Raw genomic sequence first — 67,121 nt, 5'->3', positions numbered from 1 at the left:
CTCAGGCTGAGGCTTTGACTATTTTGTTCCCACCCACTGACACAAGGCTTATCCCGGGCAGAACCCATGCCCTCACATTACCTCCACGGCACTGGGCTTGGAAATGGAGCCACTCGAATACACAAAACCCCTTCACTCTACAGGTCAGGCAAGTAGGGGCATGACTACGTGGCCCAAAGCACCACTCGATCAATATCCCAGTGAGATTCCAGCACTGCCAAATTCCAGCATCTCAGTGTCCAGCCCGGCTACCTCACCTGGAAGGACAGGGGCTGAGGCCCAAAAGAGTCAGTTCTGCCAAATGGCACATGCTCATGACCAGTGGTGCTGGGCCAGGCACAGGCAGATGCAGACACAGAGATGGCTCAGCCTGGCCCTTCCAACAGCAGCATAGACTGAGGCATGGGAAGAGGCCTGTCATGAATACTGTCATTTTAGGGGTGCCAACATCCTTCCCCTCTTCTGATAAGGGCCTCCTGTTTTCCTCAGGGAACCTCCTATTCCCCAGGGGTAGGAATCAGGAGACCCCATCACTGGGCTGAAAAGGGAGACTCATGACCAATCAGAGCCTCCCAGATCCCTGGCCACAGGATCGGGGTGTGACCCATGTGATCCAATCAGAGCCTTCCCTGGGACTTTTGCTGGGGGGACCAGAATGGAGATTAGTGTTCCCCCTGGGATTGCAAGGCCAGGTCACCTTGCAGAGCCAGGAGGGAAGGCAGAGCCGAGAGAAAGGAGTCACAGAGTCCAAGGGAATCATCTCAGCCTTGAATCTCAATGTACCTAAAACTAGAACTCTCCCTGAACTTTTTTTTTTTAATGTGAACAATGAACTTTTATTTTCTAACTAAAGGCAGAGAATTGAATTTCTGGCACTCATAACCAAAGGGGACCTTCAATGTCAGAAGACTCTGGTCCAGGGCTCCTGTCCACCACTTCCCAGATGAGCCTCTGAAAAAACCACCAGGGAGTTACCGCTTCTCCAGCTGCCGCCTCTCCCTGCGCTGCACACAGGCTTTCTACTCTAGGGATGGGAGGGGGGGCGGGGGGGACAGGGCGGAAGTCCAAGCTGGGTGATCTGCAGCAAGTGGGTAGTGGCGGTACCCAGCCTGAGTCCTGCCCGCCTGTGACAAGACAGCTGGCTCCCCACGAAAGGTCAGCAAGCTCCCCGTGTCCCCCACTGCGAAAGTTCAGCAACTCTAAATGCTAAAATGCTGGAAGCAAGCCCAAGGCTGGGGCTGTAGGGCCGTGCGATGCCATCAGCCTCAGCAAGAAAAACACCACATCTTGCTTCCGTAAGTGACTCACGTGGAGCGTAAACATTTGCGTGCTCCCAACTGCCCTGCCTCACCGCCTTGCATGACAGAGAGGGGGAGAAAAGAGCAAGAGACACCGTCCCAGGACCCACCAGATTTCACCGAGGCAAGCACACAGTTACAACTTTCAAACGCAGTCCTGTCAGTTTTCTATGTGGGGGCTGCCTCAGGGGGCTTCGGGGGGGCCCCTTCATGTGCCTGCCGCCTCCAGGACACAGCGCCACCTCCTCAACCCCACCTCGGGAGACCGCCCTACTCGCAGCTCCAGTCTCTCGGTAGATTCTGGAGATCGGGTCTCTCTGCTCCCGCTTCCTCCAGCAGGCTGCTTCAAATTCGAACATCCCATGGAGAGGACAGCTCTCCGGATATGCGGCCCAGCCCGCTCCCACCCGATCCGTCTCTGACCCCTGTGGAATTCTGCAGTTGTGGCGTCAGAAAACATCTTCAGCCTCGATCTCGATCTCGGGTGACCCCCCTTGAGGCCTTTAAAACCCCAAAGGTCCGCCCCTCAAGATTTCCTCTAGGCTGAGCTGTTCAATTCCGGAAGCTGCTTCCCTCACAGGAAAGGTCTGCGATTCCCCAAAGGTGCCGGTTACTTCCTCCCGAATCACAATATTTTCAGTGTGCAGTGAGGTGGTGTGTGCGAAGGAATCAGCCACTCGCCGGGTCGGCCGGGGCTCTGAAACCGCGCTGGCGGCGCCCCAACACCCGCTCCTGCTCCGCAGACGAGAATGCTGGGGAAGCGCTCTCCTAGCTGTGGGGGACGAGTTCTGTGAATCCTGAGCAGCCCTCCCTGGAGGGAAATGGGGAAGGGGAGGGGGCAGGAGGAAGAGACTGGAGACTCGGGGTTAACAAGTGTTAAGAGCTCGGCTGCACAGCTGCGGAGCGGCTACCACCGGCTCTGCCGGCAGTGGGGACCCCGAGGCCCCCACCCCACACTGCAGGCAGCTGGACAGGGAGAGCGGCTGGCCGTTTCCCACCCTCAGCACACAGGGCTGAGATCCTGTTCATTAACTACACAAAGCACACGCAAAAGGGCACTGCTCACTGGCTTCTAATGGGCTGATTCACTGCCAACATGCCTGCCTCTGTTTCTCTACCCAGACCATGACATTAAATACAGTGAGGAAAAGGGGGATCCCCACCCAGCAGAGTGCAGCAGGCTCTTCCAGAAGCCTCTAGGTCAGGCCAGGTCCCCTCAAAATCCTGTCACAGACTATGTGTGGGGTATTTGCTGGAGCAAATCAGGGCTACCACGGCAAAGCTCTGCCCCAGGGAGCAGACATTCGAGGGGATGTGGGTCTCTAAGCCTACAGAATGTACTGTGGGCACAGGGCAGCGGATGCAGAAAGGCAGGTGGACAGAGCCACCAGGCCCCGAGGAGGCAAAGGTGGAGCTGTGCAAAGCACTGGGACAGAGGACACTCCAGCCAAGGAAGAACCAGGTCAGACGTCCAGGAGTGGTGCCGAAGGAGTGCTGCTGGGAGAACAGCAGGGCTGTGGAAACACGGAGGGCCCCACGGGTGGGCAGGGTCTCACTATGAGGGTGGGAGCGGGGGTCACATGGAGAAGTAAAATTTGTTCTGAGAGTGAAGAACCACCCCGTCCCCGGCAGGTGGCAGGCAGAGCGATGCGGTCTGATACCTATCTTGCGAAGGACCCGCTCACTGGCCAGAGTGTGGGGCAGGCAGCAGTTAGAGGGCAAGGGCCAATGGTGGCTCAGAGCAGGGATGAGGAAGAGATGGAAGAAGGGACCAGACAGGGATGTGGCTCAAAAGTGGAACCAGCATGATGCGCCAGCAGGTGAGGGGAGGAGATAGTAGTGTGGTGAGTGCTCTCCAGGCAAAGCTCAGAGCAGGGCAGCAAAACTGAAACTGGGGAGACCTCCCAGGCTGGCTCAGGCTAGGCCAAAGCCTCTTCTCAGGAGAAGGGATGTTCCGGGGACCAGGAGCTGCTCGCTGGAAGACCCGAGGCCTTTGAGCAAGGAGAGGCACGAGGGCTTTCCAGAGTAGAGACAAGCCCTCAAGCCTTCCAGGCCGGATGTCCAGCTCTGCCTCCCATCTCTGCTGGGTGCTCATAGGCAACACAGCCGCAGGCAAGTGGGGCCTCATCCTACCTCCTGCCTGCCTCCCTGCTGGATGAGTTCTTCCCCAGCACTCACTCCTCCGTCCCTGGAGGAAACCTGAAAGCCAGTGACCCTGGGCCTGGCTTCCACCGGTGATCAGCACATGGCATGAGTTCAGTTTTGAATTTTCCCCAAAACCCATGCCTATCTTACCATCTCTACAACTCCCACCTAGGCCTGGGCCCCCTTGTCTCTTGAAAGAGGGATTCTTCCCAAACACAATCTGACCCAGGTCCCTGCCCCCATTCAAATTTTACACCCCCTACTCCAGCTCCCAGCCTCCTCCTTCCCACCTCTTCCAGCTCCTCTTTGCCCTCATGACCTCTGAAAAGCCAGGCTGCTCCTCCTTCAGTACCTACACATGCCACTTGCCTATACCCAGGAAATAATCTACTTCCCATGACCCACTTCCCCCCCAGCTGATGACACGAAACCTCAGACTCAGTTCAACCTCATTCATGAGGAGGCTCTCAGAACCTCCCAGAAGAGGTAGGAACCTCCCACTTGGCCTCAGGATCATTTATGGCAAGCAAGGAGAAATGACTGCACAGCTGTCTTGCTAACCCTTCTGGCATGCCCCACGTGGGCAAGGCCTGACTGTCCTGGGGGCCCACATGCCCAGCACCAAGCACAGCAGCAGGCATACAGGAACCATGCGATGATCACCAGAGGAAGAGAAAGGTGTCAAATGAGTCCTGACCACAAGAGAAAGGAGCCAGGGATGCCAGAAGTCACTTCCGTTGGTGAATTGTTTCTATCTGGGTCCTTCCTCCCCGTCCCCTTAGTCCTCCCACCCTTCTCTGGGGCCTTCAAGTCCAAGTCTGCAACATGCCCTAAGACCAAAGGGCAGGAATGCAGAGAAAGCCCCACTTTTAAAGCGTCTGGGGCGGTGGGGGTATGCGAGCACAAACCTCCGACCTGGTCTCACTAAGCCCTCCCATGCGGATCAGCAATAAAAAATAACTGGCGTGAAGAAAAGCGGGATGACACACGGCGCGGGCTCCCTGGAGATGGCACTATGATAGCAGAGGCTAATAAAACCTTTCCACCCCAATGGCCGACGACAAGAAGGCCGTCCCCCAGGGGAGTCGCAGCTACCAGGTGGAAGCGGTCCAGCTGTGAGACAAATGCTCCACAATCGGGGCGAAGTGAGCAGTCTGCAGAGCAACTGCACATCATGAGCTCACAGGGCCCTGCTGGCGAGGTGAGGAAAGGGGCGCCTCTCTCCCTGAGGAGGAGCTGAGCTTCCTGGCCTGGCCCTCTAGCACCTCCAGCCCAGCGCTCCCCACAGCCTGCCTCAGACTCAGCTGCCCCCATCCCAATACTCTGCAGAGACCCACAGAGCTGCGCTCTGCACTGCTGCCAGGTGCCAGGCCTGCACGGAGCCATCCGTTGCAGAAGCAGCCTGGACCGGAATGTTCCATTCTCCTCCCGCCCCTGCCACTGACCCTCTCTCATGACCACCCAGTAATGGAGCCACCATCCTCCCAACTGCATGAAATTCACATGTTAAAATCGAACCCCCAAAGTGATGGTATTAAGATGGCCAAGGGGGTGCTTTGGGAGTGATTGGGTCATGACAGTGGAGCCATCAATGGGATCAGTGCCCTTATAATAGGGACCCCAGGGTGCCTGCTGGCTCAGTTGGTAGAGCATGTGACTCTTTTTTTTTTTTTTTTAATTTGACAGAGAAAGACACAGAGAGAGAGGGAACACAAGCGAGGGGAGTGGGAAAGGGAGAAGCAGGCTTCCCAAGGAGCAGGGAGCCCGATGCGGGACTTGACCCCAGGACCCTGGGATCATGACCTGAGCCAAAGGCAGATGCTTAATGGCTGAGCCACCCAGGTGCCCCGAGAATGTGACTCTTAATCTCAGGCTTATAAGCTCGAGCCCCACATTGAGTGTAGAGATTACAAAAAAAAAAAAAGAATCTTTAAAATCTTTTTAAAAAGGTGGGGGGAACTCGCAGAGTGCCCCCTTACCTCTTCAACCAGGTGAGGATACACTAAAGAAATAGAAATCTCTGAACCGGAAAGTGGCTTCACCAGACACCAAACCTGCCGGTGCCTCAATCTCGGAATTCCTAGCCTCCAGAACTTTGAGAAACATGTTTCTGTTGTTTATACGCCCCCTTGTCTTGGGTATTCCACAGCCAGAATGGACTCACACACCAACTTTCTCTCTCTCCCCACCTGCCACACCGACTCGCAGGCAACACCTGCCAACAACAGCCTGCAGCCCCGTCAGGCCCCACGCGGGCGCGGCACACAGGACTGCCGGCTAACTCGGCCACTTCTGCATTAACATTTACACCCTGGCCCCAGCTTCCTTTATCCCAGCTACCCTGCCCAGAGGGCCTGTGGTCCCACTTCCCAGATGAGCAGTCTGAGGTGCAGAGAGTTGCAGACATGCCCAAGGTGCTCAGTGAGTATGTGGGGCGGCCCTGCTCGCCAGAGGAGGGGCCAGACACAGGTGGGTCTGATAAGGCACCTGCTACCACCAAATCTCCCAGAATTCTCAAGAGGATGAGCTGAGGCCCCATCTCTGCAGGGTCAAATCCCTATACCTCCCTCCTGGCTGAAAAGAGGACAAAGCCAAAGGAACAAGAACCTTCTCAGAAGGCCAAAAGGTCCCTCAATCTTTCACACAAGGTTTGGGGAACTGGACTCTTCCAGGGCTGAGGGGCTGAGGGGCGACAATCTAGAACACTGCCAGAGAGGGCTTGTTAAGAAAGTTTAAACAAGCAAAGGTCACCAAGCCAGAAGCAGATAGATGCCTCGCTGAACTGTGCCGAACCCACTCACACTGTGGGCCCTAACCGCCCATGAAAACACCTGTGGCAAGCACATCGCTCACCCGATGCCTTTGTCTCAGCCCCCGGGAGCCGCATGAGTCAGTGAGACTGTGCCCCCTCCAGACACGTTTCCGGAAGATGGGCTGAGGAGTGAGAATGCCAACAACCCAACATCTGAAAAGCCTCTGTGGCAAGAAGGTCCTTCCGGAACTCAGCCAGCCAGGTACCTCACAGTGACGGAATTTAGCTGGAGACGTCCAACTCCCAGGAGAGTTCCTCCATTTCCCCCCGCCCCCCACTCACCCCCCAACGTGGCCATAAACTTGTCTTCCCTCCTGAGCCTGGACCCTTGTGGAAGGCCTGAGGTGGAGCTGGGTGGGAGGCGGGGGGCCACTAGAGAACAAGTGTCTTTCTGGTGAGTGAGCCTACAGCTAGGACCCCGCCTCCCCTCTGCAAGCCCTCGGCTGAGACAGCCACACTCCCACCATCCCGGAGCTTCGGCCTGGTTATTAACAACCATCTCTACTAGGCAACGAGTTTTTTGTTGATCCCTCGAGATGGGAAGGAAGGAGAATAAGCTTTTCTCTTTCTTTTTTTCCCCCTTGGTTGCAGAAAAGTGAAGTTGGAACAAACAAGTTATATAACGCTGGGGGCGGTGGGGGATGGAGGAACTCAGTCCCTCCTGAGGACAGTTTCTTGAGTTGTGGGACCGTTGGAAAGGCCAAGGGGAAGACAGGAACCGCCCCCATCCCTGGCCAAATGACAAAGCCCTTCATGGGACAAAAAGGCAGATGCACGCGCTTCCTGGCAGACTGCAAAACCAACCTCATGGACAAGGCCAGCCTCCCCCAGTCTTCGGCAACCCCCCAAGTCTCCCTGAAAAGGCGAAGGACTGACCCAATCCCATAGAAGGGACATCCTACCCACCAGACTGCAAGCCCTAGAGAGCTTTTCCACACCCCTTTCATCTATCCCTTTCTCTCTCCCTCCCCACCACCAGCCATATTTCTTGAACATTTACTTCGTCTGTGCAACCCTTGCTCCAGGCACACGACAGCATGAGGCAGATTAGCATTTCCACTAATAAACACACCAAGGAGCACTGGGTTGAGATAGCATGATCAAGGACACACAACAGCCATATGACCCAGTGACTCCACTCCTGATACACACCCCAAGGAACTGAACACAAGTGTTCGACAAAAGGGGCGCCCGGGTGGCTCAGTGGGTTAAGCCTCTGCCTTTGGCTCAGGTCATGATCTCAGGGTCCTGGGATTGAGCCCTGCATCGGGCTTTCTGCTCAGCAGGGAGCCTGCTTCTCCCTCTCCCACTCCCCCAGCTTGTGTTTTCTCTCTCTGTCAAATAAATAAATAAAATCTTAAAAAAAAAAAAAGTGTTCCGACAAAAACTGGAACATGTGTGGTCACAGGAGCACTATCCAAATAGCCAACCTAAATGTCCATCTGCTGGTCAAACGGTTAAACAAAATGTGGTCTGTCCACACAGTGAGGTATCACACAGTCCTAAAGAGGAATGGAGTACTGATGAGCACTCCAGTGTGGGTGAACCCTGAAAACATACAAAGTGAAGAAGCCAGACATAGAAGGTCACACATTATATGATTCCATTTATGAAACAGGTACATTTATGGAGACAGAAATGAGATGAATGGTTGTAGGGCACTGGGGTAGGAGGAATGGGGAATGATTGCCAATAGGTACAGAATTTTCTTTTGGAGTGGTGGAAATGTTCTGGAACTAGACAGATGGGATAGTTGCTCAACATCGTGAACATACTAAATGTCACAGAATTGTTCAGTTTTAGTAGGTGAGTTTTATGCTATATAAATTTTACCAAACAATCCAAGGTGACCAGGAAAAAGCATTCTGGGAGGTAACTGATCTCGGTGGTCAGGCAGATGGCTCTGAGACGCCATGACCCGGGAGTGTGGAAGGGTGAAGAGGAATGAGGCATGGGCAAGTGATACACCAGGACTTGCTGGCCCCTCTGGAATAAATGAAGGAAGGAATCAAAGAACGTTACAAGGGCCTCTATATCTCAAGGGATCCTTGGCAAAATATTGTGTGCCACAATCCCCCTCAAAACCTGATCCTCTTGGGGTGCCTTGGTGGCTCAGTGGGTTGAGCGTCTGCCTTCAGCTCAGGTCATGGTCTCGGGGTCCTGGGATCAAAGCCCACATTGGGCTCTCTGCTCAGTGGGGAGCCTGCTTCCCCCTCTCTCTCTGCCTGCCTCTCTGCCTTCTTGTGTTCTCTCTTTCAAATAAATAAATAAAATCTTAAAAAACAAACAAACAACAACAACAAAAGAACCTGCTCCTCTTCCCACATGATCCATTCTCACCATTTAAGGGATTCTTGCCCTTCGCCCCACTCAAGCACCACAGGGATAAGAGCCCCTCTCCTATCAGTTGCTCCAGACAACTGTAATTTTTCACTAGGATGGATGGAGGGGGGCAAATGAGAATCTCAGAAGTGGGGGAAATGTCTTTTTAAAAAGTGCCTCCAGGTCACCTGGGTGGCTCGGTTGGTTAAGTAAGTGTCTGCCTTTGGCTCAGGTCATGATCCCAGGGTCCTGGGATCGAGCCCCGCATTGAGCTCTTTGCTCAGCAGGGAGCCTGCTTCCCTTCTTCTCTCTCTGCCAGCCTCTCTGCCTACTTGTGATCTCTGTCTGTCAAATAAATAAAATCTTAAAAATAAATAAATAAATAAATAAATAAATAAAATATATCTTTTTAAAGTGCCTCCATTTAGAAAAGATTTCTTAGGGGATGCCTGGGTGGCTCAGTCAGTTAGGCATCCAACTTTGATCTCAGCGCAGGTCTTGATCTCAGGGTCATGAGTTCAAGCCCCATGCTGGGCTCCATGCCAGGCACAGAGCCTGCTTAAAATAAAATTAAAAAAAAGAAACTATTTCTTAGATATGACACTAAAAGTATAATTCATAAGGGAAGAACACTGATAAACTTGCCCTTCATCAAAATGACAAAATTTTGCCCTGTGAAAGATATCACTGAGAAAATGAGTGAAAATGAATGAGGGGCACCTGGGTGGCTCCGTTGGTTGAGCAACTGCCTTCGGCTCAGGTCATGATCCTGGAGTCCTGGGATCGAGTCCCACATCGGGCTCCCTGCTTCTCCCTCTGACCCTCCCCCTTCTCATGCTCTCTCTCTCCCTCTCTCATTCTCTGTCTCTCTCACAAAAAAATAAATAAAATCTTAAAAAAAAAAAGAAAGAAAATGAATGAATGAATGAATGAATGAATGAAAGATGTGCCACAGACTGGGAGAAAATGTTTGCGAATCATATATCTGATAAAGGACTTGTAGCCAGAATATATAAAGAATTCTTAAAAGTCAATAATAAGAAGACAACTCAATTAGAAAATGGGCAAAAGCTTCGAAAAGACACTTTACCAAAGATATGAATACACAATGAGCCCATGAAAAAGTGTCTAACGTCATTACTTATTAGGGAGATAGAAACTGAAACCAAAATAAGATACCAGTATATACTTAAAATGGCTAAAATTAAAGACTGGCTACATCAAGTGTAGATGAGAACGCAGTGCAACTGGAACTCCTGTACATTTGCTGGTAGAAGTCCAAATAGTACAGTCACTCTGGAAAACAGCGTGGCAGTTTCTTAAAAAGCTAAACCTAATCTACCATAGGACCCAGTCAGTCCACTCCTACGTATTTACCCAAGAGAATAAAAAAATGCATATCTGGATGTTCACAGGGACTTTATTTGTAATTGTCAAAATGGAAACCCAAATGTCCACTAACCAGTAAATGAATGAGCAAACTGTCCACCCGTACAATGGAATACTCTGCAGCAATGAAAAAGAACACACTTCTGATACTTGTGACAACATAGATGCACTTCCAAAACCATTCAGTTAAGGGAAAGAAGCCAGACATAAGAACCCACATATTGTAGGGTTGCCGGCATATAAAATTTCTAAAAAGGCAAAACTAGGGAGCAAAAGCAGATCAGGGTGTGTCTGAGGCTGGAGGTTGACTGCAAGGGGCTTGAGGGAACTCTTTGGGGTGATGGAAACCTTCTCAAAAAACTGGATTGTTTTTAAAGGGTACATAATGCCATAAATTAATTAAAACTCTATCAACTGCTCAGCTAAAATGAGTGAATCATATGGTATGTAATAAGTTATACCCTGCTGTTGCCCCCAGACTATCCCATCCCAGGGCCCAAGGTAGGGACCTGGGGTTAGCTGTCCCCTTCTATCTGTTCATTACATGTCACCTCAGGCCTGGTCAGCAAGCCCTGCCAACTCTACCCCCTGAATGTCTTAAAATCTTCTGATCTCTCCTTACTCCCCACTGTAGGCCTCTAAAGCCCAACTCATGCCTCAAGCCATCAGGTCTCTCAGGTCTGCACCAGCCCAAGTCTCCACAATGAGAACTGCCTCCACAGCACAAAAGTAGTAAACTTCATCGCTTTTCACACTGGAATTATTTGTTCCCATAAGCTCACCTTCAAGGAAGAGCCCAGATTTCCTCCTTGGCCGATCGAGGGTGGCAGGCTTTCCTGGGAGGCCAGGATGGGAGGATTTGGGCCATGCTGGCCCTGTGAGAAGAAGGAGATTGTGCTACCTAAGGGAGATGTTCCTCCCCTCTGAAAAGCCATAACAATGCATATCAACACCTTCAATTTTTACACCAATTCTGGGGTTCAAGCAACCCGTCTCCGGACTTGGGCAAAGGATAAGGGAGCTTCCCTTTGACCAAAGGGAGTTGAATTCTGCCCCCTTGGTCTGTGGGCAAGACCTTGCTTCAAGTCCTTTAGCTTGAACCCCATGGGGATGGGAGACAGGAGCACCAAGGATAGACTCTCCTTAGATTTTCAGGGTTTTCTCATCAACCACATGCTCTCCAAGACCCACCCTAGGCACTTAGGACCCCTGGGAAGTCCAGACCCTTCCCTGACCAAAAGGACTCATTGGGACCCCTGGGCGGCGACCTCAGCCTCCCCTTTCAGGTTTTCCTAGGCCCTTTAGGCCTCTTTCAGGCCCTCAGATTCACTTGAGGCCCTACCTCCAGCCTTCCACAGAACCCCTCTGCATGCCCACAGGACCACCTTTAGACACTTCAGGGCAGGGTCCTACAGCACCCTCCAGGAAGCCTTAGGCCTCAGCCCCTCAAGTTTCCATCAATCCCCTCCTTTAGAGTCCCCAAGACAGCCTCAACAAGCTCAAGACAGCCCATGGCCCCCTCCTCAGGGCCTCTCTGCCTCCCAGGTCCCTTGGCATCCCCAGTTCCCCTATGGTCCCATCAGTCAGGAGTCCATGGCTTTCCCTTCAGACTTCCATGCTCCTCAATGCCTCCTCGGACCCCTAGGGCCGCATGCAGATACCTCGAGGTCCTGGGGTCCCCAGCCCGCCTTCAGCTGCCCCTCAGCAGCCCTCGGTCCCCCCAGTACTCCATGACCCCCTAAAGCCCGCAATCCCCCGTAAAGACCCTCGAGCCGGCCCAGATGGCTCCTCAGTACTCACGACCCCCAGGACTCCCCACACGTCACCCTGGCCCCGGGGCAGGTGCCGGCCCACCCTGCGGACGGGTCTCACCTGCTCGGGCGCTCGGGGCCTGGGCCCGTGCCGAAGCCGCCGCCACCAGCGCCACCGCCGCCACCGGACTCCGCCATCTTCCCGCCGCCACCGCTGCCGCCGCCGCCGCCGCCACCGCCGCCACCGCCGCGCGTTCAAGTGACGGGAGCCGCGCGCGCCGGCCCGGGAGACAGAGACGCGGCGGGGGGGGGGGGGGGGGGGCGCCGGGGGGGCTCTGCAGGGGGCGGGGCCCTGGGCGCGGGATGGGGCTTGGCCTAACGAGAGGTGGAGCTGGGCGGAGAAGAGTGGAGTCTGCGGATGGGCGGGAGCTGTGAAGGCAGGGGCCCGCTCAATTGAGGGAGGGGGCGGGGCCTGGATGGAGGGCGGAGTCTGTGATGAGGGGCGGGGCGTTATCTAGGTGGCGGGGCCTACTCCGGGCAGGGGCGGGGCAAAGGCGAGTTGTGAGGGGTTGATGGGACCTGGGAGGGGGCTCAGAAAGTAAGGGCGGGCTCGAAGGTGAAGTGCCGCAGGTCTGGGGAGGAGTCTGTTCTACGAAGGGGGAGGGGCAAGGCCGAGATGGGAGGAACAAGAAGAAACTGATCCAAGAGCTCTGATAACTTTCCCTTCCCCTCCACGACCATTCACTCCCCAAGACCTCCCTCAGATGTGGGAATTCATCCCTTGCTCAGGCCTCAGACTTCCAACCGGGCTTTGGGTCCCAACCCTCCCCTGACCTACCCTCCCAGAACCTCCACCCTCAAACCCAAAAACCTCCACCTTCAGACCCTAGTCATCTGCCCTCAGATCCCCAAGCCTCCTGCTTCACCCACAATTCTGGTTTTCACACCCCCAAACCCCTCCCCTCAGATTATCTCCCCCATCCTCTACTCCAATCATAACTCCCACTCCCCCAAATTCTTGCCCACAGGCCCTTCATACCCATATTTACAACCCCAAAGCCCACTCCACCAGACCCAATGGCCTTGAACCCCCCAAATTCCAGTTCCCCAATTACCCAATCTTCAGCCAATGCTTAAATTTGTGCATCTATATCCTTCCTTTTCCTCTTTGTTCTCCCTCCTTCTTTTTTCCTCCACTCCCTTCTTTCATTGCTCCCCACTCTGGACCCCATGGAGCCCAGGGCCAGCAAGTGCTTTGTAAAGCTTCCAGAGCCTTTCAAGGACATTTCCCAACCCCCACTCCAGGATCCTCTCTCCGGCCTTGTGCCCATTTATACTTACACCTTCTGAGTTGGAAAACCCTCGCTTCATGCAGCCTCGAGCAGGGTCCAGGTGTCCAAATGAAGCTCAGAGTTTTCCCTGCAATCAGTGCTAGGAGAGAGGGGTAGACATGCATGCGGCAAGGAGGAAGCAAGGAGGCTGCCTGGGTGGGCTCCTGCAGCTAGAACTAGACTCAACTGATCCATCTGCCGCCAAGGATCAGGTGGGTACACAGTAGATACTCAGTTGCTTGCGTTAAATGCTCAGGAGTTGACATCGAGCAAGTTGACAGATATCAGGTGCTGAGGGGTCCCGCTGACTTCTCCAGCACACAATAAGCACTCTATAAATGCTGAATTGTGCATGCATGAGTAGCTCAAGTTCTGGCAAGCTCTGCACACACACCCTTGCCCACCCGAGGTTGGCACTTGAGCCTTTGTTCCAAATGAACCCCATGCAGGCATCAAACTCCGCTCAGCAGAGACCTACAGCTCACACGCCTGCCGCACATACAGCTGCAGTCAATGGCATCCATATGCACTCACACTTCATAAACACCAAGATTCGCCCCACATGTCAGACACACAGACATACGGCTGAAGATAAGCAAGGAGAGGTTCTCTGGGCCCCTGGCTGTGTGCTTACATGTAGCATGCTGCAGACGCATGGTGCAGGGGACCTACTAGGTATTCCAAGATCATGTGGCACGGGACAGCCTGTGCGAAGGCCCTGAGGCAGGAGCATGCCTGGAGTGTTGCCTAGCAGGGGAAAATTGAGGGAGAGGGAAAGGGGAGAAGATGGGGTGGGTAGGGATGAGTGGTGTGCTCCAGGTCACAGAGGACCTTGTGGGCCACCATGGAAGCATTTCCCCTGCATGAAATGAGGAGTGTGGGGGAGCTTGTGAGCAGAGGGGTGTAACCAACACCAACAGTCAGGGGTAATATCTTGAATTAGGGATGTTACTTAGGAGGCAAATATTCAGGCCAAGTGATGGGGCTCATCCCAAGGTAGTGGCCAGGGAGAGGTGGGGGGGTGGTCTTAGCTGGGATGTAGTTTGCAGGTGAAGCCAACAGGAGATGCAGCAGATGGGATGTGAGGGTGAGGCAGAGCGAGGCAGGGGACCTCCCCCAGGGTTCTAGACTGAAGCCTGATTGGCGGCTGTCATATCTGGGATGGGACACAGGCAGGTTAGGGGACCAGGATGGCCCACGGAGGTTACTGCATACCCTCCTCCAATAATGCTGACCCGTGGTCTGGCAGAGCTTGGAAGCGGGACACAGCAGACAGCGTTCACAGGTCTGGCCGCCATCTGGCCCACAGCTGGCATTGTTCTCCCAGAGGCGGGGGCCTCGCCACCTGCTTCCCCGCTCCACACCAGCTGTGGGCCTTGCAGCCCCAGGTCAGAGCTCAGAGGCCTCCTTGTAACCCCCAGGTGTTACAGAGGAGGAAATGGAGGCTTGGAAGTTGGGGGATGCCTTGTTTTCCTTTAGCCCTGCGCTGGGGCCAGCATGTGCCCCGTCTGCCCTTCCCCACTGAGAGGCCTCACAAAAAGCTGCTGATGCTTCCAGCACCTCCTTTTGCTTCTCCCTCAACGAGACAGTCAACAAGACAAACGCCCGCTATCTTTTTTTTTTTTTTTTAGATTTTATTTATTTATTTGACAGACAGAGATCACAAGTAGGCAGAGAGGCAGGCAGAGAGAGAACGAGGGGGAAGCAGGCTCCTACCTGAGCAGAGAGCCCAATGTGGGACTCGATCCTAGGACCCTGAGATCATGACCTGAGCCGAAGGCAGAGGCTTAACCCACTGAGCCACCCAGGCGCCCCAAATGCCCACTATCTTTGCTATTACCCTTTGTTCTGCACGCGCTTCGTGCAAGCCTCAAGTCCTTGGGCAGGATGCTTTTTATACCTTATAAAATATACCTTATACCTTTTTATACCTCAGTTTCCACATGTTGAAAGTATCCCTGCAGGACAGAGCAAGGCCAGGATGAAGTAAACATACGGCAGTCAGGGCAGCTCAGGTGGTAAGCCCCAGGTCCATGGCGGCTCTCGGCACTTTTCCTCTCCCACGCCCACTCTCTGTCTCCAACCACTGCTTGATTTTTTTTCCACATAACTGCACGGTATTTCAGTTTTCCTTTGTTTAAAATTGAAAAATATGGGGCTCCTGGGTGGCTCAGTGGGTTAAAGCCTCTGTCTTCAGCTCAGGTCATGATCTCGGGGTCCTGGGATTGAGCCCCACTCTGCGGAGCAGAGAACCTGCTTCCTCCTCTCTCTCTGCTGCCTCTCCGCCTACTTGTGATCTCTGTCTGTCAAATAAATAAATAAATAAATAAATATAAAATTGAAAAATAAGAGGAACTCAGTCAGTTAAGACTCTTGATTGCAACTCAAGTCAAGATCTCAGGGTGTGAGATCGGGCCCCACTTTGGGCTCTGCACTCGGTACAGAGTCTGCTTGAGATTCTTTCCCTCTGCCCCCCACCGTTCTCTCTCTCTCAAATAAATAAGTAAATCTTTTAAAAAATTAAATTAAATTAAAATGAAATAAAATTGAGGGGTGCCTGGTGGCTCAGTCGGCTAAGCGTCTGCCTTCAGCTCAGGTCATGATCCTGGGGTCCTGGGATCGACCTCAGTGGGCTCCCTCCTCAGTGGGAAACCTGCTTCTCCCTCTCCTATTACCTGCCACTCCCCCTGCTTGTAGTCTCTCTCTCTGTCAAATAAATAAATCCAATCTTTTTTTTTTAAAGATTGGATTTGTTTATTTGACAGACAGAAATCACAAGTAAGCAGAGAGGCAGGCAGAGAGGGGGTGGGGAAGCAGGCTTCCTGCTGAGCAGGGAGCCCTATGTGATGAGGGACTAGATCCTAGGACCCTGTGATCATGACCTGAACCAAAGGCAGAGGCTTAATGCACTGAGCCACCCAGGTGCCCCAACAAATAAAATCTTAAAAAAAATTTTTTATTGTCCCGTTGTCCCCAGGGGCAGTCAATCCCCACCCACCACCCCCAGCCCCTGACAACCATCAGTTTGGTTTCTGTCTCTATGCATTTTTTAAAATCTATTTTTTTAATATTTTATTTATTTATTTAACAGAGAGATTGAGATCACAAGTAGACAAAGAGGCAGGCAGAAAGACGGGGAAGCAGGCTCCCTACTGAGCAGAGAGCTGGATATGGGGCTCTAGCCTAGGACCGTGAGATCATGACCTGAGCTGAAGGCAGAGACTTAACCCACTGAGACACCCAGGTGCCCCATGTCTCTATGGATTTGCCTATTCTGGACATTTCATACATGCGGGATTCTACCGCACATGACCTTCTCAACGTAGTGTTTTCAAAGTTCCTCCCGTCGTAGCATGTTATCAGGGCTTCCTTCCATTTTATGACTGAGTAATATCCTGTAGTGCGGATGGACCACATGTCATTTCTTCATTTGTCCATTGATGAACATTTGGGGTGTTCGCTTTTTGGTGACTGTGACTAGTGCTGCTGTGAATGTGTGGGTACAGATAGCCCAGTCCTGCTTTCACTTCTCCTGGGTGCCTCTGTAGGAATGGAATTGCTAGATCACAGGGTAGCTCTTGGAGGAACTTTCTGAGGAATTGTCGTGTATTTCCTTTCCTTTTTTTTTTTTTTAAGATTTTATTTATTTATTTGACAGAGAGACACAGCAAGAGAGGGAACACAAGCAGGGGGAGTGGGAGAGGGAGAAGCAGGTTTCCTTCCCACCAAGCAGGGAGCCCGATGCGGGGCTAGATCCCAGGACCCTGGGATCATGACCTAATCCGAAAGCAGAGGCTTAATGACTGAGCCACCCAGGCGCCCCTGTATTTCCTTTTCTTGTTTACCATCCATCCTCCCCCTGGAATGTCAGTTCCCCAAGGGGCGAGGACTCTCTTTTCTTCTTGGCCATGGTAATCGCACAACATTGTGAATGCACTAAATGCCATCACAGTGTTCACTTTAAAATGGTGAATTTTACATTATGTGAATCTCGCTTCAATGGGGAAAAAAAAGGAGGGGCATATAGACCACTTCCTTCCAGGATTATGCGTGGGCTCAGTGAAGAATAAACACAATTGCCTTTGATCTTGGGCTCTCTGTCACTTCAGCTGGCAGCACCCCCAGTGCCTCCTTCAAGGCAGGTCTGAGCTAGGTCCACCTTCTCTAACTTACCTGCAGTCTAGAAGGTTACCTGCCTGTGTCCCTTCCTACCACAACCACAGCTACATCTCCTAGGGGCCTATTGGGGCCTGGCAACCCCCAGACTTTTCCTCTGGTCCTCATGATGACCTTGCAAAACAGGGAAAGCAAGACTCAGAGAGTGGAAGAAGCTGCCAAGGCTCGGGAGCAAGAAATGGGACCCTTACTCTCTGACTCTGAGGCTCAAGGCCTCTCCAGGGCCCCATGCTGGGGCTCCGTTTTCTCCTTTCTTTTAATCAGTCACTCAGCAAGAGTTTGCTGATGGCCTCCTGTTCACCAGACCCCGTGGTGGACATGGGACGCACATACCAGACAAAACGAAGAAAGCCCCGCCCTCGAGGAAACAGTCTCGCTGAAAAGACATTGAACAAACACTCTCAGTATACTGGGTGAATGGTGTCCCCCCAAAAGACGTATCTACCTGGAGGCTCAAAAAGACTTTTTTTGAAATAAGAGTCTTGGCAGATACAATTAATGTGAGGATCTCAGGATGAGATCTTCCTGGAGTAGGGTGGACCCTAAACCCAATAACTTGGTATCCTCATAAAAAGAAGGAAAGACAGGGCGGTGTGGGGAGAGGGTGGTATTTGGGTGGCTCAGCCGGTGGAGTGGGAGCCTGTGACTCTGGATCTCGGAGTTGAGAGTTTGAGGCCCACGTTGGGTGTAGAGGTTACTTAAAAATAAAATCTTTGGGGTGCCTGGGTGGCTCAGTGGGTTAAAGCCTCTGCCTTCAGCTCAGGTCATGATCCCAGGGTCCTGGGATAGAGTCCCGCATCAGGCTCTCTGCTCGGCGGGGAGCCTGCATCTGCCTCTCTCTCTGCCTGCTTGTGATCTCTGTCTGTCTATTAAATAAATAAAATCTTTTTAAAAAATTAAAATTAAAAAAATCTTTTTTAAAAAGATTTTATTCATTTATTTGACACAGAGAGAGAGCGAAAGAGGGAACACAAGCAGGGGGAGTGGGAGAGGAAGAAGCAGGCTCCCCATTGAGCAGAGAGCCCAATGTGGGGCTCAATCCCAGGACCCTGGGATCATGACCTGAGTTGAAGGCAGATGCTTAATGACTGAGCCACCCAGGCACCCCTTAAAAATAAAATCTTAAAAAAAAAAAAAGAAGAAGGAAATTCAAACAGAGAAAAGGCCATGTGAAGAGAGAGGCAGAGACTGAGGTGATGCTGTCACAAGCCAGAAAACACCTGGGTCCACCAGAGCTGCAAGAGGCAAAGAAACATTCTCCCCGAGAGCCTACAGAGGCAGCATGCCTGCCAACACTTTGTTTTCAGACTACTGGCCTCCAGGGAGGTGAGGGACACAGAGGTCTCTGGATATCTTCCCACATTTTTCACACCCACCACAGGTCTCCTCCTCCAGGGAGCTTCCTGGCTGCCCAGCAGAGGAGGGTTATTTTTCCTTCTGCCCAGCCTGGCTGCCTAGCCTGTGTCTAGGTTGGGACCTCGCCAGGATCCTAGACTCCTGCATCCTACATCAACTGGCAGCAAATCTGTTGGTGAATGAATGAATGTATGAATGAAGAAATGAATGGGGTTCTCCTGTGTTGATTATGTTTGGCTTCACCTTAGTCACTTTCAGCCCTGTGGCTTTTCTCAGGCCTCCCAGTATCCCCACCATCACCCCAGAACCCAGCCTCTACTGGGTCTTCCTACGGGAGGTGATGGTCCCCATCTGTGTGTGACTCCAGCTGGGGACAAGCAGAAAAACTCGACTTTAAATATAGATGGAGGGGCACCTGGGTGGCTCAGTGGGTTAAGCCGCTGCCTTCGGCTCAGGTCATGATCTCAGGGTCCTGGGATCGAGTCCCGCATCGGGCTCTCTGCTCAGCGGGGAGCCTGCTTCCCTTCCTCTCTCTCTGCCTGCCTCTCTGCCTACTTGTGATCTCTCTCTGTCAAATAAATAAATAAAATCTTAAAAATTAAATAAATAAATAAATAAATAAATATAGATGGAGGAGCGCCTGGGTGGCTCAGTGGGTTAAAGCCTCTGCCATCGGCTCCGGTCATAATCCCAGGGCCCTGGGATCAAGCCCCACATCGGGCTCTCTGCTCCGCGAGGAGCTTGCTTCCTCCTCTCTCTCTCTGCCTACTTGTGATCTTTATCTGTCAAATAAATAAATAAAATCATAAAGATAGATGGAGACAGGTTGCATCTTGGCTGTCACTTTTTTTTTTTTTATCAGTTACATTTACAGAGTATTTTCAATGCTCCAAACTGTGTATTATCACCATAACCCCAAAGGGAAGGAAGCAGTTATTACTCTCTCCTCTGGATCCTTAGCTAAATTACATCTGCAAGGGTTCTATTCCCAAATAAGGTCACGTTCTAATGTTGCAGGTGGACATGAGTTAAGTGGGGATACCACTACAGGTATTTATCCAACAGAAAGGAAGGTATGGTTTTACCAAAGACATGAACTCAAGTGGTCATAGGAGCCCCAAATGGAAATATCCCAGAGGTCTGTCAACAGGTCAGTGGGTAAGCAAGCGGTGACACAATCACACAATGAAATACTATACAGCAAGGAAGAAGAACAAAGCACCACCATGTACATCCCACAGGTGGATCTCACCAATGCTGAGTTAAAGAAGCAGGCACAAAGAGGACACACAATATGACTCCGTTTATGTAAAGTTCACACATAGGCCATGTTAACCTGTGACAGGTTGGGGCCACGGGGGACAGGTCATCGGGGATGAAAGGCTATTACCACAAAGAGGCACAAGCACTTAGGGTGATAGAAACATTCTATATCTTGGCGATGGAGGAACACGGAGGTTTACATTTGTCAAAACTCGTTGAACTGGGCATTTAAAAATGGTTGTGTCATTGGATGTAAATTACGTCTCATTAAAGCCGACTTATTAAAAAGCAAACAAAAAATGAAACTGGTCAGATGGAGCCAAGGTGATAGAGGTCAGACCCAGGGCTACCTCTGGGAGGTGACCAACTGGAAGAGGACGTGAGGGAGTCCCCCGGGGCTGGGGGATGCTCTGTATTTGGGTCACAGAAGTGTAAACATTCGTGGAACTGTGAAATGGGCACAACTCGCCATTTGCAGATGACACCTTGATTAAAAAGAAAGACCCTGCGGTTCAGAGAGGTAAGTAACTCTCCCAAGGCCCCAGCAGGAGAGCATCAGAGTTGTCCCAACTCCTGGTCTCATTCCTGACTCCTCCATTCAATAACATAGGGGTCATAACAGAAGACTCTGTTGTGTATATTACAAGGAAAAAGACAAACCTGAGATACGCAAACGGGCCAGTGATGAGGGCCTTTCTAAATGGTGGTAACTGTCATAAAGGCAATGGGCTGAGAGTGACCAGGTAGACAAGAGACTGCTTTAACTAGGAGGTTGGGGAGACCCTCTTTGAGAAGGTGATGTCCCAGCTTTCATAAAAGCAGGAGACAGAATGGTCTAAGATGTTCTGGGACATTCCAAAACATTGTAGAAGGGCCCAGAATGTTTCAGAACATTCCAGGCAGAAGTAATGTGTAGGGTCTGAGCCTGATGCCAGAAAGATCCTGAGGGACAGAGATGAGATGAGACCACATTGTCTGGGGTGTTGTGGGCAAGGCTTGGAGTGAGAAGGGAGAGTGTCGACAATGACGTATTGAAAGCAGCCTCCTTGGTGTGTGGGACACAGCTGTGACCGAGACTGCTAGTGTGTCCCATCTGGCAGGGGGAACATTTATTAAACCAATCATCACACAAGCAAAGAAGCAATAACTTAATTGTCGACATGATAGAGGGTTGATTTGAGGCGTAGTGACTTAGAGTGCCAGGCTGAGCCCAGAGGTCAGAGGGGGATATTTGGGCTGAAGAGCTGGCCAGGAAGAGAGCAGAAACTTTTAGGCAGAGAGAACACCCTGTGAGGGGATCCTGAGGAGGGAGAGTGCCAGGAGCCACGGGGAGCCTAGCAGCACTGGGTGGGAAGGGGGTGGTAGGCAGTGTTACATGACAAAGGACCCCCCCCCCCCAAGCTTCAGCTTCCCTGTTAGGCTCATTCCTGGCCCTGAGAAGGAACTGGGGCAACCCCCAGCTGGGATCCAGCCTGAACTGCCCCTCCACCTCTGCCCCAAGGGAAGGACATGAGTCCCCATCTTTTCTTTTTCTTTCTTTTTTTTTAAAGATTTTTATTTATTTATTTGACAGAGGGAGCGAGAGGGAGCACAGGCAGGGAGAGTGACAGAGGGAGAGGAGGAAGCAGGCTCCTCGCTGAGTAGGGAGCCCCATACGAGGCTCAATCCCAGGACCCTCAGATCATGACCTGAAGGGGAGGCAGACGTTTACATGACTGAGCCACCTGGGCACCCCTAGTCCCTATCCTTTCCTCCATGTGTTTATGAGTGTCGCCAGGCATACCTTGCTCCCTCCCTCCCTTCCTGGACAGATTACCACCTCTGGGCCCAGAACTCAGGCCTGTCACCAGGGAACCAGGACAGCCAGTTGCCATAGCAACGCTACACTTCAGGGACACATGGGCGCTCCTGCCTTATGCCACGACGCCAGCCACCCACCCACCTTCCATGAGGCCTGTATCAGTGCGGGAGGAAGGCACAGGAAGGGGTGGAGGGGACAACTTCCCAGATGATTCACGGAGCAGGGGGACAGACAGGGAAACTAAGGCTCAGAGGGCTCTGGAGGGAGCTCTTTCACAAGGTCCCTTTGGCTGGTGCTTCCCCCTGGGAAGAGCCCTGGACAGAGGCAGAGGGCCCTCTCATTCCTGAGACTCCAGAAGGGGCCAAGAGCTGCTCAGCAGAGGAGACTGAGGGCTTTGGCTTGGCATTTGAAGTGTCTCCCCAGAGCTCCCAGGTGGTCCTGCTGGGGGATTCCTCAAAAGTCTGGGTGCTGAGGTCACACCAGATCCAATCACGCCCTTCAGTGCATCCAGTGTGAGATAGCGAAGAAGATGATCCTAGAGCCATAAACAAGTCAATGGAGGAGAAAGACCCAGCCAATGATGAGCTGATACAGGAGGCCTCAGAGAGAAAGGAAAATCAGATTAAAAAAAAAAAAAAAATGAATCCAGGGCCAGGGCCAGATTATCCAGGGAAAAGGAATTCTAGGTGGAGGGCATACCCGTGCAAAGGCCCTGAGGTGCATGCTATATCAAGAAGAGAGGAAAAGAGGGAGAAGCAGACAGGAGGTGGCAGGGGCCAGGCCATGCGGGCCTTGTGGGCAGTAAGCAAAGCCCTCAGAAGGGTAGATGATATAAGTGAACATTGCTTTTCTCTGCACACACACACACACACACACACACACACACACACACACACCTGGGACACCTCTAACACAGCCCCATATCTGGACACCCTGCCTTCTCAGATTCTATCCATCCCTCAAAGCCCAACCAAGTTAGCTGCTGACTCTTTGGGCAACCCTCACTCACCACATATTTGGAATGGACTCCTCGCCCCATACCACGCACCCACAGTGCTCATAGTTTCTACCCTACACCACCTGGCATTATTCATTCCACATCCATGAGCCACCCGCTCTGGCCCCAGCCTGGGGCTGGTCACCAGAGCTTCCAAAATTCATACACTAGACACACAGCAGCAAAACATACAAACAAACAAATAACAAACAAAACAAACAAACTAATTACTCTACCCTTCGGGGCTCCATCCCGAGAGAGAGGAGGGAGATGAAAAGACTGGGACCAGTCACACGTTTTTAGTTCCAAGAAGCTCGACATGAACTGGCTTAAGGCAAGAAGGGGACGGGGTGGACTTCGAGCATGTTCGATCCAGGACTTACAGCAACGGCATGAAGATGTGGTCTCTCCCCATCCCTCTGGTGGACTCTGTTGCGGTGGTAACCAATCCTCCCAGCTCAGCAACCCCAGCTAACAGCGCAGGCCTCTGTCCCATTAAATCCCACCAGTGCCTGAGAAGGCTCGGGTCAGGCTGCTCGGCCTCCCCTAAGCCACACAAGCTTGGTCACACCAAACCAGAGCTCGGTTAAGAAGGAAGAAAAGAGGGGCGCCTGGGTGGCTCAGTTGGTTAAGTGTCTGGCTTCAGCTCAGGTCAGAATCCCAGGGTCCTGAAATGGAGCCCAGCATTGGGCTCCTTGCTCAGCAGGGGGTCTGCTTCTCTCCCTCCTCTCCCCCTACTTCTCCCTCTCCACTGCCCCTGCTTGTGTTCCCTCTCTTGCTGTTTCTCTGTCAAATAAATAAAAGAAAAAAAAAAAAAGAAAGGAAGAAAGAAGAGAGCAACAAGTGCCAGGTAGATTCCTATCAAATCCATGACGGTTTTCCAAGCAGAAGGAGCAGCTACAGCAAAGGCCTCGAGGCTGGACGGCTGGTTGGTGTTGATGTTACCACAGGAAACAGTGAGGATAGGACCCATTTTATCCTCAGACCAAAAGGTAGGAGGGATATAACAGGAAAGGTGGCTGCCAGGTTGGAGAGTATTGAAAACATTTATTTTTCTATTTTTTAAGGTTTTATTTATTTATTTACTTGAGAGAGAGAGACGGAGAGAGCATGAGCGGGGGGAAGAGAGAGGCAGATGGAGAGAAAGCAGCAGATTCCCCACTGAGCGTGGAACCAGACAGACACAGAACTCGATCCCAGCCAAAAGCAGATGCTTAACCAACTGAATCACCAAGGTGTCCCTATTGAAAGCCTTTAAACACAGAGTGGGGTGCCCTGGCTGGCTCAGTCGGTAGAGCATGAAACTCTTAATCAATCTCGGGATTGTTAATTCGAGCCCTGTGTTAGGTGTAAAGATTATTTAAAAATAAAAATCTTGGGGCGCCTGGGTGGCTAAGTCAGTTAAGTGTCTGTCTTTGGCTCACGTCCTGATCCCAGGGTCCCGGAATCGAACCACTTGACGTGCTCCCTGCTGGGCAGGGAGTCTGCTTCTCCCTCTGCCTCTGTCCCCTCCCTGCTCGTGCTCTCTCTCAGATAAATAGATAAAATCTTCCCAAAAGTTTATTTATTTATTTATTTATTTGACAGAGAGAGAGAGAGAGAGAGAGAGAGATCATAAGTAGGCAGAGAGGCAAGCTGAGAGAGGGGGGGAAGCAGGCTCCCTGCTGAGCAGAGAATCCGATGCAGGCTTGATCCCAGGACCCTGAGATCATGACCTGAGCTGAAGGCAGAGGCTTAACCCACTGAGCCACTCAGGTGCCCCAAAATCTTCCAAAAAATTTTAAAAGTAAATTAATAAAAGGAAAACAGGAAATCAGGTGGTGTCCAAGGGTAATAGGGAGTCGGGGGTCAGGAAAGGAGGGACAAGGTCTAACCCCATGTAGGGAGTAGACTTGACTGGGTGAGGCTGCTTCTAAAGTCTGAGAAACAGGGAGTCATTCAAGCAAAATTAATTAATAATCACCTGCTCCATGCCAGGTCGCATATGAGACCCTTGGGAACTGTGTTCATGGAGTTTTTAAAATTACGTTAAAGCAGGCCAACCTTGGGAGTGCCTGGGTGGCTCAGTGGGTTAAGCCTCTGTCTTCAACTCAGGTCATGATCTCAGGGTCCTGGGATTGAGACCTGCACTGGGCTCTCTGCTCAGCAGGGAGTCTGCTTCCCCCTCTCTCTCTCTGCCTGCCTCTCTGTATACTTGTGATCTTTCTCTGTCAAATAAATAAATAAAATCTTAAAAAAAAAAAAAAAGAGCAGGCCAAACGTGAAACAAGTGATTATTAATTAGCTATGAATGTTGTAAATGTAGGGGCAGGAGTTGAACATGGGGATAACAGGGGATGCTGGCCCACTCTGAGAGGCCAAGATGTCTTTTGCTGAGGAGGAGCCCTTTAAGATGAGAACTCGGGCAGACCAGGGCCATGAGGGAGTTCTTGGCATAGGGACATGCAAATGCAAAGGTCCTGGGGCAGGAAAGAACAGGGTGGGCTCCAGGAAGCCAGAGAGAAGCACTGTGGCTGGAGCACAGTGAGCGATGGGGAAAGCCTCCATAGATGCGGTTGGAGATGTTCGTGTGGCCAGATTCAGGGCGTGCCTCACTGGTACATGTAGAGGTTTGGACTCTTGAGTGACTCAGTCAGTTAAATGTCCAACCACTGATCTCAGTTCAGGTCTTGATGTCAGGGTCGTGAGTTCAAGCCCCGCATTGCACTACAAACCGGGTGTGAAGCCTACTTAAAAATAAATAAAAGTTAAAAATTTAAAAATAGGAAAACCTGGGTGGCTCAGTCAATTAAGCTTGGCTCAGGTCATGATCCCATGGGATCGAGCCCTGCATTGGGATCCCTGCTCAGCTGGGAGTCTGCTTCTTCCCCTCCCTCCTGCTCATGTTTTCTCTCACTACCTCTGTCTCTCTCAAAAAAATAATTTTTTTAAAATTAAAATTACAATTAAAAAATTAAAAATTTGGGGGCGCCTGGGTGACTCAGTAAGTTAAGCGTCCAGCTCTTGATTTCAGCTCAGGTCATGATCTCAGGGTGATAAGATCAAGCCCCACATTGAGTTCCTCGCTCAGTAGGAAGCCTGCTTGAGATTCTCTCCTCTCCCCTCCCCTAAAATAAATAAACCTTAAAAAAAACTGATTAAAATATGTGATATATTTGTTTTACCACCACCACCAAAAAAAAAAAAAAAAAAAAGGATAAACCTTACATGTACATTAACCCTAACCAAATAAAATGAGAAATGAGGTACTTCAGCCACATTGGCCACATAGCAAGGGACCCATAAGGCCACGTGGCTGGGGGTGTTGCAGACATAATAGTTCCATCATTCCAGGAGGTTCTACTGGGCAGCACTGGTCTTCAGCTGCTTCTTACCTCTGCCCAGGTATCATTTCTTGGTGACATTCCAAGGGGGTGCCTTCAAACCCCACCAGGACCCAGAACAATACCTGGGGGGGTGCGAAATTATCTTTGAATGTTGGATGGTGATGTTCATGGTATCACGCAGGGTCCTGGCAGGAAGTAGGAGCTACTCAGAAAGGATGCCTCGGAAGTTGTAGTGAAGGTGTGGGCAGGGTTGGATAACGGACAGGAAGGGCGCACCACCCCAGGTGAGCAGTGGTGGGGAGCTGTGACCAGGCACAGGCTGAAGGTTGGAGGATGTAGGGAGGGACACCAGGAGAGAAACACCCTGACTTCTCAATCTTCCCTCCTCCTACCTCTTGCCTGTGCTGATCCCTACCCACCCCCATCCCCTCCCCCGCTGACTCTAGCAGAAGGCACAGAGCCTAAGTGGATCTCCGGGGACACAAGGCAAGGTGAAGGGTGGATGGCTGATAATCAGTCCTACCTGATTCCCTCTAACATCCCACCCCCACCCACCTGTCACCCATAGGCCTCCACTGGCCTGTGAAAACCTTCACCCCACTGACCACCCCACCCCTCATCCAAAACTCTCCCCAGGAATCTCTGATTGCTAACAATAGACACCACTCCAGTTGACTGAAGCTAAAAGGGGATTTTTCTGGGAGGATCTCCAGGAGTCTGCAGAATGGACAGGAAGGATAGAAAGCCAAGGCCATGGCCTCATCAGGGTAGGCTGCTCCTGCCCTGCAAGGTTGTTCTCAAATGCGAAGTACAGGGCAAGATCAAGTCTGGATTCCTTGGATAGGGAAGGGGCTAGGACCCACTGTCAATGCCCCGAAGCTGCCCCTGACGGAGCTCTGCCCCACGCCTGAAAGAAAGGGGAATGGAAGCCAGATGACGGCAACATTAACCAAACATCCTCCTCAAGATTCGACCTGTGCATTTCAGAGGAGGGACCCCAAAAGGGAGGCATGAAGGGGTGCCAACCCATCCGGCCCAAGCAGGTAACAAAGGCCACTTTTCCGGGGACACCCCTAGTCGGAAGTGTGGGGCAGGCTGGGCAGCAGCAGAGGCACTGTCCTTCCTGAAGCCATGGGGAGTTCCCAGGGCAGTCCCCAACTCAGAAAGGGCCAAGTGGACTGGGGCCATGACCATGCTCAGGCTATTCTCCCAAGGGCAGATGGAAAGATAAACAGAAGTAGGCTCAGTCCAAAATATCTTTTATATACATGGTTTATTCCTCCCGACCCCCATGCTGCAAACTCAGCCTCAGCAGCCCTCCCAGCTTGGACATGCCCACCACCAACTCTCGCAGGGGCCTCTTCTCTTAGGAATGGATCTCTGGAGGTGAGGTGGGTGAAAGGAGGGTGCCCTAGCACAGGGTGGTTCCCCTGTGCCCTCAGTCCCCATCCTCCAAGGGAGAAAGGAGGAAGGAGGGAGGCAGCACAGAACTGGGGTTTGAATACTCAAGAAGCTACAAGATAGAAGGCAAAAGTAGAAAGCTCTGGGGAAGGGGGGAGCAAGGAAGGACCAAGGCCAGATCCCGCCCCCCTCCACCCTTTGGGGGCATGGCGATCCCAGGACTCAGAGGGGCAAGGAGTGGGACTGGAGAAAGAAGAAGGATGGGGGAATGGAGGAGCCCAAGGATGGTCCTACCCTGACCTGGACTCCTGGGCACAGGACGAACGAGGCCCAAGGAGCCCCTGCACTGGGTGATGCACAGGCCAATCGAGACCTACAGCTTGGTCAGGTCCAGCTTCAGCTTGTAGGGTGGGGGGCTGTCCCCAAAGGCATGCGACGGGGGAGGATACAGGGGCCAGTCTGGCTCTACCATGAAGCCCTTGTGCTGCTCCAGGGTCAGGGGCTGCAGGGAGAGGAAGAGGGAGGAAGGGAGGGCTACTGAGCTCCCACCCTGCCAAGGCTCCTTCCCACCCCGATCTCAGGCACCCCAGCTAAAGATTGGCATTACCCACCCCCAACTTGATAAGGAAGTAGAGCAAGTTGCCCAGTGTCACACAAGGAGTCAGGGATCTTGTCGCCTGGGGAGAGCAGGCAGCCCAATTCAGGGCCAAGGAGCAGCCCTTCTCCCACCCCTTCACCAGGTCCCACCCACCTGGAACTTGAGGTGCTGGCCAGGTGCGGTCACCAGGGTGGAACAGCTCAGCCACAGCATCACCAGCACGGAAAGGAAGAGGCAGCAGGCCAGGATCCAGCGAGGGAGCCCCGAGCGCCTGACCAGCCCAGAAGGCAGGCTCAGCGGTTCCAGTGGGCTTTGGGAGACCCTCCCCTCCAGCTACACTCCCATCCCCCCGCCCAGGGCCCTGCCACCCACCGGGACATGCAACTGAGGAAGTCGTTGTCCTGCAGCTCATCGGATTCCACCTTGGCCTTACTGCTGGTCTTGACTCGGATCTTGGCCTTCCTTACCTTGTCCAAGGGGCCTACGGGGTCTGAGAGACAGGTCATCTCTTAGTGGCCCCCAGGCCTTCCCCAAGAGACCATGGCAGCCAGGAAAGGAGAAAGGAGACCAGGACCTAAGGCAATGTGGCAAGGAGTCCTGGAAGAGATCAGAACCCTGGGAAGTGGACCGTGGCATCCTAGGAAATTGACCATGGAACTGGGGAGCCCTAGGAGTTGGACCACGGAACCTAAGAAGATGAATCACAAAGCCCTGGGAGACAGACCATGGAACCCTTGGAGGTGGACCTGGGAAGCCTGGGAGAAGGATGGTGAATCCCCAGGAGAAGAATCACAGAACCCTGGGGATGGACTGTGGAATCCTGGGAAACAGACCACAGAATCATGGGAGATGGATCATGGAACCCTGGAAGTTGGACCAAGGAACCCTAAGAGTTGAGAGATGAAATCCCAGGGTTCATTTGCCACAAGGATTCCTTATGGCAGTGGAGCTACCTGTGGAAGGAACATTGGTCTAGCCTCGGACCTTACCCACGTGCACCTCCAAGGCCTCAGGGTGGGATCCCCGCCAGGTCACCTCTACACGCTGTAGACGGGCCCCCTCGTGCCCCAGGCTCTCTACGACAGGCTGGGTCTGGGTCAGGAACAAGACAGCACAGAAGAGCCATTTAGAAAGGCACCACCTTGGCCCTGGGAGCACATCTCTGTGTCCCCTGTAGGTTACATTGTCCCATGCCCAGCTGACACATAGTTCCACGATGCAGAGGGAACACTTCTGTGGGGCTGTGGTTCCCTGCTGCTGCGGGCATCTCAATGTGGACCCAATCCTTTAGCTCCTGAAGTAGGAACGCTATCTAGGCCAATAGAATCATGGGGATTGGGTGAGAGATGGTCACAGACCCAGCCAGGGCCAATCAGAGTAAGTCTCCATTGAGTTAAAACTTCAGAGATGTTATACCCTAGCCCTCTGGCATCTACCTTCAGGAGAGAAGAGCTTTCCTGGGAATGCAACCACCACAAAGGGAAGCAGACTCAGGAGGGGAGTGAGACAGTGAACCCCTGAATCTAGTTGGGTCCGAACATTGATCACCCGAGGACTTTGCATCCCATGAGCCAACAGCCAATGCATCCCACCTTCTTAACCCGATCACCCACCTACCGCGCTGGCACTGCCCCGGCCAGACCCCTCACCTGGAACACCACCACCTTCCCATTGTCGGTCTGCAGGTAGTACGTCCAGGTGGAGGACACAAAGCCTTGGGCCGAGTTGACAAGGTCATTGCAGAGGGTAGAAAACAAGTCCAAGAGCGAAAGGGCCCCACTTGGAGCTTCCAGGACCTTTCTCTGCCAACAGAAGGCCCAAGGCACAGACATGTCACCAAGGGAGAGGAGTGAGCTGAGAGAGTTCGCTGGGACCAGAATTTGCTAAGTGGTTTGGGGCAATGGGGCTTGATGCCATGAATGCAGTCTTTAGCTTGCTGTTGCCCTTGGAGAAGGGGATTGCCCTCTCTGAGCCCTAAAATGGGGATGATTCTCTCCCATCGTGGGGTTGTTATGAGAGTTCAGTTAAACGATGGCACAGCACCAATGTGTAATACATGGTAGCTGCTGTTATTAAAAATTTCACATCCTCACGCTTATTTTGACAGCATCAGGAGAGAATTCAGAACAGGAAGGAATAATATAGTACAGCGTGCTTTTGTGAACAATGAAGGCCTGGAGTGGGTGGAGGAAAATGGGTGAAGGCGAGCAGCTTTCTGGGCAATCTTAGTTCAGGGGTCTCTGGCTGTGTTAAGTGGTTTCCTGTGCCTTAGTTTCCCCTAACACAGTGTTTCCTAGACTCACTCATGGACGTGATGGGTGAGCAGTTGTCATCTCTCCCTGGGGTGGGGGAGTAGTTCCTCCCTGAAACTCAGTTCTGAGGGGTCCCCCCCCCATGACAGTGGCCACCTGTTCACCAAAAGGAAGGTGCTTAGACCAGCACCTGGCATACAGTAGGGGCTCAACAAAGTTAGCTCTGATAACACTGAAGATGAGTGAGGTGAGGAGTGGTCACAGCCTTAGTGGTAACGGCTCTAAATCCTAGGTCTTGCCCAGCCCTAACTATGTGACCTTGGGCAGTTGCTTTGTGGGCATGAAATGAGAGTGACACTGTCCCAGGTGCCTCTAGGTGGCATGAGGAATTTGAGATAGGCTGTTTTTGGGCCTGGACCAGGACCAATGACTGATAAGCACGAGCTGTTTTCTGCCATTTACTCCTTGTACAGTGGTGGGAGGGGAGGGTCCTTCCCATATCACAGAGATGATTACTGAGGCTTGAGGCAAGACAAGACTCCATTGAGAATCCCTAGTAAGCCCAGAATGGACGACAGAGCCTGGGAGACTCAGGTCATGAGTGCAGATTTAGGGAGGAGAGAAAGGACGGGGGATGTTCCCAGGGCCACAAGTGGGAGGCTGCCCACCTTCTGTTCTGGTTCAGGCTCAGGCTCAGGCTCCGGCTCCGGGTTCTGACTCCAGCAGCCCTCGCTGCAGGCCTGCTGCTCTGTCTCCTTCACATAGGCCTCCACACACGCTGGGGGTGGGAGGAGGTGGGGACGGGGCAGGAGGGGTGACTAGAGAGTGACCCTTCCCAGGCCACCTCGCCCCACCCTGGCCACTGCACCCCACACACTCTGCCCCCCCGCCCCCCCCCCCCCAGGGCCCTTACCTGCTTCACACTCAGTCTGGGTGGCGTTAGGCTTGGAGCTCCTTGCCACAAATCGGCAGATGGAGAAGAGGCGGCAGCCGCGCTCACAAGCACTGATCAGGACAGCCCTGTCATACTCATTGGGGGACTCAGAAGGGTCCTCCTCCTCCAGCTCTGCCTGGGAGAGGGGACATGGGGTTCAGGCCAGGGGGAGGGGTAGTGGGAGGTTTGCACTGGAAGCACAGGCTCAGAGCAGGAGATAGAAGATTTGTTGTCCTCTCCCTCCTCCTCCCTTCCCCCTCACCCACCACCACTGCCCAGATCCAGAGTGATTGAGGTGGGGAGGGGAAGGCTAATATAAGTAGGGCTTCTTAGCTTTGAGGAAAGGAGAGGGGAATGGACCATGGAGGACACTGGATTTGGGCAATGGTTGTAAAATGGATGAGTTGGAGAGAAACGCTTCTCCCTCCCCACCACACCCCACGCCCAGGCTTCACGGGAGGAAGACAGAGATTGAGGGGAATTCTCAGGCCTCAGGAAGGAGGGAGGAGGTAAGAGGAGGAGGTTTGTCATCTTTTCTGGCCTGGGAAAATGGAGATCCAGCTGGTGGGTGAGGATGTGAATGGGGGCTGGTAGCTAGCTCTTGGGGAGGGTAGGGAAGAGGATGTGGAAGGAGGAGGAAGAGGAGGAGGAAAAGAGAAAGAGGAGGAGGGGAAGGAGGAGGAGGAGAGGACTATCAGACCTGAGGGAGGTGGGGGATGGGCGCCCCGAGGGTCTTTGCGCAGCAGTGCACAACCAGAGCCGGCAAAGTGGCCTAAGAAGGCTCGATCCCCTCTCCTTTCCTCCCTTGGAAAGACCCCCCCCCCCCACAACTCCGCATTCATCGGAGGGATTTGCATCTCCAAACCCTCCCCCATCAGAGGGACAGAGGGACCCCCCGCCAGTCCTTCCCCCGCGGGAGGAACAACCCCCATCTCCTTCGGAGGGACCCCCGACCCCAGCGCTCGCCTCGATATAAAGGACCCCAGTCCCTCCCTCACCAGATGGACCCACCTCCATTGTTGAACCCCCATTTCCGACTCCTTCCCGCTCGAGGAACCCCTATCTCGCGCTCGCAACGGAGGGAACCGCATCCCCAGCCCCTCCCCCACCGGAGAGATCGCCGTTCCTTTGGCTGGCGCCGCAAGCGCTTCACCTGCGAGAGCTGCGGACCAGGATAGCGGTCGCGGCACCGCAGCTGGCAGCTCTGCGTATCCCCGAGCTGCGGGGCGAAGGGGTCGCGGGCGGGCGGCGCGGGGATGGCAGGTGGAGGCTGCAGCAACAGCAGCAGCAGCAGCGGCGGCATCAGTGAGACCAAAGCCATGGCCGTGCCCGGAGCGAGGGGCTCGGGGGACGCCGGCTCCTGGCAGGCACCGAGGATGCAGCGGCGGCGGCGGGGACCGGGTAGCTGACGTCACCCGAGCGAGGCAGCCTGGGAAGGGCGGGCGGGGGATGCGGAGAACCGGCGGGGGAGCCGCGCTGCTGCACCGTCGGGGTGCGGGCGGGGCGGGGCAGGTGGACGGTGATCCCCGCCGCCTGTCCCATCTCCAGGGTGCCATGACACCTCCCTCGTATCCACGGGCTAGAGGATCTCCGCCAGCTCTATGGGGCCAAAAGGAAAAATATAGGGTGATGGGATGGGGTGTCTCTTGGCCAGGGGATTCAGGGAGGGCCTCCCCGAGGTGGCAAAATTTGAGCTGGCTTCGCGGGGAGGGCATCCAGGCACAAGGAACAGAGAGTGCCCCGAGGCAGGAAAGAGAGTGTTGGAAGAGGAGGTAAGAGGGCGGTGATGCTGGAGCTAGACACTGGAGATGGAGCGACATGAGTGAGGGTCGCAGCGCTGGGGCAGCGAAGGCCTCTGGAAGGTCTGTGGCATCGTGTCCCTTGCCACCCAAGTGAAAGGGGTGGCAACTTTGTAATTGGTTTGCCTCCTGTAGGAAGCCCTCCCAGGCCCTTCAAGGTCCCCCCAGCCTTGCCCCCTTCTGGGCCAGCCCTGATCCACTGGCCTGGGGGATCTAGCGCTGTCTACCCTCCAACTGGGGGCCTCTCGGCCCGGGGCTGAGTGGGAGGGGACACAGAGGTGTAAGTAGGAGCTGGGTGAGAGTGCTGCTTAAAGTCCTAATTCTTGTGGGAAAACTTGGGACAGGGACACTTCTGGCTTCCATAACAGCCACACTCCGAGGTGATGGATTGGAGCCCCATGAATCTCAGTTTGAGAGGTTTCCCTAGCTTCCTCTCTGCCAGGCAAGGTGGGGGGGGGCGCCTCCCTAAGCCTTGGACCCCTGCAAAGATGACCCCCCCCCCCGCTGGCAAGCCCCGCGCAGGTGCCTGCCGAGGTTGCGCTGCCGCCCACGTGGCTTCTTGCATCTACGCTCCGCCCCCACAGACGGGGCGGCAGCCACTCGGGGTCGGCGGGTCAGAGGGCGCCGCAGGTTCCGGCCGAGGAGGAAGGGACCCCGGGGAGGGGGGGCTGGCGCACCCCCTCCCCTGGCCGGCCGCGGCGCTTTCATCTCTGCGGCCTCGGCAGGCCCCCACGTGGCTTAATTAGGCGCGGCTGTGCCTGGCGGACCCTGAACATCTGGATCCCGGCGCGGCCCCTCCTCCGCCCCGCCCCTCCTGGGCTGCGCCGCGGCGACCCTGCGGCAAGGGCCTCCAGCCCGCGGTTTTCGCGAAAGCGAGGGAACCCGGCGTCTAACCTCCCGCGAGTCAGGGCCTGTGCCTTGGGAAATAGCTATTGGTTAAGACCAATGCTGTCTCCCATTTCACAGGTGGGAAACTTAGGCTCCAGGACCCCTCAGCAGAGCTAGGATTCAAGCCCACACATGTCAGTTCAGAGCCCTGCGCGCTTAAGCGTCTTCACAATTACTATACTTCGTTCATTCCAAACAAAGCCCTTCCCAGGTATTTTCTTGCAACAACCTAAAAGGAAGTACCGGTAGCGTTGTCTAATTTACAGATGAGGAAACTGAGGCTCAGGGTGGGAAAAGGGATGAGCCCGGATACAAGAGAGAGAAGCAAAGAGAGGCGGGCGGAGGTTGGGGCATTCGACATAAGAGGCGTCACTTAAATCGCAACAGGAAGGAAAGACTCCCCGCATCCTCTTGCGGAAGGGGAAACTGAGGCTGGAGAGGTTGGAGCGCTGGCCTAGGTTGCCAGAGGAGAGCGAGAGGGCTTGGTTGCCGCCCACCCACCCCCCTTTCCGCTCTACAAGGCCGCTGGGGGCGGGAGCGGAAGGAGGACTTGACCCTGGCCCCCCAGGTGAGCCCCCGCGCCCCTCCTGCCGTTCCCGAGGGAGCAGGTCCAGGTGAGGGGCGGGAGGGCCGGCGGGCGGCCGGGGTCGGGTTTCAGGAAATCCGCCGACATTCCTTCGGGGCTTAAGAGGGAAAGTTGACTCGGCGCCGCCCCTCGCCCCCCCCACTTCCTACCCCCCGGGGCGGCCCGGCCGGGGGCGGCAGGCGCGGGGCGCTGCGGCCGGCCTGGGCGTGAATCAGCGGCTGGCCGGGCGTCCGGGAAGCGGCGGCCGAGGTCAGGGCGGGCATCGGACAAGCGCCCTTTGTCCCTTGCCGCCCTCACCACGACCCCGCTGACCCCCACCCTCAAGCCGGGTACAGGCTGAGGAGGAGGCACGGCTCGGTGGCGCCGGCGCTTGCTGACAGTGGGGCGGGGGGGGGGGGGTGTGGTGGAGGGAAAGGGGCACAGCTGTCTACCCCCTTCACACACACCGCACCTGGCACCTCCTAGAACCCAGACATCTGAGGTTCTCCAGGAAGCCGAGGGGCAGGGAACCCAGGCCTCCGTGGCGGGTGCGCAGGGGCCCTGACCTAGACCTAGGCGGCATTCCTGAGGCCCCAGCTCCACTGCCTATGGGGTCTGAATTTTTCAAGTTCAGTGCACAAAGCTTTGAACCTAGGCATCCCAGTTATCCAGGCTAAAGCTCCAGGGTAGAAATAACGAAGCCCCACCTTCTCCTGCACCCAGGTCCCGAACCTAAGTTCTGCTGTCCCAAACCCATGTCCAGGTCTGGACCCTGACTGGCCCCGCTTCCTGGGAACACAGGCCTGGAGCACGGGCAGCTAATCCCAAACTGAGGAGCCCTGAGCATGGAGGTCTCAGCATGGGAGAGGCGGTGCTGTGCTCTACCCCCTCCCACGGGCTCTGGGTTCCTATGGGCCACTGAAGGTGCTGTCACCACTGCCTTCTCCCCAGGGTCCCTTCAATGCCCTTCAGTTACACAGGGAGCTAGGGCCAGAGGCTCGCCCTCAACTTAATCCTTAGATGCAGAGTGTGCAGACTAAGGAGGAGCCCTTCCCCATCCTAGGTGGGGCCCTCTCTCGATCTGTACATTCCCAGCCACCTTCAAGGACTTGGGTCAATATTTGCCAGAAGTTCCGTCAATGCTGGCTCCCCTTCCAGCGCAAAAGGCAGTGGGACTGGGAAGGAAGGGGTTAAACCTCTGGGAGCACCGTGGATAGGGAAGCAAGCACCTGGGGGTCAAATCTCTTTCCTTAAAGTCAAAGGTATGAAGTGAAGGTTACCCAGGGGAGAGAGGACCTGCTCCAGGGCAGAGCTGGGCAAACGATCCTTACCGTTCTGTGAGTAAGGACCAGAGAGGGATGGCTACCAGCTTGGGTCACAGAGCAAGTCAGGGGGCGTGGGCCTTACCGGGACCCCAGGCAGCACAATTCACTAGGACTGGGTTTTCTTGCCACTTGGAAGAACTGAGAATTCTCCATCCTTCCATTTTTGCAACTATTCGTTGAGCCCCTCACTGGGCCCAGCATGAGGTCCTAATGGGTCTCAGGGCAGTCACATTCTAAAGAAAAAAAGTCTCAAGAGAATGACAATGTTCAAAGACAATGTTCAAAGAACTGTGTTGCGAAGACAATTTTAAAAGGAGAAGGGGATGAAGGGTGCCTGGAAAGGGTGGGGGGCCCCTCTGAGGTGTCACTTGACCCATGACCTGAAGGAAGAGAAGGTCCTAAGCAGGGCGGGGAGGAGATTTGGGGGAAGCGCATCCTGCAGAGGGAACAGCAAATCTGCAAAGCCCCTGTGATAGCAACAAGCCTGGTGTGTTTGGGGAAACAGCGCTGCAGTGGCTGGAGCGAAGTGAGGGAGAGGAAAGGGAAAAGGAGAATGGAGGAGAGGAAAGGAGAGGAGGGGCGGATAGGGTGGCGGGGCAGAGAAGACCTGCTTTGCTTCTTTTAAAAGCTTCCTCTTCCTGTCGTGCAGACAAGGCAGGAGGGTCACCGGGGACGCCCAGGAGGAGGCCGGGCACCATCCCAGAGGGAGATGGTGGGGCCTGGACCTGGACAGGGTGGAGAGAAGGGGTCAGAATCTCAGAATGGGGATGTGTTTTGGAATCAGAGCCAACAGGATTTGCTGATGGATTGGACGTGGGGGATGAGCGAAGGAGAGAGTTGTCACGCACGCCTCCAGGTCTCTGGCCTGAGCACCTGGGTGGATGGGGGAGCTTTTTCCCCAAAACCTGGGGGTGACTGGGGGAGGAGCAGAGATTGGGGGGGAAAACATCAAGATTTCCCTCCAGAAGAAGCCTGAAGTCCTCGGGGAGGGAGTCAAACTTCGCAGGGCAGTGGTTGTGGGGGAGGGGGTGTGCGTATCCTGGAAACGCAATTCTAGTTAAGAACTGCCACCGCCTCTTAACCCTCTGCATCACCTGGCAGATGGAGCTATGGCCCCGTTTTTCAGAGGTGACAAACCGAGGCCTGGGGACCACCCCTGCTCCAAGAGAACATGCCCCCCCAGTGCTGGGAGCTGTGCCAAGGGCTTAGAATGTGACACCTTCTGTAGCATTGCATCTTCTCACAGAAGACCTTAGGTTGGCTGGGAGCTGCCCATTGTACAGAGCAGAAAACTGAGGCTGAGAGTCCTGGTTGCATCCGTGAAGAGCAGTGTATCACTCCAGGGCTTTAGTCTCCCCCTCGTAAAACCCATTAAGAATCCAGATTGTGGGTATGCAGAGCCCCCAGTGTGTGCAGAGCCTCCTGTCCTCCAATCCTCTTTTTTTCTGACAGTCTGGGGTCTAGCTGGGGATCCAAGTAAGAGGGGTGGAGGGTAGCCTTGACCAAACAAGGTGCGGGCTCCTGAGTCACCCTCAGACACTTTTACCCCATTGGCTGGTTAGGGATATGGAGAGAGGGTCTAGGCCTCTAAGGGAACCCCTCTGTAAGGGGGAGTTAGAGCCCTTCCTCTCTCTGGGCACACCGCTGGGGGCAGGGCTGAGACTCAGACCTCCGGGCTGGAGGCGTCCCTGGAAATCTCGTCTCAAGCGCCCGGTACCCTGAAGGCCGGGAGCCCTTCTATCTTGGGCGCCGTATCGGGTGCTGACCGAGAGGAAGGCGGTGGGGGGTGAGGCGCTCGGGCCAGGAGGGGTCCCGAAACCCAAGCAGTGGCCAAGAATAATAACACGGAGAAGGATCCCGGCGCAGGAAAAAAAAAAAAAAAAAAAAAAAAAGGGAAGACAGACTATGCGTCGCTCCCGGCAGCCGGCGTTACCTGGAGCCGGCGGGCGGCGGCCGCCCGAGCGATTACTCACTGCGTGGCGCACCCCACCCGCGGGCCGCTGAACTGATGTTTCCGTGGGGAGGGGTGTCACTGAGTCGGGGGGGTTCCTTACGGCTCTCCTGAGAATCCTTCCCGTCCCACTGGCGGGACCTGGGCAAACCCCGGTCCCCGCTCCCACCGAGACCCATTTCTCCCCGTCTAACCACGCGGGAGCTCTCTCCTAAGGTTCCCGGGAGCCCTCCGAGGAACCTCAGCCCTGTCCTGCGTGAATGGGACTGCTGAGCCCGGGCGAGGGCCCGGGACTCCGTTGCCTTCCAGCTTTTTCTCAGTCTTCCCTCCAGCAAAGCCTGGGACCGAGGCTGCGCGCAGATCACCGAAGAAAGGCGGGATGAAATGGGAGGCGGGGGGCGCTGGGCCGAGAGAGCGGTGGGACCCGCGCGTCCAGGGTGTGGGGCTGGGGGTGTGCGACTCTCAGGCCCCTGGGAAAGAAGGGGGATTGGAAATGGGAGCAGGCGGGGCTCAGGGACCACTCGGGGGGGCGGGGCCAAAAGCTGGGGTGGGGGCAGAGACAGGATGGGGGGAGGGAGCGGGCCAAGGCCGGGGGCCGCAGGAGACACTTAAGGGGCACAGGGCTGAAAGCAGGGGTGCAGGGAAGTGGGTAGGGGTATGGAAACGGGATTGGGGGCGCCAGGTCTCAGATTGGGGGTGGGGAGCCTGGAGCTGGCTGGGTTGGAAAGAGAGTTCTCAGGCTGGCAGGGGCTGAGTGGGGGCTTCCGGGCCGCGGGACAGGGCGCGCGCGGTGCGCGGCGGGGCGGAGGCCGGACGGGTGGGGCGCGCGGTGCCCGCGGGCGGGCGGGCGGGCGGGCGGCGGGGAGGCCGGTGCGGGGCCCGCCGCCCCCCCGGGGCCGGGCCGGGCCGGGGGCGGGGCCGGGCGGGGCCAGCGGCGCATTAGCGCCTTGTCAATTCGGCTGCTCAGACTTGCTCCGGCCTCCGCGCCCGCGCCCAGCGACGTGCGGGCTGCCCAGCCCGCGCCCTCCCGCGCCGGCCTCCAGCCCCGCACCCCGCGCCGCCGCAGCCGCCGCCCGCTGCCTCCTGCCGCGCGCCCCCGGCAGCGCCGGCCCCATGCCCGCCGGCCGCCCGGGCCCCCGCCCAATCCGCGCGGCGGCCGCCGCCGCTGCTGCCCTTACTGCTACTCTGCGTCCTCGGGGCTCCGAGAGCCGGATCAGGAGCCCGTGAGTACCCGGAGTCCTGTTCCCTTCTTCCCGCCTGGGCCGAGAGCGTGCGCCCCGGGGGCAGCTGCGGGGGGAGGGGGCGCGGGCGCCACCTGGACGGCCCGGGAACAAAGGAAGGCGCCCCCGGCGCGGCCCTCGGGGCGCCCTCACCTGCGGGGCGCACGACGCCGCAGTCCCCCGTCCCGAGGGTCCGGCTTCCGCGCCCTAGGCCTTCTTACCTGGGCCGCCCGGCCGGGGATACCCGGCCCTGACCCGGGGGGTCGGGGGGCCGCGGCCTGGGACTTTCTGAACTCTGCGACGCGGCGGGTGCACGCAACAGCTCCCGCGGACTCCGAGCCGTAGAGACCGAGGGGCACCGCTCCCGGGCAGGGGCGCACGCGGTAGGCGCGTTGGGTGCTGGCCCTGGGCGGGCCCCCCCACCAGTGGAGGGATGAGCCCCGCGAGGAAGGCGGGGCGGCGGGAGGGGGGCCGCTCTGGCCGCCTGGCGCGCGGCCCGGGGTCCCCGGGGACGCGCCTCTCCGCGGGCCGGCGCCGCCGCCCTCCCCTGGCGGGACCCCGCGCGCGGGGGTCCGCGGAGTCCCAGCCACCGGCGGGCTCGGGACCCTTCCTGGCCGGGCTGCGCGTGGCTGAGAGCCTCCAGCGAGAGAAATCTTTGTGAGCGAGTGGGTGAGCGTGAGAGGGAGCAGGAGCCAGCGAGTCCGGGCACCGCGGGCCCAGCCTTAGTGGGAGGGAGGGGGACCGGGAACCCACAGCCTCGCAGGCCGAGAACACTGGCCTGTCAGGAGCTCCTGGCCCGCGGCACTCTCTGTCCCCCCAGCTAAAGTACACCCCCTCTAGGACACCGTTTCTACATCCAGACCCTCTCTGGGACACACCCAGAGACACACAAAGACACACTGGCTTGTGGCCCGTCACCCTCGCCCTCAGATGAGCGCACACTGCATCCCAGATGCACATTCGCACACCATCGGGGCGCGCACACACACATTCCATCCCTGACACACACACATTCGTGGTCACATACATTCCGCGGGGGGAGGCAACACAGGGGTATACACACAGGCACAGCTTGCCCTAGACGTTCACAATCACTCCACGCACCCGATCCAGGCACTTAGGTCCACTCGGGCCAGCACACACTGCTCCCCAGGCCATCCCACCCTGCACAGAGCTGTTTGCAAGCTTCCTGTGGTGCGTCTCCAGAAAGGACAGGGTCCGGGCACCTCCTGGGGGCACTTGCTGAAAGCCCAGCACACCCCAGGCGCCTGGGCAGGTGAGGGGATGCCCCAGGCCATCCTGGGGTTCCTGGCAGCTCCATTAGGCAGTGAGCAGCGCCTGTAAAGGCTACTCTCCGTGGCCGGCTTTGTTTCCCAGCTCCTGGAGCGGCAGGCAAAGGTGGTGGAGGTTGGGGGGGACTGTTGTGTGTGTGTTTTTTCCTTTAAGGGGGAAGAAATTAAATAAAAGATTCTCACACCTCAGCAATATGTTTCTACTTACGGTGTGTCTTAGCACCTGACCAGCAGGCGGGTGGGTCGTAAAGTATCTGCAGGTACCAGCGGGACAGGAGATGGGACCCCTGTCGGGACCCCGGGATGGAGGCCACCCTCCTGCTTGCTTGCAGAGAATCTCACACTTTTCCCTTTTAAAACACATGGTGTTCCTTTTTAATAACGGCAGTGGCTCCAGATTGTGAAGGGAGAAGGAAAAAACTTTTAAAGGCCCCAGCTCTGTGTGAAAGGCAGGGAGGCAGGGAGCAAGGGGGTGGGTGGGTGGGTGGGGGCTGTCCAAAAGCTTAGCTCAGGGATCTGCTTTGGGGAACCTTCTAGGAGGCCCCCCAAACCAGGCAAGGGCCCCCAAAACCTTATGGGCTATTCCCAGCTGCTTCGCCTGGGTGCCTTGGCCCATTGTTTGGGGAGGCCTGAAGGGAGTTGGGAGCCAGCTGGGACCCCAGAGCTGGGGGGGGGCTGTGACCTTAATAGTTCCTAGGACTTGCAATGTGCTGGGTCCTGGACATCGCTATCTCATCTCATTAATCTCCCCAACAGGTAGAACTTATTTTCCTCCCATTTTATGGAGGAGGAAACTGAGAACAGGAGAGGGGAATCCAGTGGCTCAGGTGCTCCAGCTGGGATTGGCACTAAGGTCCCAGGAGAAGTCCTCCTTCTGACCTTTTCTGGTGGAACCTGGGGTTGGGGGGGGGGGACTGGCCTGTCCAGGCCCGCCTGGCCTTGCCCTCTCGCCCTGTCCTCCCCGCCCAGCCCCAGGAGGGCAGCTGCAGCTGCTGGCTGGCAATCCTCGCCAGCCCAGGCCAGGCGGGTGTGGCAGAGGGGCAGTGCCCCCCAGCCAAGACCCCCCAAAGAGCCCCTTCCTGGCTAGACCCTGCTGGTGGGTGGGGGGCAGGAGGGGCGTGACCTACCCCCAAAGGGTTGAGAGTGGGCCTGGGGTCCAGGCAGGCCCGGCCGTGCCTCCCACCCTGCTGGGGGGGCCCAGGCAGGAAGCGGTGGGTGGGCCGGGGCAGAGACGCTGGCACGCCCGAGTTCATGCCGAAGGAATTCCGAATTAGCGGGCGGCTGGCTGCCTGGGACCTCCGGGGCGGCCCCCTGGCCCCCGCCCCCCGGCCGCCCCCGCCTCCTCGGCTCTGGCCCGCTCAGTCGGCTCCTTCGCACGGACGCTGAGACCTCCGGCGAGCCCTGGGCCAAGCCCCAAACGCAACTGTGATCCCAGGCTCCAGCGAGAAATGGCCCTCAAGCCAAGTTTGCCCCGGAAAATTGTGAGGGCCGGCCGGAGAACAGCGTCGACCCCATCTCGCCCATCTGGGGCTGTGAGGGCCAGCACAGGGCAGGCGCTAGCACTCAGAGTGCCTCCCAAGGGGCCAGGATGACCCTGTCCTTGGCTGCCATCTCGGAGAAGTTGGGCTACCTCCTGCTGTCGCTGCTGCCCCCCTCCCCCCACTCCAGTCCCTTTTTACGGCAGCCTGGGGATCCTTTTAAAATGTAAATTATCCCCTGTGCAGAACTCTGGAATAACCCCTCCCCGCCCTGTCTGGCACTACTGACCTCCTAGACTTCACTCCCCACCACTCCTGCCCCAGGACCTTTGCACTTGCTGCTCCCACCCCCCTGGTCACTCTCTCCTAGACATTTTCTTGGTGATTTCTTTCACTTTATTCAGGTCTCAGCTCTAATGCCTCCCCATATAGGCCTCCTGGGCCATTGAGCTGCCACCACTAACATGTACTTCACTTTCTTCCTTATTTATTCTTAGATATTTATTTGTTCTTTCTCCTGTTGATCCCTTGGATTCAAGGCCTACAAGGGCAGGAAATTTGAGTATCTTGGTCACCATTGTGCCCTCAGCTTCTGGCAAACTGTAGGTGCTCCATGCATGGATGCATGAATGAATGAATGAATGAAAGAGTGAGTGAATGAGTCCTCACAGTTGCTCTTGGTGGAGGGAGAGGCCCCTTCCCAGAGGCTCAAAGAAATAAAATGAATGGGCCAAACTGTCTCCAGTGAGTTGGGGGCACTTGAACCCAGGTCAGCCTGGCTTAATGGTCCCACAGGGTTGTCCTTAAGACATTTTCACTCCTCTCAAACATGTGGTCGATACCGTGATGCCGAATTCCCAGATGGGGAGATTGAGGCTCAGAGAGGGGTATCAGGATCTTGCACAGGTATCTGTGAAAGCCCTTGCCCTTATCTGGACCTTGACTTCTCCTTGGATAAAAACAGACTCCTCTTAGGTTCTAACCTCCAGAAGGAGAAGCCTTGGCATCCCTGAGAGCCTCGTGCCCAGCACCCAGTCCATACACAATCCTGTTTAGGAAGTCACTTTCCATCTCAACTTCACAAAGGCTCTAGGGATCATGAGGTTTTTTTGTTCCCATTTTGCAGATTATGAAAAATGAGTTGAAGGAAAGAACAACAATGCCAAGTCCCTTTGGATGGGGACTGGGGGCCTAGAGTTTGCCCCAGCCTTCTTCAGTTCCAGCAACAGCACAGAGCAGAATTCTGGAGACCACCAAATCAGGGTTTAAATTGTGTGCCCTTTCCTGAGTGACTTTGGGCAAGAGATGATTTCTCAGAGCCTCAGTTTTTTCATCCATAAAATAAGCAGGGTTCTAGTATGAGTCACAGTACTCCTTCTTCGAAGCATCTTTCCCCCCAAAGACTATGTGTGAGGTTCTAGGGATACCAGTCTTTTCTTTCTAATTGCCAAAAATAAAATGAAATCAAAAGAAAAGAAAAGAAAAAAGCAGAATGTGATAGTTGCCAGAACTATGTGCCAAGCCAGATTGCCTTGAATCTGGATGGACATTTATGCCTGAGTTCTGTGTCCACTCCCAGAGCCTTGAGCAAATCTGTGAAGAAGCAGCTTGGAAAGACCTGAGTTGTGGGATCACACAGCTCTGGGGCTGAATCTTGCTTCTGCCACCAACCTTGGGCTGGTCATGTGCCCTAATTGAACCTCAGTCTCCTTATCTGTAAAATGGGAGGGAGACAACAGGAAAAGGCTCCTGCGCAGAAGTGCCATGGGTCCTGGAGGTCCTAGTACCGTGGTGGCAGGGGTGGGGGGGGGGGCTCAGAGTGACTCCATCTCAGGCCTGACAGGCCCTCCTCTCTGACCCCAGACATGGCTGTCATCAGCCCCCAGGACCCCACGCTCCTCATCGGCTCCTCCCTGCAGGCCACATGCTCAGTGCATGGGGACCCGCCAGGCGCCACTGCCGAGGGCCTCTACTGGACCCTCAACGGACGCCGCCTAGCCCCCGAGCTCTCCCGTGTGCTCAACACCTCCACCCTGGCCCTCGCCCTGGCCAACCTCAACGGATCCAGGCAGCAGTCTGGTGACAACCTCGTGTGTCATGCTCGTGACGGCAGCATCCTGGCAGGTTCCTGCCTCTATGTTGGCTGTAAGTGGGCCCCCATGATAACTAGGGGTAACTCTTGTGGGTGGCATCTCCCTCTGGAGAGGGGCATGGACCATGGGCCTTGTGGCCCACAACCAACAGTGGGCATGGTGGCGCAGATGGGGAGAGGTAGGGACTGCTGGGGTGGGGAGAGGGCCTAGAACGCCCACCCCTGTCCCCAAGGGATCCCAGGCAGGCTGTCATGCCAACATCCGCTCTGTTCACCCTCCTTCCACTCCAAGGTGGGGGCCCAGCTGGTGGCTAGCGACTTCTCCACCTATAGAGGGCTGGTCCAGACCCTCAGCCCCCTGCACCCCCCCACCCTTCCCCAGTGCCCCCAGAGAAACCCTTCAACATCAGTTGCTGGTCCAAGAACATGAAGGACCTGACATGCCGCTGGACGCCGGGGGCCCACGGGGAAACCTTCCTCCACACCAACTACTCCCTCAAGTACAAGCTGAGGTTGGTGGAGGCCCTTGGGTGACACGTGTTCTAGACTTGGCTAAAGCCCACGCTCTCCAAACTTGGTGTCCTGTCTGCACTCTGGGGCTGCCCTGGGGAGGTCTGGAGGGCCTGAGGGGACCTCCGAGTGTCCTCACACCCCCTCCTGCCCTGCAGGTGGTACGGGCAGGACAACACGTGTGAGGAGTACCACACGGTGGGACCTCATTCCTGTCATATCCCCAAGGACCTGGCTCTCTTTACCCCCTATGAGATCTGGGTAGAGGCCACCAACCGGCTGGGCTCGGCCCGCTCCGATGTGCTCACGCTGGACATCCTGGATGTGGGTGAGCCCCCGACCCCAACTACTAGGCCCACAAGGGATCCTGCACCCCCTCTCCTAGCTCAGCTCTAGGCTGCAGCTCCAGCCCCGACCCTGCTGGTTGGGGCCGAGAGGAACAAGGCATCCACCCATAGGTCCCCAGTCCCCTGAAGCAGCCAGGATACCCCCACTCTGTGGAGAACACCTGGCCTGGCTCTCTCCCCCTCGGCAGCCCAGGTGTGCAGGAGGGGGCCCCGGGGGGAGCTAGGAGGGGGCGCCCAGGTCAGAGGCGCCCCAGGAAGCCTCAGCCTGGAGCTGGGGAGGGGGGTGCGCAGGCGGGAGGCAGGAAACAGATGATCTGCGAGCAGAATTGGGCCTAATCTAATTAGGGTGTTTCTCAGCCCCAAGCAGGCCTGTGCCTTAACCCTTTCAGACCCTTACTAAGGCCTCAGGGGGAGAGGCCAGACCTCCGTGCTGCCCACAGAGCTCCCAGAAGGATCCCCAGAAGGCTGGTAGTCGCCCCCCACCTCAGTCTGCTTCCTGCTTTGCTTCCTCAAGCCCTGAAGCTGCAGTGAGCAGGTTCTGAGCCTCAGTTTCTCCTCTGCACCAGCAAGGCTGTCATATTGAAAACCTCTGCAAAGTAGGAAGGATCTGGAAGTGCAGGTGGGCCGTGGGGGGTCAGGAGGAGCTTCCCAGGGGTCTGGCAGCCTGCTGACCCCTGGGCTCCTGGGCATAATAAGAACAATGTCTTCAGCCAGGCAGTGTCCGCTTTTCTGTAGTTCCCCGAAGACAGGATTATATTTCTCTTGTCATAGATAATAATGGTGATAACAGCTAACATTAATTGAATGCTTCTAGGTGCTGAGTGTTTCCCAAATATTATCTAATGTAATCCACCCGTCTGGAAGCAGGGAGGGGAGAGAGGGCAGGACGGAGGCAGGTGCCCCCGACAAGCCATGTGCTCTGAGATCTGAACCCAGGTGGGGGATGGCCATGTCCAAGGACGGCTGGCTGATTAAGCCTTGCCCTGCCCCATCTCACAGTGACCACTGATCCCCCACCCGATGTGCACGTGAGCCGTGTCGGGGGCCTGGAGGACCAGCTGAGTGTGCGCTGGGTTTCCCCACCAGCCCTCAAGGACTTCCTCTTCCAAGCCAAGTACCAAATCCGCTACCGAGTAGAGGACAGCGTGGATTGGAAGGTGCCTGACAATCGACCCCCCTCTCCCCTGGTCCCCACCCCACCCCGCGCTTCCCCTACCCCCCACCCCCACCTCTGGCCTCTGACCCTGCCATGGCCACCAGGTGGTGGACGATGTCAGCAACCAGACCTCGTGCCGCCTGGCCGGCCTGAAGCCAGGCACAGTCTACTTCGTGCAGGTGCGTTGCAATCCCTTCGGGATCTACGGCTCCAAGAAGGCAGGGATCTGGAGTGAGTGGAGCCACCCCACGGCCGCCTCCACCCCTCGTAGTGGTGAGCACCCCCATAGCTCCGGGTGGTCGGGAGACCCGTCCCAAAGCAGCCAAAGCCTCTGTTTCTTTGTTTCCTCTGAGGGAGCAGGGGTCTCAAACTGGTGGCCTTTAGGTCCATTTTCTTTGACCTGTTATTTGGAAAAAGGAAAAAAAAGTCTGACCGACTTGCAGACATTCAAAATCAGGAAGTTTTCACACAAATATCCTCGGTTTCCTAGAAAATTGAATTATCTAGAAAGTGTCGGTGCACCTGGCTGGCTCAGTCGGAAGAGCATGCGACTCTTCATCTCAGGGTTGTGAGTTCGAGCCCCACGTTCGGTGTAGAGAGTGCTTAAAAATGTAACTTTTTTTTTTTTTTTAAGATTTTATTTATTTGAGAGAGAGAGTGAGGGACAGAGAGATCACGAATTGGGAGGGGAGGCCAGAGGGAGAGGCAGGAACAGACTCCCCCCTGGGCAGGGAGCCCGATGCCGGCCTCTCTCCTAGGGCCCCGGGATCATGACTTCAGCTAAAGGCAGACTCTTAACCCACTGAGATACCCAGGCATCCCTAAAAATAGAATCTTTAAGCAAGAAAATGTAACAGGACACAGCTGGAGTGTGTCCACGGCCCCTATCAGCCCTCCTCATTCAGGGGTCTCATTTTCCAGTTTCCCACCTGGCCCATTTTACCCACCTGTATCCCCTCCCTAGCCCCTAAAGGCAAGTGAGTTTGAGACCTCTGCCTCTGTGGCTGATCAGCTGCCAACTCTCCCTCTAATGAGTCTTGGGTTCCCCTTCTTTTTTTTTTTTCTTTTTCTTTTTAAAAAAAATTTTTATTTATTTGACAGACAGATCACAAGTAGGCAGAGAGGCAGGCAGAGAGAGAGGAGGAAGCAGGCTCCCTGCTGAGCAGAGAGCCCAATGCGGGGCTCAATCCCAGGACCCTGGGATCATGACCTGAGCCGAAGGCAGAGGCTTAACCCACTGAGCCACCCAGGTGCCCCTTGGGTTCCCCTTCGATCCAAGTAGGGGAGTGGGGACAGCCAGGAGCCTGGGTCTGATTGAACCCCTTCCCTTCTGGGATTTCTCTAAGCCCATGATCCTCCATTCTCTCCTTTGTGAAATGTTATGAAATACATTAATTGAAATATCTGACCTCAGCTTTTCCATCGGGAAAGTGGGTATAATAATCATACCCGCATCAGGCTATTGTTAGGGGTAGATGAGACAACCCAAGAAAGTTCACTCACGGTGGGCACCTTCTAAGTGTTTGCAGGTAGTAGTTACTGAGCCTCCCAGCTCTTGCTCCCCCATGATTTCACCCCAAGGGAATCCCTTTTCTCAGGTGAGGACATCGAGCCCCTAGGATGTTCAGCCAAGCCCCCAGGGCCACACAGGGATCTGGATTCAGTTTCCTGGAAGTCCAGGCCCATGCTCGTGGGTTGATGGGGAAACTGAGGCCCAGAGGGGATCCCAAAGCCAGGGAGGGGCAGAGCCAGGCTCCCAGCCAGTTCCCCAGCCCCCATCCTGGGCCCCTCCAGGTTCTGGGGGTGGGCGGGATTTAGCGCGGCCGGGAGGGGCCTGCGCCTTGGCCCCTGCTCGTGCCCAGCACCTGCGATTCTTGCACGCGAGCCAGTAGGCGGCTGCGTCCGCTGGAGAGGCTGGGGAGGCCGGGGGAGGCCAGCAGGGGCGGTGGGGGCCGTGGCCGTGCCAGGGCCTGTCAGCGGGTTCCCGGCGTTATTTATGACGTGAGGTCGATGTCCTTATCTGCCGGCCTGCTAGGGGCTGGCTGCGGCCGGCAGCTGGACAGACAGGCCGGCCTCCCACCTGGACCTCCCAGCCCACTCCCCACCCCACTGGCTCGCGCTCTCAGGCCTGTCCTGGGGACTGCCTCACGGCTCACACCCCCCTCCTCTGTCTCCCTTCATCCCTCTGTCATTCTCTTTCCCTGTATCTCTCTGTATTTTTGCCTTTTGGGGTTTCTGTGTCCCTACACACACATGGTCTCTGTCTCTACCTGCTGCAGCCCTCTCTCGACCTCTCCCTTTTCTGTCCCTCTACATCTCCTTGGCTGTCCCCTGTTGCTTTGGCCCTCCCCACAGCTCCCTGTCTCACCTTGTATCCATCTTTTCATCTCTCTCTCTCTCCCTCTCTCTCTCTCAAGCTCTTCCTCACTAGTGGCGCCTTTTCTCAGTCCTTTGCTCTGTGTCGGGGTCTCATCCCTCTAGCCCTGGCTCCTCTCCTTCTTCCCCTCCCTTTCACTCACACCTGGTTCAGACCACGGGAATCAGGTTCCTGCAGGAGACAGGGGGGAAGTGCCCCCTCCTTCCCCTGCCTCCCACCTCCTCCTGGGCTCAGCTGGGCTGCTGTGCTGGGCGGTGGAGGGGACCCGATCCCGCGGAGACACCCGGGAGGGAGGTGCCCAAGGGAAACACCGTCCGCGGAGCCGCAGAACCTCCCTCTCCTGCCCTCGCGCGCCCTCTGGCGGGCGCGCTGTGACGCTACCGCTTCCCCCATCAGAGCGCCCGGGCCCGGGCGGCGGGGCGTGCGAGCCGAGGGGCGGCGAGCCGAGCTCGGGGCCGGTGCGGCGCGAGCTCAAGCAGTTCCTGGGCTGGCTCAAGAAGCACGCCTACTGCTCGAACCTGAGCTTCCGCCTCTACGACCAGTGGCGAGCCTGGATGCAGAAGACACACAAGACCCGCAACCAGGTAGGAAGGAGGGACCGGCGGGCGAGGGATGGAGTGGTGGGAGCAGGGAGGGAATCGGATTGGGGGCGGGGGAGGTCCGCAGCCCCCAGACACTGCCTCCTTCCTTCCAAGCACAGGACGAGGGGATCCTGCCCTCGGGCAGACGGGGCACGACGAGAGGTAAGGGGAGCCCACCCCCACTGGGTGGGTGGGCAGGGAGGGAGACAAGGGCCCCTCCTAGTGGCCACAGGCCGTGCCCGCCACACCCCCCACCCCAGCCTTAGAGTTGCTGAGATGGAATCCCTTCCTCCCTCTCCTATTTATCAGCGTTTACCTAACCACCCAGTGATCGCCTGGTCCTGTGGCCTTCAGCCTAGTAAAAGCATCTGTCACCTGAAAATGTCCAAAGTGGAATATAATCCTCAGGAATGAACATACTCGCCCCAGTTAGCACTTATGAGTGCCTACTGCATGCTCACTCTGCGCCAAGAGCTTTACCCACAGGGTACCCCTTGGGACAATTATTCCTACTTCTCAAATGGGGGAAACTGAGGCCCTGAGAGGGGGCAGTACCCTACCCGAGGTCCCCAAGCTGAAAGTGACGGGGCCAGGACCTGAACTGGGGCTTCCTAGATTGCTCTGTGGTACTGGCCCCTCCTATACTCCCTGCTTAGCTTGGCTTCCCCTCTGCCTGCAGGTCCTGCCAGATAAGCTCTAGGGACTGGGGCCACCCTCCCTGCTGCATGGAGACCCGGGGGCCGCACCCAGACTGGGGGCTAACTCTGTACCCTCGCCTCAGGGCACCCAAGCACCCTCGGCAGGAGCTGGGGTGGATATTCTGAGGGTAACAACATCTTTGGTCTCCATGTGAGGCCACTCTTGGGTGCAACTCCAGTGGGTGTGTGTATGAGGGTTGGCTAAGCTGCCCAGACCCCTCCCAGGGCTGGGGGTGAAGAGGGGTCATTGCTCCCCCCACCCCATCCAAAGTCTTTTTAAATAAACAAGCTGTTTAGGTGCCCTGATTGTGAAGCTGTCTGGGGCTGGACTGGCCCAGGGTCGGGGCTGTGGTGTTCAGGGGAAGCATGAGGAATCCTAATGGCTCTCTGGCATTGGAATCTTTGGGTCCCAGAATTTCAGACTCTCCAGGATGTGAAAGATCTGGTTTTAAACTCATTGGAGGGTGTGATTCAAAATGCCATTTCTACTGGGAGTGGGGGGTGGGGGGCCTCTCACCTGGCATCCCTGGCTTTGTGGGGCCTCCTCCCCAGGGACACCCATCCCAGCACCCCAGGACACAGAGACAGTGGAGCAGCTGGAAATGAAAGGTCCTTTATTGTGGGAGTCACAGCAAACTCAAGGGCGGTCAGCAACCTGGTGGCGTGTGACCCCCAGCGAGCTGACAGTCCAGGGGTGGGCTGGGTGCCATTCACCCCATTTTCTGTATCCCTCGGCGTGTCCCTGGGGAGCCTCCATCACTCGACAGATTCGGCATCAAATCTAAGGTCCTGAAGAACCTCGCTGATCGCTTCCATGGTTTTAATTACCCTACAAGAGTGGATGGGAACTATAAATAAAACCCAGATGGAGCAAATTAGCCGCCACTGCACAGCTCCTAGGGGGCGGTGGCAAGCCCCAGGCCCTCCTGCCTGCCGCCTAAGTTCCAGGCAGCACCAGTGGCCAAGAGAACCATTTGGATGCCGGGGAGGAGGGGTGGTCTGTGGGTGAGAGTGGGCAGAGAGAAAAAGCCATCTTGGGTGGGTGCCATCCGAAGGTTGTGTTGTGTCACAGAGCAGATAGCAAGTGGGAGTGCACTTGTGCACGCTGGAGCAGGGCTGGGGGCAGGAATGTGCAGCCTCTGCCTGGTGGGCCTAGGCAACCATGTCCAAGCTCTAAGTCCAGCCATGGGAGTGGGACTGGCATGTGTGAGGGGCTCAAATGTGTCCCGGAAATGCACAGTGAGTCTGGTGTGAAATTGCAGGGTGCGGGTCCTGGGGGCAATGTGTGTGTATGTCTGGTACCCCCAGACTCTGGTGTGCATACCCTGAAGGCTGCGTGCAGGTCCAGAGGGTCAAGCCAGTATGACTGTGCCAGCTCGGGGACACCCCTAGCTAGGAACGGGTACCTAAAGGTACATGTACAAAGCTACCACCACCAGCCCACTGGGAGGGAGTGCTCACTTCATCTTCAGCTGGCGCATCTCCAGAGTATTCTCCTGCTCAGACAGCTCTGGTGCCCCCATCAGCTGCAGCAGAGCCACCTGGTATGGGCAACAGGGAGGGCATCAAATCTGGCAGAGGTCCTCCCCCGGCCCTCCCACACAGATTCGGAAGGGAGACACAGAAGCGCCCAGAAAGGGAGCTATGACCCGGAGTCTCAAGGGGAGATGCTTTGCACGGGAGGAGTCTGGGATTCAAAGGGGCTGCTGAGGAGGACCCAGTGGGCAGGCCCTAGAGTGTGTGGGTGCTGCCCCGTGGGTGTGGTCGCAGGAAGGCGTGGCATGGGAAGAGCGGAGAAGGCTCAGCCAGGAATTGGGGGCAGGGGTGGAGTAGGCGTTCGTCTGCTCAGGATGAGGCAGGGTGGAAGTAGGCCGAACACCTAGACTGGGATTGGAGTCTCCTAAAGCAGCGTGGTCTGGAAATCCCAGTTTGGAGGGCGATGTGGGCGTGGCCTCACGTGGGTTTGGTCTGGGCACAGTGTGTCTCGGCCAGGATTGGCTGTAGGGCAGAGTAGGCGGGGCATTGGGGCAGGCCCAAGAACCTAGGCTGGGAGGCAGGGTTACTCAAGACCGGGTGTGCGGTGGAAATTCACTCTCTCCAAACTTCAGGGGGCTGAGAACCAGAACGGAAGCAGTGGGGACAGCCAAAGGGGTAGGAGCGGAGTGGGGGCGGGCACTGGGCCTCCCCGCAAAACGCGGGGGCTGCGGGAGGGGCTGAGATGAAGTGGACACGTCCTGGGACTAAACAAAACTTGAATGACCCGGAGAAGGACTGGAGAGATCAGGGCCAGAGAATCCCAAGTGAAACCTTAGTGGAGTTTTTGAGGTGGGAAAGAAAGAAGTAGGGTCTGGGGCGCCGGAGGCGCACAGTGGGCCGTGAGAGACCAGGCGCTGTGCAGGAGACCGGGCCTGGGGGTGGGGCCTCACCGTGGCCAGGCGCGTCTGCTCCAGCTGTTGCAGGCTGCGCACATGGCTCGCGAGCAGCGGCTGCCCTCTGGGCCCGGCCAGCTCGGCCTCCACCGCCAGCACCTCCCGCGAGGCGGCGGCGAAGGCCTGGGTCACCTCGTGCACCGTGCTCCGGTAGCGCGGGAAGTCGTAGGGCGGACCGCTTCGCTGGTACTGGAGGTGGCCTCTGCGGCAGGTGGGGGTCCTGAGGCTACGCCCTCAGGCTCTCCAGGCCCTGCACTCGCACTGGCCACCTGAAAGCCCCCAGCAAGTGTCCCTGGACCCCAGAGTGTGGAGGACGCTCTCTGACTCCCGCAGGGTAACCGGAGATGGGCCCACTCCTGCGCTTGGGGAAGGGAGAGACGCCACGCGCAGTGGTCCACCAGACAGTGGGGCCGCGCCCTGAGTTCCAGAGGAGGAAAGCAGAGATCTGGTCCCCCAGCGAATCCCGCCCCACCTCTGACAACGCAGACGCAGGGGGATCCAGCTCCGCCCCCGCGCACGCCCATCCCCGGAGCCGGTCGGGGGCTGCACTCTGCGACCCCTGCCCGCCCCTGCGCCCGCACTTACTCCTCCAGCCGGCGGAAGGCCTGCGCGCGCTCAGCCTGCAACTGGTGGATGCGCTGCACCAGCGTCCGGATCGGGGCATCTTTCTACGGAGCAGGGGGCATGGCTGGGGCATGAAGCCGGCCCCCACAAGCCTGTACCGCCCACCCCGCGCCTGTTCCTGCTTGAGCCCGGGCTCACCCAGGGCCACGCTGGCTTCTCGCGCTCCGGGACACCGGTAGCCACCGCAGCACCGGGCACCGACGGGACAGCGGAGTCCGCCGAGGCCTTGGCAGTAATCATGACTGCGCAGCCCCTTCCCCGCCCAGGACCAGGGCGCTCCGTTGCGCCAGGCGCCCCCTGCAGGCCTGGAGGTCTTCCGACCCCAAGCAGGTGGCCAGCCAAAATGGAAACCTGAAGACCTGCAGCAAAGACCGCCGTCTTAGGCCTGACCCATCCTCCTGCTTGTTCCCGTCGAGCGCGAGCATTTCTTTCCATCGTGTTTGCCCTCGAATGTAAAGCAAGGGCATACCTCAGCTTGTATGCATTTATCCCAACATCGACTTCATGTCAACCTCACATCCTGTCCCCACTCCAATAAAGAAAACAAAACCCCAGAAGTGACATTTTGTCTTCCATGGTAACATGGCTGTGACTGGATTTGAAGTGGTTCTGACACTGTAGAGCCCAAAAGGCGGTAATCCAGCTGCTTAACAAATTTGGCAGGTACTGTGTGCCTTCCTCAGAAATGACCTGAAGAGGGCCTGTGCAAAGGCCCAGAGTCTGGGGTAGGCGCAAGGCCTACAAGGTCTCATTTTAAGTGCAAGGCAGGCCTTGGAGACTTCTGCTGGGGGTACACTCTGTAATCTGAGCTTTGGGAAGCTTCTTTCTCCAGGGGTAAACGTGGGAATAGACCAGAAAGATGTTGGCAGCCTATCCTGGGGGGCAGAGGGCAGCTGACAGGGAGACCTGTGGAAAAACTGAGACACCAGCCTTCAGCAGGCACTCTGGGTGTCAGGAGTACTACAGTATCACTGTCCTGGGTTCTCATCTGACACCAAGTCCAAGTCACCCTGAGATGAATAAAAGGCTGGCCTTACCAGGGCCAGTCCGGGACTACAAAGCTCACCTGATTCTCAAGAGCATCAGCACAAACTTTAGAATCACCCAGGCCCACCCCACCAAGACTGATGTCACAGGCGTCAGGTAGGGTGCAGGTGCTCCTCAGGTTCAGCAGAGACCAGAGGTCTTACACAAGGTGGGGTGTCTACCTACCCACACCGCGACACCTCCAGGGCACAGGCATGAACGTCATCAAAGTGCCTACGGAGGGCCCAGCCAGTGACATGGCTGACCTGCAGTCCCTCGAGAGCCTGAGCTGGGGGTTAGTCCCATGTAGAGATGACAAAACCCAGATGTGCAGGCTCATCAGGCTATGTGGCAGAGGGCTGAGACCACAGCGCATTATACAAGTGAGATGACCAAAACCAAAGGACACAGGACGCTCAAGGGCTATACACAATCAAGTGGCAGGGAGTCCCCAAGGCAGAGGCCCACAACTCAACCAGCTCCCCGTTGGACAGACCAGCCACGCAGACACCAGTTACTGCTCCAGTCAACGAAAGGGAAACTTTATTGAGGCCCCAGGACCTTGGGGCTCGGGCAGGAGGCCGCCTTGCGGGCAAAAGAAGAGCCGGTGGAGGGGCCTTATTTAACCTTCTTTTTGGGGCGCAGGTTGTTGGTGTGGCCGCACTTCTTCTTGCGGCAGTTGACGGCGCGGGGGTGCAGGCGAGCATAACACCTGCACAAGACGAGGGAATGGTGAGGCCACAGCCCAACCCGACGCCCTCCTCCCCAGGGCCGCCCCTCCCCCCAGGGTACACACTTGCGGCAGATCATCTTGTCGCAGTTGTATTTCTGAGCCAGCTGGCGGAGCGAAGGCTCGATGATGCCACCCCGGAGGCGAAGCACCAAGTGCAGGGTGGACTCTACGGGCGGGTTCAAAAGAGACAATGACTGAGCCTGGCCCCAGCACCTCAGGTACAGCATAGGGTCCCCCAGACCAGACAGAGCTCCTCAAATGTGATGGGGTATTCTACACACAGACGGACACACTGGCAAGGACCAGCCCACAGAACCTCCATCTTGCTTCCCACTAGCCCTTGGGGAGTCTGAGGCTAACACGTGCCAACTATAGTGTGCATCGGGGTTTCCTGACAAACAAGGCTACTTCTAAGTGGTGCAAAGATGATCTTTCACTTTGCTGAGCAAAATAATTAAATCTAGTTGCTAAAAAAAGGGACATCAAGGGATGCCTGGGTGGCTCAGTCAGTGAAGCAGCTGCCTTGGGCTCAGGTCATGATCCCAGCATCTTGGAATCAAGTCCCACATCCAGCTCCTTGCTCTGCAGGGAGCCTGCTTCTCCCTCTGCCTCTGCCTGCCACTCTGCCTGCCTATGCTCTCTCTCTGACAAATAAATAAAATCTTAAAAAAAAAAAAAAAAAAAAGAGGATATCAAGGGGGTGCCTGGCTGGCTTAGTCAGTAGAGCATGTGACTCCTAATAAAAATAATTTTTTTAAATTTACTTCTTTTTTAAAAAAAGAGTTTGTCAGAGAAAGAGAGAGCACGCATGTGCATGCATACATGAGCACAAGCAAGGGGAGCAGCAGGCAGAGAGAGAAGCAGACTTCCCACCAAGCAAGGAGCCCCATGCTGGACTTGATTCCAATCCTAAGATTAACTGCCCTAAAATCTTTCTTTAAAAAAAAAAATTTTTTTTAGGGACACCTGGGTGGCTCAGTTGGTTAAGCAGCTGCCTTGGACTCGGGTCATGATCCCAGAGTCCGGGGTTCGAGTCCCACATCGGGCTCCTTGCTCAGCGGGGAGCCCGCTTCTCTCTCTGCCTCTGCCTGCCACTCTGCCTGCTTGTGCGCTCTCTGACAAATAATCTTAAAAAAAATATTTTAGAGAGAGAGCACAAGCAGGGGAAAGGACAGAGGAAAAAGGATAGGAACCTCAAGCAGATTCCCTGCTGAGCCTGATTCAGGGCTGGATCCTAGGACCCTGAGCTCATGACCCCAGCTGACATCAAGAGTCGGTTGCTTATGGGGCGCCTGGGTGGCTCAGTGGGTTAAGCCTCTTCCTTCGGCTAGGGTCATGATCCCAGGGTCCTGGGATCGAGCCCCACATCGGGTTCTCTGCTCAGCTGGGAGCCTGCTTCCCCCCGCCTCTCTCTGCCTGCCTCTCTGCCTTGTGATCTCTCTGTCAAATAAAAAAAATTAAAGAAAAAAAAGAGTCGGTTGCTTAACCTTCTGAGCCACTCAAGTGCCCCAAAATAAACTTAACAAGCAAACAAACAACCTACCCCTCAAAAACCAAACAACCAAAAAAAAGGGGCAGGCAGAGGAGAAGCAGCCTCCCCACTGAGCAAGATGCCTGATGGGAGACTCGATCCCAGGACTCTGGGATCGTGACCCAAGCTGAAGGCAGACTCTTGACTGACTGAGCCACCCAAGCATCCCTAAGATTTTATTTTTAAGTAATGTTTACACCGAACACGGGGCTTGAACTCACAACCCTGAGATCAAGAGCCCCATGCTTTACAGAATGTGCCAGCCAGATACCATTTTATCGCATTTTTAAACAAAAGTCTTAAAAAAAAAAAAAAAAAAGGCAAGAACATGAGAAACCACTGCCACTTGGAAAATGAAGTGGAGTTAAAATCTTGCATCCAATGAAAACTATTTCATAAAAGTAAAATTCATCAGCCCCATCTGATCCTCACCTTAAGAGAGCCACCGCCCTCCCCTACCCCCCAGTGTTGCCAACGAGGCCATCAAAGCTTGATCCTGGGTCCTAGACCTCCTGGGCCCTGTCCAGCCACCCTACCCTTAGTACCTTTCTGGATATTGTAATCTGACAGAGTGCGGCCATCTTCCAGCTGTTTGCCCGCAAAAATCAGACGCTGCTGGTCAGGGGGGATGCCTGGAGAAAAGAAAGCTCAGTTACTGAGGCTCTGGCAAGCATTTTATTGGCAGCTTCTCTGTTCTCCACAGGGATGCTCTGACATTACCCCCAATCTGTCAAAAGGGAAACTAAGATAAAGAGAACAAGCTGCCTTCCCAAGCTCACACAGGACAAGTCCTGGCCAAGGCTGAGGTCTAGACAACCCATCTTGCACATGACAATGGCTCCTCTGGGCTGGGGACTCCCGCGGGATAGCCTCTGGACTCAGCCCAACTCACCCTCCTTGTCTTGGATTTTGGCTTTGACATTCTCAATGGTGTCACTGGGCTCAACCTCGAGGGTGATGGTCTTGCCCGTCAGGGTCTTCACGAAGATCTGCATCTCTGCGTCTGCTGAAGGGTAGGAAGTAGAAATGGAAGGGTGAGAACTGCAGGTGTGAGGAGCTTGAGCTCAGAGGCTGGCAAGCCTTGGCCCCACCAGCCCCTGTGCCAGCATCAAGCACAACTACAGGCTCACCCCAGGGCCTGTTTACTTCCACCCCTCTAAGCCTGCAGCCCAAACTTGTCCTATAATCAAGGATCACGCTTCCTCCACCTTACCCCAGGGCCCCTGTGGCAAAGTGTGCTTCATGGGAACAAGGACTGTGGTTATGCTTCTTGGGCCTAGCAAATGAGATTCTGTCAACTTTGATGATGGAATGAGAAGTACCCGGCGGTGGGCACTATTTTGCTTTTATGGCTTTTCTTCTGGGGTGTGGTCTGGAGATGGGATCTCCCCATCCTCCCCTCCCTACCCCTCTTAAGCCACATTTGCTCCACAAGCAACTCTTCCTGCAACCTGATTGGGAATTCCATTTTAGTAGCCACCCCTCCAACACTTTCCTGCCTTGCAGTTCTCTCCAACTCCACGCTCAGACACCCAACACCCTGGCTTCCTTCCCAGTTTATAGCCAAACTCGCCAGACCACGTTTCCTGCGTCTGCTCCAACCCATAAACAGTATCTGCCAACCACGTGCCAGGTACTTGTTTACACATAATTCCATCGTCCTCCCTCACCCCCCCCCCCCACAAAAAACCCTAGAAGGTGGGCGCTACCACTCTCTCCTTACGGATGTATTAAATAAGGCAGGTAAAAAGAAGAAGAAAAAAGTAGGAAAAAACCTTGTAGGGGGAAGAAGATTTAATGATTCTAAGACGATTGGCACACTACATGGCACGGAAAAAAAGCTATACATTTCATACCACTTCTCCATTAAAGGATTTGTCCAGGAAGACCATCCACGCCCCCAGGTCTTGTGGGACAGCTTGGGCTGGCGGAGCACACAGGACCCTCTCCCAAAAGCCGGCTCGCATTCCGGGACCCGGTCCCGCTCGGAACCCCGGCGCCACGCGCCCAATTGAGCCGACCCGGCCGTCCTGCTGGACCCGGTCCGCGCGGACGGGTTCCGGGCCACCTCCTCCGCTACCCGAACGCCCGCAGCCCCCCACAGCCTACCGCCCGACCCCGACCTGGCGCGAATCCGCAAGGCCGCCGCCACCAAACCGCTCCGCCACCTCGTTGAAGAGAAAGAGGGCGGCGGAACCGGAAACCGCCGAGTTGCCGCCGAGAGCGCCTGCGCACCGAGCACGCCGCGCGCTTGCGTCACAATCCGCGCCGCGCGTCTTACCCCCCCCCCGGCCCCGCCCTGCTGCCATGTTGGGTGCTGGCGAACGAAGCCGTAGCGTCTGTGGGCAAGTGTCGCCAACCCGCTTCCGGGCTCGGGCCTCGTCCTCCAGGTCACGTGAGGAGACGACTTCACCTTTCCAGGTGTTTCCACCTGTTTGTGGGTTGGCCAAAATCTGATGACACGTAGCGGCCTCTCGGGGAATGCTTGCTGACTAGAGAGGAGACCCTTTGTGCTAAAGCAAAGAAATGAAGCAGGGGGTCAGCTGGTCCCGGACGTAGGGGTCAGGACGGGCAAGCTAGAAGGAGGCACGGGGATGGGACGTGCGAGACCCTTGGGAGCCACCTAACACCAGGAGTCAGTTGTTTGAAAACTTTCTGGACTCTGTGCGCAGATGAAATTTCAAGGCGGCGCTTACCAGGGCAGCGAGGGCAGGTGGAGCTGCTGCATTCACTCAAGAAAATGGGGTGCGTCCCAGGGTGTTTGGGCCAAGAACTTCTGTTAGAACTAAGGAGTCTCGTGGATAGCTAAAAAGTGCCGAGAGCGGTAAGGGAGAAGACTGAGATGTTACCTATGGGTTTGGCAGCGTGGCTCTATTTCCTTGAATGCTTACCAGCGCCCCCTATTGACAGGCAAAAGCACACACTCTTGGGTCTAGGAAGATGCTTTTAGTAACAATTTCTAAGTGCTTAAAAGACGAGGAAGCTCTACACAAGTGTCTGCTGAGGAATGGACCCAGCCTAGCTCCCTGTGGCTGATGAAGTTTTTCACAGAGGTAAGGAACAGTGTTGTGAGCAGTGAGAACAGCATGTGTGAGTATACACAGGTGGTGATAGGAACTTGGGTTATTAAGTTGCTACCACCGGAGACTTCCACCAAGAACGGACATATCTCCTTTCTAGGTCAGTGGTGCCTGGCTGCCATACCCCTCCTGTCTCACATCCTGCACTTGTTCCCCTTATGGCCTGCTGGGTCCCAGGATGGAAGGAAGCCACTGTTAAGTACACCCTTCCCTTTTTAGTAACAGAGTCTTTTTATTGATAACTTCCCAATAGCATCTGTAAACATCGGGTACAAAAATATTCCGTTTAACTCTGTTTTCCAAGGTGGCTCAGCTTGCTCCATGGAGGCCTTGCGAGAGGCCTGCTGGGCTTTCAAGGTTCACACCTCTGGTCAGAGAAACATAGGCCTTATCAGGCTTGCAGCTGAATGGCCAGCCTCCATCTTGAGCCTTCTACAACTGTCTCAGAAACCTCCTTGAGATACCTATTGGAGACAATATTCAATACTTTTGTTGGAAAAAGGGACAGGGAGACCAGAATTAGTGGGTGCAGGGATGGGCAGGGGTGAACTCAGACAAGACAGTGCTGGTCCACTTTGAGGAGGTCTCAACCAGGGCACTGGGGCAGGAGCTATCTGGCTCTGGTCTCTGGGAGCCTTTAAATGTTTAGAGCAGACCTCAAGCTTGGCTCTGGAAAAGCTCCCTTACACCCCGTCCAACAACTCCAGCTGAGCTGGTCATCCCCTGGCCTGGCAGAGGGGTCTGCAGAAGACAGATGTTCTCAATGAGGAAGCAGGAAGGACAGACCCCCTAGGAATTCCACACCCCCAGAGGGAGCCAGGTCCCCCGGGGAGCCCTGGGTGACAGAACAGGGTGGCAAAGCTGCTGATCTCCAGGCAGGGTTACCTGCTGCCACCACAGACACCGGGAGAGTGCTGCCACTGCCCTGAGACCCCTCGGGGCACCAGGGAATAGTGTTACTCGCCCGGTGTCTCCTCATCATCCGTCTGGCTTCGGCCATTGATGACAGGGGAACTGGACCGGACATGGGAGAGGTCCTCGAAGCCAGGGCTGAGGGAGGGTGAGACGGTGTCAGGGCTGGTGTCACAGGAGCCTGTACTCTGTTCCGAGGTGGCAATGGTGGTCGTGGTACTGGGTGGGATGGGGTCTTCATCCTCGTCCTCCAGGAGGGATGCCTCTGGGATGTCTGGGGGATGGAGGCCAGGAATTGGCTTAGTCACTGTGATGGGCACCATGATGAGGGATTACCTGGGCCTATGACCCCTGACAGCTCCCCTGCCACCCCATGGGGGATAATGCGGCCCATTTTACAGAGGAAGAAACTGAGGCCCAGGCAGGTGAGAGGTTTTCCTACAAGGTGCGGCCAGGACTTGGCTTCGCTGGGGTCAAGGCTGAGCCTGGCTCTGGCTTCTTGACTGTGTGGCCGGGGCCAGGCCTCTCACCATCCTTGCCTCAGCATTCTGCTCTAGAAACCAGGCCTGATGACAGCATTGCCTTTTTTTTTTTTTTTTAAGTACGCTCTACACTCAATGTGGAGCTTGAATTTACAACCCCAAGATGAAGAGTTGCATGCTCCACTGACTCAGGCAGCCAGATGCCCCAACAGCATTGCCTTTGTGCCCATAGCTGTTAGCAGCCTTGGGGTGGGAAGATGTTGGCCCATTTGGCAGAGGGGGCAAACTGAGGCTCAGCATGGGGGATGCTGCACTTCCTCTGAGAAGTCACTGCTGCTTTAGGCCACACAGTCTCCCCTATATGAAATGGGCTACTCACAGCCCCCACTTCATGGGGGATTACAGGTAAGAGCCTGGCTCATAGGGCTATGTTACATCCACTTGGGCAAGGACTGTCATCTCTCTTATCCACATTCTCCCATGTAACCTCTCCCCAGGGAGGGGATCCTGGTCCCGGCACCTGCTCTACCAGTTGCCAAGACCAGCCAAGCACCTCCGCCCCTGCCCCCTGTTCCAGGTCTCTCTGGATCTACTGGCCACCAGGGCCTGGGCTTAGTGTCAGCCCCTGAGGTGACCCTCTAGAAGGAAGACACAGGCATCCGCGGGTGCAGAGGCCAGGCATGGGGGACAGGAGCTCTGGGTGACACTTACGGCTGAAGGCCTCCGGGTGCTGCCTGGCCAGCTTCCCTTTCAGCGTCCTGCAGGGGAAGGGAAGGCATACAGGGCTGAACCTGCCAAGCAGACAGGCTGGGCCTGGTGCAAGGAACCCTTGCTGCCAGCTCTAGGTGGGTGGGGGATGGGAACTGCCCACCTCCCGCACACATACTGCTTGTCACTCTCTGGTCCTCAGCTGGAGGGAGGCCCACGTGCTCAACCCTGCAGACCTCTCACCCGCAGGGCAGATGGCAGCCACCTAGCTGTCACAAGCTTGTGTGGGTCCTCCGTGCTGGGTCCGGCTGGGCCCTCTACCTGCCATGCTCTTCTTATGTCCAACCTTCCTCTGCCCAGATAACCTTCCAGAAAGCTTCCTCACCCCCTCCTCAGCAGTCACTCCTCTGGGTGACTTGTCCCAGTCTGTCCCCCATCAGCAGGATGAGAGTGTCTGGAGGCCAGGAGTGACGATCCACACCCCAGACACCGAGCACTTGCACGCGTTAAACTGACACTCACAGAGAAAGGCCTGCTTCATTTTCAACCTGCTCTTTTTTCCTTTTTCCCCCAAAGTAATGAAGTCATGTTTACAAAGAATGAGAAAGGGGTTTTTGGGGTGGAAAGACCCCTTCTCACAGTCAAGGAGTGACTGTGGCCAACCAGTCCCTCCCAGAAGTACCACCACTGCTGGGTACCCCCACCCAAGGGGCAGAAACAACTATCTTCTTCCTGGGCAACACAGATACGCACGAAGGGTGCCAACCTGAAGGGTTCCTGCTCACCCCCAAGCACCATGCCTAGGCAACCAGCTCGATGAGATGCCCCAGAAAATATATGCTTTTATAAAGGAATTAATTGGCCTGACTCCTGAGTTCTGCTCCCCAGTCTGCCAGTGGGTGCGGCTGCCCGGCTGCAGCCCTGGCTCGCTCCAGACCCCGGGCACGTGACCATGGCCGGCCGCGGTGGCATTCATCAGGTTCTGGGTGCTGCAGGAGTGTTCTGCGTGCCTGTGGACTGAAGCATCATTCTTCTCTGCCCTCACGGGAAACAGCTCAGAAGGGGACGCTCAAAACCCAGCAACCACATAGGCCTCTTGAGAGAAGACTTGAGTTGGGGACTGGAGGACCAGAGGCTTTTGCCTTTCCCTGGCTGCTCCTGCCTGCCTTTTGCATGATGCATCTGGTGCTATGTTGCATTTTTTGAAAGATAAATAAAACAAATTCAGAAACTTCAAGATTTTCTTTCCCAAAGCTCGGATCTTCTCAGATGCTAAGTGAGTGCTGAAGCCTCATAAAACAAATGAGCTGAATGTCCCCATTGCTCTGTTATGTGGAATGCATGGTCCTCACTGAAGAGGGGAGGAACCCGAGGCTCAGAGCGGGGAGGCAGAGGGCTGGAGGGGCTGAGGACCCACCTGATTCTGCGGAAGATGCTATCCAGGTCCCGCTTCATCTCCACCAGGGTCCTTGTATGGTGCAGGAAGCGCTCGCTCATTTGCTGCAGGCGGGCGCTTGACAGGTTGTTAAAATTCAGCAGCATTTCGTTGGTCTTCTCAAAGCGGTCCAGCCTGGCAGCAGAGAGAAGGCACCAGCCCTACAAACCACACCCTACAAACTAATCATGCTAAGCTCCCTCCTGTTCCATGACCTCTGCATGTGTTGTTCCCTTGCCCTGCAGAACTCTCCCTACTGTTTGAGCGACCTAGCAAACTCCTATTCAACCTTCAAAACCCTACCATGTAGCCTTTACCCTCCTCCAGCAAGAAGACTCTGACTCCAGGGGTGCCTGGGTGGCTCAGTGGGTTAAGCCTCTGCCTTCGGCTCAGGTCATGATCTCAGGGTCCTGGGATCGAGCCCCGCATCGGGCTCTCTGCTCAGCAGTGAGCCTGCTTCCTCCTCTCTCTGCCTGCCTCTCTGCCTACTTGTAATCTCTCTCTCTCTCTCTCTCTGTCAAATGAATAAATAAAATCTTAAAAAAAAAAAAAAGAAAGAAAGAAGACTCTGACTCCACCCCCACTGACTCTCTAGACCCAGTTATTCTTCTGGCCCAGCCCTGACACCATGGAGCCAGGAAGGTCCGTGTCTGCTTTTGTCTTCCCTCACTGTGGGAGTTCACCAGGCCAGGCCTAAATCTGACCCAGACAAAGCCAGCACCCCTGTCACTGGATGAGAGAAATGCAAGGGTATCGGGTCTGTGCTGTGTCATAAATGGCAGGAAGAGCTTTGTCTTAAATACACAAAAATAAAGCCACAGGAGGCCGTTCTTCTACCGCAAGATTGTGCAAGATTTTCTTCCCCACAGAGCAGGTTGGAATTAGGGTGAGGCTGTGGTGGTCACAGCGCCAAGCCCCAACGAGGGTAAAAGCTATGGATGGTCCCTCCAAAAGACCATGGGTACTCTCCAGAGACAGCCTAGGCTCTCAGAGACCAGGCTCCTAACAGAGACCAGCTCAATGGCTTCTTTAAATCCCCTCCTGCAACCCCTTCCTATCCCAACTCCCCACCCCCAGGCCCTGGGACAGGAGCTGCTGCAGCCCCTGCCAAGCCATCCACAGCTGTGAAACCATCCCAAAACCCTGCTTCCTGTGCCAAGGCCTCGCCTCCAGGCCACGAAGGAATTTACTTTGGAGCCAGCCAGCAGATTTGCTCATTTCCTTCATTTTATCACCAGTGTGGGCCCAGGGTAAGGGCGGGCAGGGCAAGAATGCTGGCCAGTGGGTGGATTCCTTCCCACGCCTGGGGCCCACAGCCCTTGGCCACCACTCACATGTTCTTCTGAGCCAGGATGATAGCGTTGACGTCGTCTGTGTTCACCATGCTCAGGATGCGGCTGCAGAAGACCCTCGAGGCCGAGTCCGGGGGGTCCATCTCTTCCTCCTCCTCCGCTGCCTGAAACAGGCAGGAAGAGAGTCTTCAGTCTATACCAGGCAGTGGGGTAGGTGGGGTAGAAAGGAGGGGCTGGGAACCCTGGGCCCCATGACCGTAAGTCCTGGATCAAACCACCTGAGTCTCAGCTTTGTTTGTGATCCTGAGGATTTAGAGGTGTTGAGAGGATGTATATCTAAACTGTACCCTAGCACATCAGAATCCCATCACCTACCCACCTCTATGGCCCCCTGTCTCCATGATCCCAAGCCCATGGCCACCTTCCACCTGCACAGATCTGCCAGCCTCCTCCCACATCCTTCTGACTTTGTTCATCCCATCCCAGGGCTTTTGCACCTGCTGTCCCCATATGCATGACTGCCCCCTCAAATCATCAGCACCTCCAGTATCTTCTCTCCCAAGAGGTCTTCGATGACTACCCCCGACTCCAGTCACTTAGCACTTCGTTTTACTGCTTCATTAGCTTATCTTGTCCTGAAATTATCTTAGTTATCAGTTGTCTCTTTTTTTTTTTTTCAAACATGTATTTATCTTAGAGAGTGTATGTGCACACACTCAAGTGGTGGGGAGGGGCAGAGAGAGGGTGAGGGAGAGAATCTCCAGCAGACTCCTTCCCGAGTGCAGAGCCTGACCCTGGGCTCGATCCCATGACCCTGAGATCATGACCTGAGCTGAAACCAAGAGTTGAACCTTAACTGACTGAGCCATCCAGGCACCCACTCAGTTGACCCTTTCGCCTGTGGCTCCCAAAACAATGTCAGCTCTAAGAGAACAGAAGCATGTCTCTGCCTCCAGAGCCCAGCCCAGAACCCAGCTTACAGCAAGGGATCACCAGAACTTAGCTTGGCGGCTTTCAAACTCAGCTCCGACGATGGACTTTTATTAGCAAATTAAAGCCAAGAATTTCAGTCAGGCTGTGGGCCGCAGCAACCTAGATGGCTCTGTGGCTAGGCAAATAACCATCATGGAGGGTGGGGGGCTCCTGGACGAAGCCAGGGCAGAAAGGGGCCACAGGTTCAGCATTCACCCTCCAGGGGGCGGTATCAGGCAAAACCCGGAATCTTGACATAGCTTGGCTCTGGGATCCACATATTTAACTGCCGATAGAAAGGCCCAGTTGCAATTGGTTGAAATTCACATGCAGGACCAGGAAGGGCTTTCAGAGCCCACTCGATCCACCCTCCACTTTATTGAGCACTTACTGTATGCTATCAAACCACTAAGCTTCAGACACTGAGAACTGTTATCCTTAATTATGTATTAGGAAACTGAGACTCAGAAACCTAGGAAATGGACCATTGCCACAAACCCAGTAAACCTGAGTCACAACTCAAAATGCCCATAGTCTACAGGATCTGCAAAGGTGTGAATCCGAACAGATGTTTAGTGCCCACCTATGCCAGGACGGTTACTTATGGCAACTGACTTCTGCCAGACTTCTGAATTTTTCCAGGAAAAAAATCCCAGAAACGTGAATGGATGTGTGTGTGTGTGTGTGTGTGTGTGTGTGTGTGTGTGTGTGTGTGACATTGCCTCATTTACAAATGTTAGCAGCTAGTACTTTTCTCCCTGCAAAGCATGCAGGCCAGAAGTTATTTCTTTGCAGCCCCTGGGGGCTTTCTGGAAATAAACTAACACACTTGGTGAAGTTCCCCCTCACCCAATAACCACTATGTTTATTGAATTCCTACTATGTGCCAGGTACCAAGACCCACAGTATCCAGACTTCCAAAGAAGCGTGATCATGTATCAAGAAGACACCTGGGCTCAAGGGGAGAGCCTGGTGGCAGGAAGCCCTATAGCTAGTGCTTGGCAGGTGTAAGATTTGGACCTGTAGAAAAGGGTTCTGCTTCAAAGTAGGGCTCTTTCCTGCCTCTGGCTCCCAGATGTGAGGGCTGATGGATTCAAGGCACACTCTCCACTCAGCTGCCTTTCTCAGGAAAACTTCCCTAATAGTCTGGCCCACATACAAAGTGGAAATGACAGCAAGGGCTCTGGTCCCTGCTCCAAATATATTTATGAGGGAAACATGCAGAGAGTAGGCTGTGTGACCTTGGGAGAGTCCCCTCACCTCCCTGATCAGTTTTCTCATCCAGAAAATGAGAATAACAAATAATCAGAATCTCACAGCGCTATCTGTGGCGGCTGAAACCAAGAGTGATAAGGAGCTGGGCTCGGAGCTGGCTGTTTCTCCAAAGAGAGTACGAAGTCCTAGGGCGGGGCCCGGGAACCAACATTTTAGCAAGGGGCTCCCTGGTACTTATAAGAACAGGAGCAAACACTTGTACAGCACTTCATTTAATCCCCAATCATCCCTATGAAGTAAACAGTACCATCTCCAAGGCCAACGACTGCTCAGACGGGTGGGCTCAGTTATCCAAGGTCACACCACAAGGCAGAGGCGCCATGATTCCACCCAGTTATTTACACAGAATTTAATTTGGCGGCCCAAGCTCATCAAAACCCGCGAGCGAGGTGGGACTCTCATACCCCCTCACGCCCCGCCCCTGCAAAGCGGGGAAACTGAGGCCCAAAGAGGGCAATGCCCGATTCCGGGTGACACTGCACAGCCTGAACACAGGCGGTCCCAGCTCCCGCGCCCCGGATCCGGAACCGGCCCTTGGCGCCACCGGAGACTACACTACGCGGCCGGGGAAACTGAGGCCTGTACGCAAGAGGGGTGCCCAGATGTGGCCAGCGGCGCGTCCCACCCCGCCACAGCCCGGGGGCCGCGCCCGACCCGGCCCGGCTACCCAGCGGCCCCGGCGCCCCAGCCCCACCCCGAGCTCGATCCCGGCGTCGGTGGCAGCAGCACCTGCACATCTGGCGGCCTTGCTCGCGCTTCCGGGATGGCGCCCCCGCCGCCACAACGTCACCACGCACCATGCGTGCGACCGCGCGTGTAGGCGTCGTGCACTGGGTCGATAGGCGTGCTAGGAGGCGCGGCAGGAAGGGGTGGGGCTTAGGTGCTGTTTATTGCTCGTGAGTGCGTCACAACGAATAGCCAATCAAGCAGTCCCCCTCGCGCCTGCGTGGTTTCCAAGGCCTGAGATGCCCGACAGCCCGGAAGAGGGTGAGGGACTCTAAAAGACAGCCTACTTAACAGATGGTAAGACTGAGGTCCAGCAGCGGCAGGTACTCCCTCAAGACCATGCTGTGCTAAAGTGGCCCCTGGTTGACCCAGAGCCAGACAACCTGTTTTCTAGGTTGGGAATCAGATTCATCCAGTTCAACAATCCCTGCTCCGCTTTTGGTGACATTTCTCTGGTCCAGGAGC

At 55.6% G+C, this 67,121-nt stretch overlaps 6 protein-coding genes across 12 annotated transcripts in view; 1 reads left to right on the top strand and 5 right to left on the bottom strand.

The window, feature by feature from the left end:
* LOC111144140 (kelch like family member 26) overlaps positions 1 to 11,891 on the bottom strand; it is a 27,123-nt gene extending 15,232 nt beyond the window's left edge. The window contains exon 1 of the mRNA XM_022498298.1: positions 11,839 to 11,891. The gene's annotated coding sequence lies outside the window, so the exon portion shown is untranslated. The remainder of the gene's footprint in view (positions 1 to 11,838) is intronic.
* Positions 11,892 to 27,347: 15,456 nt separating this feature from the next.
* Positions 27,348 to 32,507, bottom strand: LOC111144189 (transmembrane protein 59 like). Its single transcript, XM_022498383.1, has 8 exons — positions 32,306 to 32,507; positions 31,132 to 31,288; positions 30,887 to 30,996; positions 29,616 to 29,768; positions 28,956 to 29,058; positions 28,339 to 28,456; positions 28,120 to 28,237; positions 27,348 to 27,870 (listed from the first exon to the last, which is right to left on the bottom strand). Exons 1-8 carry the CDS (start codon positions 32,471 to 32,473, stop codon positions 27,742 to 27,744), a joined length of 1,056 nt encoding a protein of 351 aa, XP_022354091.1. The 5' UTR covers positions 32,474 to 32,507; the 3' UTR covers positions 27,348 to 27,741.
* Positions 32,508 to 38,793: 6,286 nt separating this feature from the next.
* On the top strand, positions 38,794 to 49,694 carry LOC111144000 (cytokine receptor like factor 1). The gene is given in 10 exon segments (XM_022498055.1): positions 38,794 to 38,816; positions 38,818 to 38,903; positions 43,534 to 43,815; positions 44,145 to 44,274; positions 44,431 to 44,600; positions 45,619 to 45,776; positions 45,880 to 46,048; positions 48,549 to 48,736; positions 48,853 to 48,895; positions 49,413 to 49,694. Coding segments are annotated over 10 exon segments (1,263 nt in total). The 3' UTR covers positions 49,427 to 49,694.
* Positions 49,695 to 50,028: 334 nt separating this feature from the next.
* Positions 50,029 to 52,980, bottom strand: LOC111144001 (required for excision 1-B domain containing). Its single transcript, XM_022498056.1, has 5 exons — positions 52,623 to 52,980; positions 52,446 to 52,528; positions 51,858 to 52,062; positions 50,893 to 50,972; positions 50,029 to 50,260 (listed from the first exon to the last, which is right to left on the bottom strand). Exons 1-5 carry the CDS (start codon positions 52,917 to 52,919, stop codon positions 50,188 to 50,190), a joined length of 738 nt encoding a protein of 245 aa, XP_022353764.1. The 5' UTR covers positions 52,920 to 52,980; the 3' UTR covers positions 50,029 to 50,187.
* A 1,044-nt stretch (positions 52,981 to 54,024) lies between these two features.
* On the bottom strand, positions 54,025 to 58,005 carry LOC111143805 (ubiquitin A-52 residue ribosomal protein fusion product 1). 4 transcript variants are annotated; one of them, XM_022497698.1, is made up of 5 exons: positions 57,898 to 58,005; positions 56,667 to 56,780; positions 56,320 to 56,406; positions 54,307 to 54,409; positions 54,025 to 54,222 (listed from the first exon to the last, which is right to left on the bottom strand). In XM_022497698.1, the coding sequence occupies exons 2-5, from the start codon at positions 56,767 to 56,769 to the stop codon at positions 54,129 to 54,131; spliced, it is 387 nt and encodes a 128-aa protein (XP_022353406.1). In that variant the 5' UTR covers positions 56,770 to 56,780; positions 57,898 to 58,005; the 3' UTR covers positions 54,025 to 54,128. The 4 variants fall into 4 exon arrangements, with proteins under 4 accessions (XP_022353406.1, XP_022353407.1, XP_022353409.1 ...); XM_022497699.1 differs by having other exon boundaries at positions 56,667 to 56,777; positions 57,898 to 57,955; XM_022497701.1 differs by having other exon boundaries at positions 57,631 to 57,936.
* Positions 58,006 to 59,061: 1,056 nt separating this feature from the next.
* LOC111143803 (KxDL motif containing 1) lies at positions 59,062 to 66,770 on the bottom strand. 4 transcript variants are annotated; one of them, XR_002640342.1, is made up of 6 exons: positions 66,660 to 66,770; positions 63,726 to 63,847; positions 62,374 to 62,526; positions 60,960 to 61,006; positions 59,740 to 60,040; positions 59,065 to 59,318 (listed from the first exon to the last, which is right to left on the bottom strand). XR_002640342.1 is itself a non-coding variant. In XM_022497694.1 (6 exons), the coding sequence occupies exons 2-6, from the start codon at positions 63,824 to 63,826 to the stop codon at positions 59,287 to 59,289; spliced, it is 555 nt and encodes a 184-aa protein (XP_022353402.1). In that variant the 5' UTR covers positions 63,827 to 63,847; positions 66,660 to 66,770; the 3' UTR covers positions 59,065 to 59,286. The 4 variants fall into 4 exon arrangements, 3 of the variants coding, with proteins under 3 accessions (XP_022353404.1, XP_022353402.1, XP_022353403.1); XM_022497694.1 differs by having other exon boundaries at positions 59,819 to 60,040; XM_022497695.1 differs by having other exon boundaries at positions 59,819 to 60,040; positions 66,625 to 66,679.
* Positions 66,771 to 67,121: the final 351 nt, after the last annotated feature.

Source organism: Enhydra lutris, unplaced genomic scaffold, assembly GCF_002288905.1.
Source record: "Enhydra lutris kenyoni isolate GAN:26980312 unplaced genomic scaffold, ASM228890v2 scaffoldscaffold10, whole genome shotgun sequence".
Taxonomy (NCBI): domain Eukaryota; kingdom Metazoa; phylum Chordata; class Mammalia; order Carnivora; family Mustelidae; genus Enhydra; species Enhydra lutris.
This window is presented reverse-complemented; position numbering and strand designations above follow the sequence as displayed.

What these genes read in the sequence shown, in the direction of transcription:
- LOC111144189 (XM_022498383.1), bottom strand. Translation starts at nt 32,473, where the DNA reads ATGGCTTTGGTCTCACTGATGCCGCCGCTGCTGCTGCTGCTGTTGCTG. An exon ending in CTGGTCCGCAGCTCTCGCAG is followed by an intron (nt 31,289 to 32,305) that starts GTGAAGCGCTTG and finishes CCCCTCTCCCAG; the next exon opens with GCAGAGCTGGAGGAGGAGGA. An exon ending in CCAGACTGAGTGTGAAGCAG is followed by an intron (nt 30,997 to 31,131) that starts GTAAGGGCCCTG and finishes TCCCACCCCCAG; the next exon opens with CGTGTGTGGAGGCCTATGTG.
- LOC111144001 (XM_022498056.1), bottom strand. Translation starts at nt 52,919, where the DNA reads ATGGAAAGAAATGCTCGCGCTCGACGGGAACAAGCAGGAGGATGGGTC. An exon ending in AGAAGCCAGCGTGGCCCTGG is followed by an intron (nt 52,529 to 52,622) that starts GTGAGCCCGGGC and finishes CCTGCTCCGTAG; the next exon opens with AAAGATGCCCCGATCCGGAC. An exon ending in AGCAGACGCGCCTGGCCACG is followed by an intron (nt 50,973 to 51,857) that starts GTGAGGCCCCAC and finishes TGCCCATACCAG; the next exon opens with GTGGCTCTGCTGCAGCTGAT.
- LOC111143805 (XM_022497697.1), bottom strand. Translation starts at nt 56,769, where the DNA reads ATGCAGATCTTCGTGAAGACCCTGACGGGCAAGACCATCACCCTCGAG. An exon ending in CAAAATCCAAGACAAGGAGG is followed by an intron (nt 56,407 to 56,666) that starts GTGAGTTGGGCT and finishes TCTTTTCTCCAG; the next exon opens with GCATCCCCCCTGACCAGCAG. An exon ending in AGATTACAATATCCAGAAAG is followed by an intron (nt 54,410 to 56,319) that starts GTACTAAGGGTA and finishes ACCCGCCCGTAG; the next exon opens with AGTCCACCCTGCACTTGGTG.
- LOC111143803 (XM_022497694.1), bottom strand. Translation starts at nt 63,826, where the DNA reads ATGGACCCCCCGGACTCGGCCTCGAGGGTCTTCTGCAGCCGCATCCTG. An exon ending in ATCCTGGCTCAGAAGAACAT is followed by an intron (nt 62,527 to 63,725) that starts GTGAGTGGTGGC and finishes CTCTGCTGCCAG; the next exon opens with GCTGGACCGCTTTGAGAAGA. An exon ending in GCACCCGGAGGCCTTCAGCC is followed by an intron (nt 60,041 to 60,959) that starts GTAAGTGTCACC and finishes TCCATCCCCCAG; the next exon opens with ACATCCCAGAGGCATCCCTC.